Here is a 72,089-nt window from a genome sequence, read left to right on the forward strand (position 1 = left end):
GGTCTAGTTCCTAATACACTTTGGCTGACTGAGGTTTTTTTCTGCTTCTATTCAGCAGTTATTTTGAGAACTGGTTTGATCCCTCAAGTTACCTGGTGGGTTGTTATGGTATGTACGACTTAGCTAATGCTTGATGCCCTACCAAGGCCTTCAGCATTTAATCATTATGTTGAAACAGTTGTCTTTACCTGGAGCACATTTCAGCTACTTGACAAACCTATGCTATGGCATGTATTACAAGTTGCCATTAATATTGTCTTGAAGACATCACCAGTTCAGGAGCCAAACTTCATTGTCAGGTGCACTTATCAGAGAAGCTTGATAGAGGACAGTGTGATCCTACAGAGAATTCCAAGTCTTCTACAGATTCCTTTAGTCAAGAAGACAATTTTAAAAACTTAAAGATATATAATCAGTTCAGTCCTTCCAATCTGTGCAGTGTTCTTTCTCTCTGCAAAGACATCAGAAATTAATGGCATCAGTGGTAACTATGGCAATATTACAGAAGTGACTTACCAAAAACTGCCATACTCTGCATGGGACTCTGTTGATAAATACTAACTGGAAACACAGGAAATAACTAGCACTTTATTTCACTGTTTACCAATCCTCCATCTGTGTTACATTTTTCCCCTGATGTTTATGTTTTGTTCAAAATCTCCTCTGTGTTCTCTTCCTGTGGTATGTTTTGTCTGTAGCTATGAAAGTAAATGAAACTATTTGAAGTACACATGAAGAACACCTCACAGATCACAGTTCTAATAATTTGGATTTACAGCAGTTGGATTTGTTGAGCCTGCCTCACGTTGTTTCCCTGGCTAGTCTTGAGCCCCCGTGTTTAAGTTATCTCACTGCCTCAGCTTCTCCAGAGCATGTAAGAATAAAGCTTCACACTGCTATGCCTGGCAGACTTAATTAAGTTTGATATAAAAGGCTGGAGACTGCATGATATGACTCTGGTAGGGCTTTATTTATTATGAGAACTTCATTCCTGGCTGCAATGCAATTACCTACTTCTAATTTTGCCTTTAAGTAGTGGAGGAAGACAAAAATTCTTGATATTAGCCCTATCAGAACAATACTCCACCCTTCTGACCTCAGTTTACTCTGATTAGTTCCCAAAGACCTTCTTACCAATGCAATTTGACTGCAGTGAGAGATTCATGGAGTTAGGGAAGACACTTCAATCCATGCAACTCACTTCTCTTTCTTTTTGAGAAAAACCTGAAAACTCAAATGAATGTGTTTTAATGTTTATCTGCGAATACATTTAGCTCTGTGTGTATACGTTGTCCATATTCATAAGTCATGCCAATTATGTATTGAAAATATCTGAAATAAGAGAATCTAAACATTTGCAGATTCTTTTTCTTGTCTTTATACTCTAAACAATTAGTATTTGCAAAAGGTTTTATTGTATCAGGCATCAGTACCAACAGAAATGAATAAAAACCTACAGTACGATGTGTATAAAACATATGCAAATTTTACACCATAAACAACTTGAGATTGTAGTATTTATAGGGCTCTTGGAACTAAAACCCAAATAGAAAGTCAATCATATATTGTTTATATTATATTATTTATGATAAAAAAATCAGTTTTGCCTATCTTATGTTAGTTCATATGAAATATGACAATTCTTGCTCAAAATTAACAAAGATTTTCAGTAGGCTATGTTATGGTGAGGAATGTGGATCTCAAAAGGTCTCTGATGTTTCTGTTCAACTCACAATTTTGTTGCTTTCGTAAATACATGAAGGAACAATTTAAATGGAGAAAGATTTACTTTGGTTCAGTGCCAAAAGTTTTGCTGCATGGCTGCCTGGATCATTGTCCTTAGGCCTGTGGTGAAAGAGAACATCTCTCCTCACGGCAGCAGGAAGAAGAAAAGAGCTAATGGGCTCCTTCTCCTTCTCTTTGGTCCATCTGAGCCCAAGCTGTTGAATGGCACTGACCACATTCAGAGTACATCTGAATTTACCATCTACGGAGAGCCCTCTCAGGAACACCCAGTGTACCTTTCCAACTTCCCAAGTATTTCTCATCACAATCAGGTTGACAGGCAAATGGCCACTGTATTTCCCCTTCTTAGTTACATGTTCCTTTACAGACATACATATTGCTAGCATCGTATGCATCCATGGCTTACTTACCACTTTAGGATTCTTGCATAAACCTCTGTGTCAGACATCCAATGGACAGAGCTGTATTGACATAGTTTTCCTGAGATGTTATGTATTTTCAAATTGCTACTGTCCACATTGTAGCCAGTTAAAAAACACAATGTTATGGGAAAAGACAATACTAAGGAGTTTTACAAGGCTGAAAGATCATCCTGTGAGCACAGGTGGGAATCCAAAAGAGAACCTCTGTAGTGTTGGAATTACTGGCTTTCATTTATACAAATCTTCTAATTTTACAAGCTTATAGTGGCTTTGAAAATTCACCCCATCAATTCTCATAGCTGCTCACAGGGACACCAATGGGCTATTGAAATGGTAAGTGGGTCTGGTTCTAGCTAATGGCCATCTCTGTTAACTTAGGGACAAATAAAAACGATCTCAACAGAGAAATGGATTTATATTACTTCCCAAGGTGGGAAGATTTGACAAGAGGATTTGACTCTGACATGCTTACTGCCTGGTAAGAATGTAATTAAATCAGGCTGGAGAAAGGCCAGGAAGGTTCAGCAGCTAGTTAATCTAACCATTCCTCCGGGGAGCTCAATTTGCCTGGAGAAGAAATCTTAGCAAACTTTCTCCAGTAATTCTATCTTTTCTCTCTCTCTGTGCTTTTTGCCAGCAGACATAAATATGTCTAAATCTGTAAATAGCAAACAGAAGTATGTAGGAGCTGTGTCTCCATGCTCCTGTCTCAGTACAGCTGCTACATAAACCTCTCTGCAAGAATGCAAGTGATTCTCATTAGGGCTGAGTCTACAGTGTGTTATTGAGTGTTTAATTAGGGGACAGGGGTCCACAGACACACTAAACCTTTGGAGACCATTTTGTAAGGATGTGTGTGGGTGTATTTTCCCTTTGAGTAGACTGCTCAAAAACGCTGTAATGTCCAATTTGACTTAAGGCTCACTTAAAGAGATAGTACACATATCTGATTCTGCTTGGGTGACCAAGAACAAGAGACTCAGAAACTTAAGGAAAAAATGAAATACTACTAGTCTAAAATAAATGTAACAATAAAATGACTTCTAGTGGTATTCTGCTATACTCATAGGTAAGTGCCTTATTCAACCCTTATCAGAGAAGGTATCTTCTTCAGCACATGGAAACAAATACAGAGACCCACAAGCAGACATTGCACAGAGAGAGAGAGAGACCTTGGAATACACGTGTCTAAATTGGATGTCTCTATCAAATCCCCCCCATCAGAGCACAGGGAACCCTGAAGAAGAGTAGGCAGTGTGTCTAAGAGCCAGAGGGGATGAAGGACACCAGGTGAACAAGGCCATCTAAATCCATGGAGCAAAGCTCATCTGAACTCACAGAGACAGAAGCAGCAGGTACAGGGCTGACACTGCACCAGGTCCTCAGTGTATATATTATGACTTTCAGTTTAGTATTTCTGTGGTACTCCTGAGTATATGAACACGCTGGTTTCTGATTCTTGTGACTTTTCTTGGGGCTCTTTCCCTTCTGTTAGTTTGCCTTGTCCAAACTTAATGTGATGACTTTTGTCTTATCTTGTTATATTTTATTTTGTTATGTTTGGTGGTTATCTCTTAGAATCCTGTTCATTTCTAATGAGAGACAGAAAGGGAGTAGATCCAGAGGGAAGGGGAGGTAGGGAGGAAGTGGAAACAGTAGAGAGAAGGGGGAACTATAATCAGGATATATTGTATGAGAAAACAATCTATTTTTAATTTTAAAAAAGGGAGAAAGGAACATTTACAAGTTGAACTTTTGATGGAGGAAGCTGGGGGTGGGCTTTGAGTTTCATTCTCTGACCCCACTTCCTGTTCTCACCCTTTACTTCATGAATATGGATGAGATGTGATCACTCTGCTTCCTGACCAACAGAAAGCCTCACATTCCTGCTGCATTCCAGCCCTGACCTAATCAACTGTATCCCCTCTGGAAAGTAAGCTAAAATAAACCCTATTCTCCTTTTCTTTTCTTTTTTTAAGGCTTCAGATTTGAAAGATGTTGGAAAGTTGCAGAGGTAAGAAACCCTTGTTGCTAAGCAATAAAGCATGCAGGTAACACAGCCCTACACAAATTCACCTGAATCAATCTAGGCTCATCTCTACTTTTTTTTATATGCATGCCATCTTCCCTGAACCCAGTAAATTTAAAAGCATGAATCAAAGTGTGACACAGTTCAAGTTCAATTCCTCTGTGTTTTAAGTGAGGAGTGTGTGATGTCTTCAGCAATAGGGTCTTACTGTCAAGTTCTGGTAGGGAACAAACAGCTGCAGTAATAGTCTGTGTTTTGTGGATCTTTTTTACACCATCAGCTCAAACTCAAAGGGAGATTTCCAGTGCTTGGCTCCAGGATTTAGGGCAGAGCTACTCTGTGTGTAGGCAGCTGAATACTACCTAACTGGAGGGAAATGCAGCCCTTGGCAGCTCAGCTCATTGTCCCATGCTTCCTTTTGTCCTTGAATGTGACTTGAACCTGACCCTAGTGTAACCACATGGCTTGTAAGGATCATTAGTTTGTTAATGTGATAAAGATTCCATTCAGCACATAGTACATACTTGGTAAATGGTACTCACCACTATGACAAATGACAGTCACTTAAAATAACACTGGAAACAGGTTATTGTCACATCATTTGGAAGTCACAAACTGTGGCATGGATAGAAACCATGAAGCTACATCCCATCCTGCATCATGTGATGTTGCTGTTGAGCTTGAAAAAATCCCAAAGCATCAATAACTCCGATGATGGGCTGACTGCTGCTAGGCAGTGCAAATGACTGTCAGGAAGGGCGAACCAGCCGGCTCCCCTCAAATGAGGCAGGTGTGACACTCCTAGAGACTGACACATGATTTCTAACGGTTAGAATGAGGAATTATAACAGGAGCTCATTATAGATAAGATTAGGAGGCATTTGTTAATCAGGACTGCTACTTAGAGAAGATGCAACTTGTTAATGCTAAGAAAAATGACTTCCACATAGCAACATCTCTTTTATTATGTGGCTGCAATGTGCTCTGAGGCTTACACAGGCTTATTGTAAAACAAGATACGTGTTATAAACCTGACTTAGTGTAGACTATCAGAACAATAATTAAGAAAACATTATAGGACAAGGATGATTTATGTTTTACTGGAAAAGTAAAAGTTAATGATTGTAACATAGACAGCTTTAAAGCAGCAAATTTTACATTAAAAACATTCAAAACTAATCCCTAAGGAAAAAATAAAAGTTGTGAGAGTTGTCAAAGTAAATCATTGAAGATAATGCTGGCCAGTGGTGGCACATGCCCTTAATCCCAGCACTTGGGAGGCAGAGGCAGGAAGATCTCTGTGAGTTCTAGGCCAGCCTGGGCTACAGAGTGAGTTCCAGGAAAGCCTCCAAAGGTACACAGAGAAACCTTGTCTTGAAAAACAAACAAACAAAATTCACTGAAGATATATCCACATCCTGAAGAAGTTTCTGAGGATGTTCCTCCTTTATCTCCTTACCTTCCTGTTCACGACACATGGAGGATGAGTTTAGCCTAAAGAAGCTATCCAGTGAGGATGGTCTCGGGAGATATCTTCCTTAATTTGTGTTCTATTGGAAGCTCCACCCCAGTCCCTTTCCAAACCTTACCCCTCAGAAAGCCAGCCGAGCAGTGGATCCTCCCTAGAGCTACTCAAGACCATGCCTACAGGGTATGTAAGTTCCCGTCCATAGATCTGCCACATGATATCTCCTCCCTCATTCCCCTGAGATGACCTGGGAGTACTTTGCTCAGATTAAACCTGCTCAATTTGGCTTACTGTGTCAGCAGAGAAACCCTCTACCAGGGTTTCAAAAATACTTATCAATCTGGACTAACATGTAAGGAATGTTCAGTTCTCCTATAGTTTAAATAACTTTGAAGGCCTGTGTATAAAATTGTGTGATTTATAAAAGACAACTATTCCAGATGTTCATCCATATATTGAATATGGATTTTTTTAAAGGCATGGAAGTAGAAAAGGTCAGTTTTAGAAAGAGGAAGAAGTGCAAGAGAAAGAGGAATAGAAAGAGGATCAACAGTAGTGCCTGGGGAAGAAGAGTTCAATAAGGGTAAATGTGAACAAAGTGAAAACATTGCTTCGTATAGTCAGTATAATATATACTAATTTTTAAAGGGAAAACACACCAATAAATTTTATTATATGCAGAGAGATAAATAGTGAAATCCCTCCAGGAAGTAAGCTGTACTGGGACCTGGTGGTCTGCATACAGTCTTTGCATCTGATCACCTTAGAGTCCAATTACTCTAAATTCCCCTGAATCCAGTTCTTCATCTCCAAAATGGACTGAATATTTTCACTTTTGCTCTCTTAGGAGGATTAAAGGAACAACATCTGTGTGGATCCTTTAGTGCACACAGAAGGCTCTCATTAATAGTGTCATTTCTGCACCTAGTAAGAGCATTTTCCTCCATTGAACAACTAATTTTAGATGAATGTATCAACCAGACTGTGTGTGGAGAGGTCAGAAAATGTCCCTGGACCAGTGTGTCGCAGGAGACATGTGTGATACAAATGGAGGGGCCAAGTCACACTGATGAGTAGAGGAAACACTGAACCAACCAAAACCCAGCTCGGATTTTTATTAATTCTCCCCAAATCTGGAGGTGCACAGTCACTTGGGAGTTCATACTTCCTCTTTTCTGAGAACTATTAGCACTGCCATTGAGATAAATGAGTTGTCAACAATACACAGATGATTCATGGAAGCCAGCATCCCGAAACTGTCAGAAATAATCCCATTAACTCAGTAAAAACAGAGCTGAAAAGTGGCCTTAAGATATTGCAGCTCAGTCTGGGCGTGGTGGCGCACACCTTTAATCCCAGCAGAGCCAAGTGGATCTCTGTGACTTCGAGGCCAGCCTGGGCTACCAAGTGAGTTCCAGGAAAGGTGCAAAGATACACAGAGAAACCCTGTCTTGAAAAACCAAAAAAAAAAAAAAAAACAAAAAGATATTGCAGCTCATACATTCTGCACATGTTTTTTGTTTTGTTTTGTTTTGTTTTAGCTGAGGATCAAACCCAGGGCCTTGTGCTTGCTAGGCAAATGCTCTACCACTGAGCTAAATCCCCGACCCAACATGGGTCTTAATTAGAGTTCCATCCTCTCCCACAGACACACTTGCCATTAGATTCTGACTGGACACAGTGTATATGGGAATAAAGCTATCTTCAGAAAGGAAAAAAAGGGAATTAATGCCAGACCATGGGGAACATTATGGTGACAACTGATAACCAAGGTGACTGGAGCTAACTCCTTGGCCATCTACAGTAGGCATGAGATATGCTCCCCAGAATATGCAGAATCTAGAATATGCTGGCTCACCATCCCCAGGGATAGATGCTGGAGCAAGGACTCATGACAGTCTAGAGGAAGGAACAGAGGAAACCCTGGCAGATGGAGATGGGCTGGGTAGTTAAAATAAAATAAGAAGCAGAGGTTTAAAGTAACACTAAAGCCTTAAAATCTTCACCAACAATTACGAGCAGACGATCTCACTCTGGGTCCTTAAGCATCATTGGTGTGTGACTGTCACAGAAAGGATAATGAGTGATGTCAACCGAGTAAGATAAAGAGGACCAAGTGCTTAGTGGGAAAATGAGTACAAATTTAAGTCAGTTTAGGTTTATTCTACTTTAAAATGTGCTATTGTCAAGTCAGGAGTAATGCAGAAAGTTTATATTTCTGTCTAGTTTTATTCACTTTACTCCTTTAAAAAATGATATGGGATTTAGTTTTAATAATATGAAGGACTTAAATTTTCCTTGAAGACTACTCAAAAGATCTATGTGAAGATGTTGTCAAAAAAGATGAAACAAAACGATATTTTAAACCTTTCAGTAGAGTTGATTTTTTTTTTGTCTAGGAAACAAAAAATGTTAATTGTTCTCTTCCAGAACTATCTAAATGCACAGATGAGCCTAGGATGGCATGCTGAGAGGTCCATGAGCCAGGTCCTCAGCCTGCATCTGCCAGGCATGTCTGTGTCACTGAGGTTTTGGTTAACTGGAAGACAGGATAAACCCACTTTTGATTTTAATTTCATAATCAGATAACCATACTCTAAAATATCAGACATTCACATGTAGAAAAAGTCAACACACAATAAGTCACAAATTAATGTTTTTATTCATGAATTATTTTCTAGATAGTTGTCCATTTTTCTTCCTGTGTTCACTTTTGCACTGAGGTTAAACCAAAGTTTTCATACTTCAAAGTGAATCAGTTACAGAGAGCTTCACATAGTTTGGCTTATGGATGAAACACATAAGAGACTTTCTATGGGCTTATAAGATGTTGGGAGTTTTCCATGAAGATAAGTTGCTACATTCTGATCAGTATTTTTTTCTTAATTTTTCCATAATTCTACTAATCATAAAAGCAGTTTACCTTCACTCACTTAATAATCCCTAACAGAGGCATATTCAAGATCCTTTCTGATGAATAGAGCAGTGCAAAGGGGTACATGATTCATTAGGAGATAGACAATGAACGAATTAAAGTTAATTTATGTATATTGTGTGAAATAATAATTTCACAAGAGAAAGATAAAGCCAAGAAGGGGAGGTAGTTTTGTAGGAATGTGAAAAACAGATTAAAAAGGCACTTTCTAAAGACAGGAAAATACACATGTGCTGAGGGAAATGATAATTGTGTCTGTCCCTTGAAACCCATGGAAGACAGAAGAGAAAGCAGATGTCAAGGCAGCCTTTGCCTGATAAGGGACAGAAGAGAGTGTGCCCAAGAGAGCAAGCATGGAGTAAAGGAGCTCAACTAGGAGGCTGGATGATCACAGGCTACGAGGACAAGTATTGAATGAAGGCTTCTGTAATCTGAAGAATACAGATTAAAAATTAACCACCAAAATATATTTGAAAAATCAGATTGCTGTGTTCTTAATTTTTTATTAAAAAATATTTTATTTATTTTACATATCAATCACAGATCCCTCTCTCTCCCTCCCCCCAAGTTTTGCTCACAGCACACCCCCATTCCCTCCTCTAAAAAGGTAAGGCCTCCAATAGGGAGTCAGCAAAGCCTGGTACATTCAGTTGAGGCAGGCCCAAGCCCCTCCTCCTGCAGTAAGGTTGTACAAGGAATCCCACCATAGGTAATGGTCTCCAAAAGCCAGCTCATGCACCAGGGTTAGATCCTAATCCCACTGCCAGGGGTCCCTCAAACAGACCAAGCTACACAACTGTCTCCTGTATGTAGAGGGTCTAGTCCAGTCTGGTATAAAGCACTCTTTGATGAGGCTTTGGGATGTCTTCATTTAAATCCTTTTTTTTTTTTTTTTGCCAAGCCTGATGACATGTGTTCCATTGATCCCTGGATCCTGCAGGAGAGAATGGACTCTCCTAATTTTTCTTCCACCACCACATGCATGTCATGGTATGTGCACCCAAACATGTACACTTATCCACACACAAAATTGTATACACATACATATAAAGTAATAAATGCAGGGGGAAATGACTGGAATACTTTTAGGAGAGATGAAGCTACCTTTTCCCAATGATGAAGTGATCTCTCCATAAAAGATTCCTTCATGTAGAAAATAATTTTCAGTTTTTGTATACTATTTCTATTTATTTATTTATTTATTTGTTTGTTTGTTTGTTTGTTTGTTTTCCCGAGACAGGGTTTCTCTGTGTAGTTTTGGTGCCTGTCTTGGATCTTGCTCTGTAGGCCAGGCTGGCCTTGAACTCACAGAGATCAACCAGGCTCTGCCTCCCGAGTGGTGGGCTTAAAGGCGTGTGCACCACCGTCAGGCTTGTATACTATTTCAAAGAAGTAGAATCAAGGACTCAGAAGTCAATCAACTTTGCAAAGCAGACACTTCTGGGCTTTATAAAACTTTCACACATTACCTACAACTTGTCCTAATCCATTCTCACAGACTCACCTACTGTAGCATATAATGCTAAACACAGAGAATATTTCTGTACAGGCCTGTGTGGATAATCCCCTGAAACTGAAACTCATTTTCAGTTTCTTGTTTCAGAATCATGTCTCAGAGGAAAGCTTACTCCCCCCAAAAAAACAAAAAACAAACAAACAAACAAAAAACCTCAGCACATGTTGTACACCTAGAATACCTAGAATGAACCATCCAAAGTGTCCCTTCATCTCTGAGTTCTTAGTTTACAGGAAATGATGTCTCTGAAAACTCATGTCTGACAAAATTTCAATAGCCTTTAGTTCACTGTCTTTTTGGAAGACATTTGGCTGATGCTCTTATACACAGAGCCTGTTGTGGATGCTGAACCTCTGCTTTCAGTTCCATAAATGAGTCATTTAACCTCTTTACCCTTTAAAGATAGGAATAAATTGTTCCCTGGCCTTTTTCACCTACTGAAACATCTATTGGTGAGATAATGTCTACAAAACAGAGTGAATGTCTCACCAAAAAGCAATTTGCTACATTTTTTTTAACCCTAAAACTGAAAATGAAACAGATGGAAACAGATGGGGGATGAAGACAAGTGTCTGTGATAAGGGATGGATGTAGTAGGTCTATGACTTCACACAGATAAGGATCCAACAGAGGTCTATGATTTGACAGAAATGGGGGATAGAAGCAGGTGTCTGTGACTTCATAGAGATGGGGATGGAAGAAGTCTATGACTTCACAGAGATGGGATTTGGAAGCAGAAGTCAATGATTTCACAGAGATAAGGGGTTTTAGCAGAAGTCTATGATTTCAGAGAAATATGGGAAAGGAAGCAGAAGTCTATGACTTCAGAGAAATATGGGATGGAAGCAGAAGTTTATGACTTCACAGAGATGGAGGATCAAATCTGATATATGTCTTCATAGAGATGGGGATAGAAGAGAAGTCTATGACTTCACAGAGATGACAATGGGAAGCAGAAGTCTGTAATTTCATAGAGGTGGGAATGGAAGAAATCTCTGACTTCACAGAGATGGGTAAGTGCATGCAGATCTTTGTGACTTCACTGAGATGGAGATGAAGAGAGAGTCTGATTTCACAGAGGTAAGATATAGAAGCAAATGGTCTGTGACTTCACAGAGTTAGAGTATGAAGGGACACTTCTTGCATACAGAAGGGATCCTGCTGTTCTGTGATGTCACAACAGTTGAACGAAGAAGTCTTGTCTCTCTTTCATGTATTTCTGATGATAACAAATATTAATTGATTTCATAGTTACAGAGAAATCTAAAGAATGACCACAAGCTTTCCAAAGCAGATAAAAGTGGACAAAAGCTCTTAGAGAACTAACTTTTCTATTTATTTGTGAGTGGTGCCAGTGTTTACAAAGGTCAGCAAGGTACAAATTCCTGTTCCATTCTAAAGTTCTCTAACAAATTTTATCACTCTACAAAGCCAGTGAGTGCTTGGACAGCACATTGCATCTTTCTAATGCTTTACTTCTCCAGCATTGCTTTTCTTTGATTGTGGTTACCCTCTCCTTCTAGTGAAAGCTAAGTTGTCCCATTTCTATATATCATCTTCCATGCAGAAAACACACACCAGTCCTGTTGTCTGGATCCTGGTGTTTCCATCAAACCTATGTTTCACAATTCCTGTCACATAGTCTCTGCCCTACCATACTGAGCTATTTAGCTTTCCAACAGCATATTTCAGGGCTTTGCATGGTGCATATCACCTCTGTGAAGGATATGTCTCCCTCCTGATCAGAAGTAGTAGTAAAATGCTTCTGGAGCTGGGCTCTGTCACCTATCATAATTCAGCCACCTCTCCTAACCACATAACTCTAAGGAAATATCTAAATTTATCTGTTTTAGTAACTTTTATCTAAAATAATATGACCATAACACCCTTATCATACCATCAATCTGATTAAATGAGGTAATTTGTACAAGAGAAACATTAGTACACACCAAGAAATCACAGCCTTTGATGTAAGTCCTGCCTTTCATCTAAATCTTTGCGGCGTGTCCCTTTCTTTTCTTCAATCTTTCTTCTGTTCTCTCTGCTGTAGGTGGTTTCTAACTCTTTTTTTGTTTGTTTGATTGTTTTTGTTTTTGTTTTTTGAGACAGGGTTTCTCTGTGTAGCTTTGTGTCTTTCCTGTATCTCTCTGTAGACCAGGCTGGCCTCGAACTCACAAAGATCTGCCTACCTCTGCCTCTGGAGTGTTGGGATTAAAGGCGTGCACCACCACCGCCTGGTTTCTAACTCATTATTTTGATCTATTCTTTTTTTCTTACACACATAGTATAATAATCTTATGTGTTTTAAATTACTAATTTTAATACCTCTCTTATATAAAGGACAGTGACACTAATTCAAAGTAGATAGATATTATATTTATGCAATACTCTAAAAAAATAGATTCTTAGTACACATGTGTTAAAGTAGGCATGGACAGACCCTTGTTTACGTGATTAAACTACCTACAGAGAGTTTAAAAAATGACTCTCCTCACTTCTGAGAAATACAGAGTCCCAAAGATTCTGAGGGACAGAGGGTTTCATCTTCCTATGTGTGATAGTTTTCCAACACATTTTTTTCATGGACATACCAAACCTTAACAGTTTATTCAGCACAAAGTTCCAAATGATTTTCACTAGTCACAGCTTGATCACATCACAAAGCACAGATAATTTTAATCTATCATAGTGCTTGTTCCATACACTCTGGTAACTAAAACATTTGGATTTTAAAGAAGTTCTTGATAAAATATCTTCACTTAAATATATTGATCAGAAGGCATAAAAATATGACATTGGATACTTATTTTGAAATACATGTACTGGAAAATTACTCAGTTATTACTATCAAGGTATATCAGGCAAATTTGCATATTACAATACTCACATTTATGAATAGATAAATAATGTAAATTATTGCAATTTAATTGAAAAAGACTGTAAAAGGCAACATTTTTTTAATTCTTAGAATTAGTGTTGTTGTAACTATTCCTAAAAGCAACCTTTGCATTGAACAAATTATGTACTAAAAGGAAAGGTAATTGCATCTTGGGTGATAATCTGGATGCTGAACTCTAGCTTTTGAGGCATTTGGAAAATATTGAAATTGATTTTTTAGTAACTTGACATTTGTCTTTAAAAAGCAAGTTGAAAATAGAGGTAGAGACCAGCTAGAAAATATTTGTCTTCATAATGAGATTTCCCAACGAAATGTCATCATAGGAATAAAATCTGATGGTAGAGATGCTTCTTATGAATACTTTCTAGATTTCTCCCCTTTCTTTTCTCTGTACCTCCTACCTCTCCTGCCTTCCCTCCTTTTCTTCATCCCACACTTGAGCATATGGATACAGCTCCAGCTCTTCTGAAGCAAGAATGAATGGTAGATTCTTTTTTCTTGCTCCCCTTAGCTGAGTGCATTGGCTCAGCAGCAAACACTTAAGTGACTACTTCATCCTGTGTAGCCAGCTTAGCTTTGTGTAATAATCTCATAGCAAAGGAAAATGCACACTTATCTCCATCCTAGATTATGTGTCAATCAAAAGAAGAAGATGTAGACTGGAAAGATTAGAAACTTTTAGTTATTAAATGCAGCTTTCAGGGACTTGGCAGCACTTTCTTCTTGCTTTTTCTAGAAGGGCAGAGCATCTTCACTGTGCCAGTTTAGCAACTTAAGTTTTCCTATGTTGTTCACACTACCTCACCTCAGGTCCTCAATACGAAAAGTTTAACCACATTCACACAGCAGTGGTTTCTAATTGCCTTGTTAATGAAATTCCACAAAATTATGGCTTAAAGCAAACCAAATTCATGACCTAGAGCTTTGACGGTCTGGCTGGAGTCCCACTAGCTTAAATTCACCATGTCTTAGAGCCTTTTTCTTTACTGCATGATCTGGCAAAGAACTTGTTTCCTTGTATTTCCAGATGCCAAGTGTCCTTAGGTCTTGGCTCCTGGAGACCTTCCTTTATCTCAAAGGTAGACCATTGTGTGTCTCAGACATTCTTCTTACTCTTCTCTCAGTGTACCCAGGGAAGCATCTCACTGCTATGAACTGCTATGTTTAAGTTGAGAATATTATACAAAAGAAGCTTCTTTCAGTTTTTAGGTAATCACACCTTTAATGTCCCTTTGCTCATTAAAATACCATATTTATAGGATCAGGAGACTAGAACACAGGTATTGGTGGAACCCATCAGTCTACTTGTCTCCCTGACCTTAAGAAATTTCTATTCATGTTATTGGTAGTTTTGTGAGTAGGGTACATATTTGATGTCCTGGACACATGGCTCAAGAAGGTTCCTTTTCTTTTCCTGGACTTTTTCCTCAGTGTGCTGTCTCACATACCTCCGCTGATTAATTCATTCTGAAGTCTCATTTGTTCCTTTAAATAATCCAAAGTTATCTTCTTTTCATTATAGACACTTGCATTTTTAAAAGTTCACTTTATTTCTAACACATGAATAACTTCAGTTCAACAAAAGACAGCAAAAATTTTAGGTCCTTACTACGTAAAGAGTGCATCTAGTATTTAACTGAATATGCTAAAATAGCACAGGCACTAGAGGAAATCTGAAGTACGCAGCAAAGTATTTCGTGCTGAAAATGTCTAGCCTGCCCATGAGAAGGTAAAGTGACATTGTGCCAGAAACTACGATTGTCTGAATGCGAACAGTTAGCTCCACATAAATATAAATATGATATTGTTTATCTTATTGCTTAAATTAAGAGGCAGTCATATATTATATTTCTCATTACAGAGGATACAATGTTTCCTTAACACAGGACTCAGATTAAAGATTAAATGGAAATATCTGCTATATATACAGCGATTAAAACTTCATTTTTCCATATAAAAGTGCATGTCCCAGTTATTCAACAAAACAGAAAACAACATAGTATTTGAAGTTTCCCTAGCATGGAATTTTATGATCTTTCCTTAATTTGCTTGTGTTCTTATTTATTTCCTCATTTACTTTTTTCTCTAACTTCTCTCCCATGACTCTCACTCCAGGAAACACTACAACCACTAATCATTGACTCACATTCTCTATAATGGGACTTTCTAAGCTTGGTGCTTTTGTATTGAATATTTCCCTGGATGTTTGATATGGATTAATTAACTTTCTAGATCATATTTACCTTTTTGCTCCAATTTAAGACTCAATTATTCCCTTATTTCTTTCATCGGGGTATTTAAATCTACTCAAGGCTTGCAGAGTGAAATGGCCCTTCAGTGTTATTTTCCACAGAACTGTTAACTAGTCAGTGCATGCAATTAATGTTAACACCCCTTTAATCTCAAGTGTACAATTAATATTCAATAACAAGCTATTTACACTTTCACACGGAACTACATTGTATCTAGAGCACCATTCATTTGAGGTACAAAGCTGACAAATCTCAAAATTTCTACATGGAGGTCTTATTTTGATAGTCTATTGCCTTTAATTCTGTGCTATGTCATTGCACAAAAATTCATACTTTGCACAACTGAATGGGAGATGTAATTAGTCAAGGATAAGATGGTATCTGCATGTTTCTCAGAGAGGTTTTCAACATACTCATTGTTCAGTAAAAGACAAAAGTGATGAATAAAGTCATAGGCTTCATGTTTCCTATCAGAGTTTCCAGTGCTCCAAGTCATAGATTCACATCTTGCACCAATGTCTGTCTGATGAACTGAGATGGGATAATTGTAGTAAAGGCCAAGTTATGTTCTAAGTGTCCATGCTCTCTCATGTTCCTCACACATATAATCCCCAATACACGAAAGATTCCATTTCTTGTTTCTGAAGACCTGGAAAGCATATCAACCTCTGCAGTGAATAGGATTTTTATACAAAGAAAAAGGGCAATTTGCACAATAGAGAAATATCCTGGCACATATTATAAAAGATATATTTTTTCCTAAAACATTGGTTCATCTTTGGTGTTTGTGTGACTTGCTCCCTAGCTGCACAAAAGAAACCAAGATTATAACACCACAGTTACTGAATTTAATCATGAGGACACTTGGTACATAGGTGGAATGTCTGAATAATAGATTGGTGATGTAGAATAGTCCTTTTGTACACTATGAAGATATGTCACTTGGATTAGTTTAATAAAAAGCTGATTAGGAAGTAGCCAGTCAGGAATCATAGGCAGGACAATCAAACTTAGAGAATAATGAGAAGAAGAAGGACAGAGTCAGAGGAGTCTCTAGCAGATGCAGAGAAAACAAAATGGGCACACCATACTGAAAATAGGTACCAAGCCATGTGGCAAAGCATAGATAAGAAATATGGGTTAATTGATGTATAAGTGTTAGCTAGTTTCGGGCATATAACATATATAGAAAGATTATTTTATTGTAATGTGTGTGGAAATATATATGCTAAATGAATTTTCTTAGCTTAAATCCCTCTGAGGATGTCTGCAAATGGACTGGGGAGGTTCTACTAGATTAAGAGTATTCTGAATGAAACCATTCTTTGGATTTAATTAAATGTTTTATTTAATTAAAAATGTTCACAAATAGCAAAGATGTGTTAAAGTGCATATTGTATTAGTTGATTAGCTAGTGGATACATTTTACCTTACTCTATCTATAGCAGTAGCCTACTAACATGTCTTCCTAATTAAACTAGTTTCCCCTGATAATCACAATTGTTTACAGCTACTAATCATTCTGTTTTCTTCTATGCAGCTACCAATTCCCTTTTCCCTCCCATTTATTTTTTCTTTCTCTACCTTTTCTCCTTCATCTACCTTTCCCCCTTTCCTTTTCATTCCTCCTCACTCACTCATTCTCACTCTCCTCCTCTCCCTTTGTCTCTACATCTGTCCCTCCCACTTCCCATCACTTTCCTTCCTATGACTGGCAACAGCCATTGCTCTGTACTTCTTGATGGAAGAAGTAATTTAGCCAGCAGCCTCAGACTCCTGACACCATGCCCTGCCATCATGATAGATTTCTCCTCCCACCATGAAACAAAATAAACCTTTGCTTAAAAAAAAAAAAAAGCGTTAGCTAGTAACAAGCCTGAGCTATCAGCTGAGCATTTATAATTTGCATTAAATTTCCAAGTCAGTTATTTGGGAAGTGGCTACTGATTATTTGGGAACAAACCATCAGGACAGGAAAACTCTGCCTGTAAGTGGTGCACAATGTGGGGAATAGATCCACATAAGACCTAAAAAAAAGCTTTTATTTTACTGAGAATTTTTTTTTTCATTTTACATTCCAACAACAGATTTTCCTCTCTTTCCTCCTCCCACCCTCCAGGTTTCCCCCAACCCATTCCCCATTCCCTCCTCCAACAAGTTAAGGCCTTTCATAGGGAGTCAGTAGAGCCTGGTACATTCATTTGAGGCAGGTCCAAGTTCTTCCCCCTGCATCAAGGCTATTTAGGGTATCCCAAAATAGGTAATGAACTCCAAAAGCACTGCTCATACACCAGGGATGGATCCTGATCCTACTGCCAGGGGGCCCTTTGAACAGATCAAGCTACACAACTGTCTTACGTAAAAAAGTTTTGTAAAAAAGGCCTAAACACACAAAAATGGAGGCAGATGCAGCTTCTTAGTCTCACAGTCTCACATCAACCACAATGCAGAGACATATCTTCTGACAGCTGCCTGCAAGATGGAGCCAGCCACCAACCACCATGAGCTAAGTGGCATGTCGGGATCACTCACACAGGCCACAGTGCAGAGAGGCTTCAACTAGCCACTGACTGCAGGCTTGAGAGCTCCACCAGCATGCTACATGGCAGGTTTAGGGGTTTTGTTCATTTCATAGATAGAAAAGGTTACAGACATGTAGTAAAGACAGATTCAGACAAAAAAAAATCTCTAAATGGGTTACAGTGTAAAAATGAACATAGAAAAGGACAGAAAGTCTTTAAAAATGAATAGAGTAATAAAAATATAATAAGCCACATAAAAATGGAAAATACACAGAGGGTCTGGAACCTGTATGTTACTGTGTTGTCTTTGAATTTTTTGGCTGCTAAGAGACACTGAATTATAAAAACTGCTATATTCAACCAACCTACATATTTAAAAAATATTTTGACTTTAAACTTTAAGTCAAAGGATATGTTAGTTTTTGGGAGAGATTGTGCTTTTATTTCCACAAGAAATGAAAAGCTACAGATTCATTCCAGGCAAAGGAAAATCAGGTTTGACTAAGGAAGACCCCCCTCAAATATAACTGCAAACACAAAGTAATAAATCTAGAAGAATTACAAGACATATGATGTATATTTTACCTGCTCAAACATAAAACAAAAAAAAATCATCTTTGGCTGACTTATGTACAATATACAGTCTTGTAGTGGGTAGCTGTTCCAGCTTTGACCTGGAAATACTATCCCCAGTGGGGCTTCCAGTAACGTTCATGCCTACCCATGGCCTGTCCCTGAGGCAAGGCCAAGATGGGAGCCCTTTATACCCAAGATATAGATGTGCTGATGCTCTTGGTTCCTGGTAATCCTGGATGTTGGATGGTAGACTGAGCAGAGTTCTCCAGAGAACACTACTGGACTGGACTTCACTTTTCCTGGACCCTGCAACCTATCCTTTTACTTGTAAGTAAAACCCCCAAATAAATCTCCCTCTTAACTATGTGGAGTTGACTTAATACCTCCACCAATACAGTCTGCACTTGTATTAATGCAGATATGTATGGTGCCTTTAAAAATTTATGTATTTTTAGAGCAAGAGGACCAAACACCAATAAAAATAGATGACTCAGGTGTTCTGGTATTTCAAAATGCCTCTCTTGCAGACGCCTCAAAATTCTGCATCAAAACAACTTCAAGGCTGCTGCCTGGGATAGTCCAGCCTCACAGACTACTCCAGCTGGGATTTCATTGTTATCTCAATTTTATCAAAGTTCCCCAAAATACGGCAATATCCCCAAACAACAGAAAGTAATGCAGTGAACTAAACCCACATTTACAAAAAAAAAAAAAAAAAAAATTGGCTATGGATGTTTGTTATCACTTAAGGGGGATTAGTTACAGGTTGTTATTAATAATGGTCAAGAAAAAAACTGAGCAACGGAGATTAAATTCAGGGATCTTATTCTGAAAAGAAAAAGGAAGGATATAGAAAGCATAGGATAAGAGGGTAGATTCTTGAATCTACTTTTCAACCAAAAAAGTGACTACCAGTCTTAAATATTTTACATTGGTATGGATTTTGTATATTGATACAAATTTAAAGTTAATTTTGTTATACTGTATGTATGTTTTTACTCTTTTTTGGGTTATTGTGTTTATACAACTCATTTCAAAATGTAATATATAATTGAAAATATAGATTAATGGTCATATATGAGTCATGTTAAATGTGTTTTCAAGGTCATAAACAGATATATTTAGATAGATAGACAGACAGATAGATAGATAGATAGATAGATAGATAGATAGTCTTCAAACACTTCAACGACCTACAGAGTATGACATTTTAGAAATTTAATAACCTAAGGCTTTTCATGACAGTGAGACATGTCTGCTCCTAGGAGCAACTCCATGTGGAGTTTACTTTCTTTATGGCAAAAGCTAGTCAATTGGGCAAAAAAACCCTGCCCTTGCTTCAATTGCTGACAGTTACTGTCCAAACTGGCCCAGCAGGACACAAGAAAGGCAACTTTCAAACTTTGCCAAGACAAAGTAGAACAGTCCTTCAAAATTCCCTGATTCACAGGAAAGTCTGTCAGATATATTAGGCCTGTCGGCCAGGTTTGATGCCCCAATGTTACAGAGAAACTCAGAGTGACTGTTCGGGAAGGCTGATGTCCCTGTCACTAGGTAACATTTCATCCTTCTGGGGTCTTTGATGGAATTAAAAACCAGACGGTTACAGTTTTCCTTAGTTATGATAAAAGATAAATTAGATACAAAACTTTGGAGTAACAAATATGAGATAAATAATAGAATATTTTCTCTAATTTTGTCAAATACAAATGGACTAGATATGATAACTAATTCTTATTTAATAACTGTTTTGTTGTATATGATATCACCATGTTAAAGTTAAAGCCTTCCTTTTTAATTAGACAAAAAAGGGGAAATGTTGTGCATAATCATTTTATACATTGTGGAGATGTGTCACTTGGATTGGTTTAATAAAAGGTTGACTGTCCAGTAGCCAGGCAGGAATTATAGGCAGGACAATCAAACTGGGAGAATGATGGTAAGAAGAAGGATGGGGTCAAAGGAGTCACCAGCAGAGGCAGAGAGGGCAAGATGGGCATGCTGTACTTAGAAAATGTAACAAATCATGTGGAAAAGCATAGATAACAAATATGGGATAATTGAAATGTAAGAGTTAGCTAGTAAGAAGCCTGAGCTATCTGCCAATCATTTATCATGTATATTGTCTCTGAGTCAGTTATTTGGGAAGTGGCTACCAATTATTTTGAAACGGGTAGTTGCAACAGAAAAATGCCTACAGATTGGGTCATTTTTTTAATTGACTATTATTCGTTTTTCACAAACCATAAAACTTTACCATATGGAGAAAAATACTTCAGGCAGCCTTGAAGTATGGTGCCATCATGTATAAAGCTAGTTTCTGAATTCTACTTCCTTGATGCATTGCACAGGTCAGATGTGATGTTTTTGATGTGTGCAGTGTGAGAAATGGCAACTAATGACAGATGTCCTAGAATGGCACTAAGAATCATCCTATGACTTCTTTATTTTTAAAGCACAAAGCATTACTCTTCTTGCATCATATTTTAATCAAGAATGGCACCTATACACTTATTTATTTATCAAGAGATTGTGATTATTCCTATTATTTTAATAAATCCATAAGTGATTAATTATGCATGATTTAAAAGAAAGAACTACCCTAACACACACTCTGCAAGGTCATCTTCCCATGAATCTAGCAATGTCCAAGAATGGCTATAAAACTATTGGTCCCTTTTCATATTACACAAGGTACCCCGAATGAATCCAAGACCTTGCACATAGCAGGTAAACATTTTTATATTGCTCTCTACCCCCTCATCTTCCTTCTTAAAGTCAAAGTATCTATAGTATTATTAACGTACCTCTTCATGAATTATTACTTTATTCTTTTCTGGTCATTGACAAAGTCCATAAAGTTTTGGTATTTCATAGATATATAACATTTCACTATTTAAAAACCATCATATACATCAGTAAACAAGAACATGAGACCTACAATGTCTTTGCAGGTTTTTTTTTTTTGTTTGTTTGTTTTTTTTGTTTTTTTTTTTTAGTGTACAACACAGTATAATATTATATAACTGATTTCCTTTTTTGTGAAAGAGTAAAGGTATATGCATAATAATTTCTTTAGACTATATAGTCGCACTTGGGTTTCTTGGCCCTAAGGCCATAAAAGTTCTTGTAGCTGTTAGTATGTGTTATAAAACTGTTCTCCAAAGGGACTATAACTATTTCCTGTTCCTAACAGTAATTACAGCCTGTGCCTCTCTAGTTCCCAAAGTCCTGTCAACTGCTAATCTTTAGAGCTGTTAAATAGCCCTTGCTAATTTCTTTACTACATAGTAATACCTCATAAACAATGTTGTGTAAATATTTTATATTGTGCATGTTGAGTTGCTAAGAGTATCTATAAGATGAAAGAGCCTGTGATATTAGTATGAAAACTTGTGTGCAAATTTTTTCAAATGTTTCCTGGAGCTATAGGAGATACCTCAAAACAGTGGTAAAACATGTAATGCAGTGCTTTTGTGACATACATAAATTCACTTTTTTCCAATATTAATAATGTTGGCCAAATGAAAGTTGTTAAAGAGGTTGCAAAGCTATTATTCTAGTTTCAAATCCATCTTAGTTTTTTTTTTTTTAATTTTTTTATTATGTGTTTTAATTTTATACATCAGCCATGGGTTCCCCTGTCCTCCCCCTCCCGCTCCCACCCCCACCTTCCCCCCCTCCCCTCCCCTCCAGTCCCATGTCCTCTAGGACCAAGGCACCCCTGGAGATTCATTTAAACCTGGTGGATTCAGTAAGGCAGGTCCAGTCCCCTCCTTCCAGGCTGAGCATGTGTCCCTGTGTAAGCCCAAGGTTCCAAACAGCCAGCTCATGCACTAAGGACAGGTCCTGGTCCCACTGCCTGGGTGCCTCCCAAACAGATCAAGCTATTCAATGGTCTCACTTATCCAGAGGGCCTGATCTAGCTAGGGGCTCTATAGCCGTTGGTTCATAATTCATGTGCTTTCTTTCGATTGGCTATTTGTCACTGTGCTTTTTGCAGTCTTGGATTCAACAATTCACGCTCTTGCAGTCCCTGCTCTTTCTCGACAGTTGGACACCTGGAGCTCCACTTGGGGCCTGGCTGTTAAAGAAAGCATTTTAATTCTTCAAAATTAATGCATGCAATGTGATACACTGATAAAGGATGTATAACAATTTCCATGAAATTGGGGAAAAGTTTTCCATTTTCAGCAATAAATTTCATAGAACCTATTTTTGTTTTTCTTTAAAGATACTAATTATAGATTGAGAAATTTCTCCTGTTCTTTATTTTATTTCTGGGTGTTTTTTATTATTATAGATGTGTGATCAATTTGTTAATTTTCTGAATGTATTTCAATGATTGTTTTGTTTTCTACTGTGTTTTTATGGCTGATATAATACCAAGGATATTAAGTGGCTGAACAAAATAAAAATTTATTTTCCTATATATCTGGAAGCCAGAGGTTTGAAATCGAAGTGTTATCAGGGCATTTTCCTGGAGTCAGTGTATTTAGGGGGATATATACTTCTAGTCATTTGGGGGGAGACTCTTTCTAGCTCCTGGAAGCTCTTGGTGTCACCAGGCTTATAGAAGCCATCCTCTCTGCACCCCCTTTTCAAGTGCAGAACACTTCTGTATGAACTGTTTTGTGAAGTGTATGAAGTGTGGACACAACTGATGCTGTTCCATGTACATCTCTGTGTCTAAGTTGCTCTTCTCTTCTCTTCTCTAGTAGTACCAGCCACTGAACACGGGCTCATCCCAAATCCAGAAAAGCTACATTTTTAGATCCTTTGCTCATTTAATGGTCACAGTCATTGTTCCTAAATTATGTACAATACTGATGTCTAGATGAGCATGCACACATGAGGAAGAGCTTGTATTCACTCATAGTGAAATGCATTGGCTGATTTTTAGCAGTTAAATCAACCTCATTTTCTCTGAATAAAATGTTCCTCGTTATGATGTTCTAGTGTGGATCTCCTTCTACCCTGAGATCATTGGCCACCAGTCCATGAGAGTGGAGGGAGCAGAAGTAGGAGACAGGATTCAGGTGGATATGGAGATGATAGAGATGACTTCAATGAGACAATTCAACTTTATTCCAGAATATAAGAAATATATAGGGAAGCCTAAGTACCCTAACTTGTATTAAGTGGCCAAATCCTATCATAAAGCTGGGTTAGTGGCAGTATGGCCCTATGAAAATAGGTAGAGCATGTTACTTGTCAGCAGGGGAAGAGCATTTGCAGGAAACTGTCAAGGGTCATCCTTGAGACAAGTCAGGCATCCAGGCCTACAGACATCCTCCAGAAAAAGCTAGGTAGAGAGCACAGAGAGCAGAAAGCCTCACTTAGGAGGGAGTCCTTCATGTTGCCATGTTTGGAGAAAGCTGCCAGGCCATGGTAGACTACAACCTCTGACAAGCAGGGCCTCCCAACATACCATTGAATTTAAATATAATTGGATTCCCTTATAAAGAGTGTTTGCATCTATGTTTATAATGAATATTAGTTGGCAACCTTGTGTTAGAGTAGTACCTTTCTCTGATTTGGGCATCAAAATAAAACTGATATCATAATAAATTGAGTACAATCAGGATAGGTTCTGTCATCCATGACTTCTAAACTAATATAGAGACTGCCCCAGGCGTTTTCTCTAAATATTTCTTTTTCTTTCAAAGCTTGAAGCTGAGCAGTGCATGCCATCACTAGACGTGCCTTTACTGCCTGGTCTTACCACTAAAATCCAAAGCTGCCTTTCTGTTCTCTTTTTTTCTACATTTGCTGGGTCTGTTGTTGCTCCTGGTTATAAGTACAGTGGCTTAAAGCTAAACTCTGCCTGGCACATGGCACAGTTATATCATAGGCATTGCTTTTCTAGAATGGGGGATTTCCGGGCTGTGAATTCACACTTGCATGGACCATTTATCACTTTGGCATCTCAGGATGGCCATGCTTAGTTATCTGAAGCTCTTTCTCTGTGAAGCCTCCTACCATGTGCTCTGCTGTGGAAACTCCACCCTATACCAGCTATCAGGGTCTCTCATTGGTCTCCTTATCAGAAGAAAGCTGCTCACAGCTTGATTGGGCAGAGGAGAATCTGCTAAATCATTTAAAAACAAAATCCAGTGATGACTTGGCTTTAATTTATCAGAACTCAGGAATCTGAGGACTTGTTACAGTTCCCAGGAAATAAATGATTTTTAGAACATGAATGAGGACTTACAAAACAGGTGTTAGCTTTTGGACAAAAAGTTGCCTCCCTGTAAGTGTAGCAGAAATGCAAGTTGTGCTCTGCTGTCTCAAATCTGGCCATCTGGAACACAGCCTATTGGCTTGCCCTCTGTTTCCAAGCACCTGCTCTTTATTGTATTTATTTTACCTATCACATTCTGTTATTTTTGGATACTAGGTTTACTCCCTGTATTATTTGCTGCTTGTTATATTTTATTTGCTTTGACACTTAACTCAGTGATTCACAATGTAAATGAGAATAAAATAATGAACAAGCAAATCATTCTCTGTTGTCAAGAAGTACATCTATCTGCCCATTCAAGGGAAAGCATAAAGAAAACAAACAAGCAAGCAAACCAAGAAAACATCTATAGAAACACTGGAGAATTCCTCAGTGTTTCCCAGGCTGTGGCTCTGAGAGATAGACACTGGTGTTCTTCAGCACAAGTGCAGGTAAATTCCATCTCAATTGAATGATAATCCCTACAAATCACATGATAAATAATAGCACACTGGAGTCGGTATTGGGAAGCTGATGCCCTGTAAACCTGCACTTTAGATCATAGATCTAAATGATTTTGGTGGATGTGTGCTCATTTTATCTCCTAGAGATCATCTAAGATGAGATATAGTGAAAGGAGCAACATTACCTTCTACAGCGTGTGGTTCAGGATATCAGTTCTCACAACTGATTCTATTCATACATCATAGCAGAACAGGTAGATCCAGGCAGCAGCTTAATTGATACGGAAAATAAAGCTGAATAAATGATTGCATTAGCAGTATTAACTCCATTTTTATCCTAAAAATTACTGACTGATGGCTTAAATACAGACGATATGTTTATGGAAATTTCAACTTATATGTTTTTCGGTATAAATATAACATAGAAAAATGAATCCACTGGAATAAAAAGGGTTAGTGATTTGTTTGTTGTGTGTTCTTCTTAATATATCTAAGAAAAATGGAAATTAATGTATCCCAAATGTTAAAACCATTCCTTGAAAAAAATTAGTATGGTAGTCAATGTGATTAAATGGTTGAAACTTAATTGAACACAGTGATTCACACATATATTTAACCGCAGTGCTCAGGAGACAAAGACAGGCTTATAATTTCCCACCCTGCTATATATAATGAGTCCCAGGACAGCCAGAATGAATGACATAATGGGACTCTGTACACACACACACACACACACACACACACACACACACACACACACAGAGAGAGAGAGAGAGAGAGAGAGAGAGAGAGAGAGAACCTTACTGAGAAAATCAAAGTAAAGTTATATTAAAACAATGATTTAGTCAACACCATAATCTAATAAAGATTAAAAGTAGACTAAACTTATCCTAAAACATTGATTAATTTAAAAAAACATTATTTCATAAGAAAAAAAGGTTAGAATTCATTATGTAGCTCTCTTTGACATTGTGTAAGTACCACCTACCACAGAGATACCATTTGTCCAAGACCTGATTGCCTAGGATGCAATGTATGGCTAACGTTTATAGAACTGGATGAATCAATGTATGAACATGAATGGATGTAGCTGGTATATTATCGGTTGCAACAGTTCCCATGAGGAGGAGTATATAGTCTGTTCATTTGAGGGAATGTTTTCCCTCAGCAGTATGATGAAGATAAGAGTGCCATTGCTCTGTAATTTTCTCTCAACCATTGCCTTAGATTAGATTGGTAACAGCTGCTTTTGGAAAGGAGGCTAGTTGTATAAGGAACTCCACAGTGCTTCTTTCCTTGGCCCGCACTGATGTTGACGCTGGGTTTTTGTCATGCAGCTTCCATAGTTAATCACAATTCTGGACAAAGCCTAACAAGCCCATTGGTTTATCATATTCTATCAGTCCAGTTCTTTGTTCTGTTGTTTCCCCTTTCTTGTTAGAGTGCATAGAAACAAAGGACAAGCAGGGAAGAAATAGGATCATGCTTCTTTGGTCTAGAGGATGCTATTAAAAGTAAAGTCGATAAGAAATTCAAAACCTTCGTAAAAAAAAACTCCCAGGACTGATCCATACTTTCAGCTAAGTGACTGAATGTAAAGTCAACATATAAAAATTGATAGCTCTCCAATATAGCAATAACAAAAAATGGGATAAATGAAATTAAGGGAGCATTCCCGTTCACAATAGTCTTAAACAAGCAAAAACACTAGAACAAACTTAATAAAGTAAATGAAAGACTTCTGTAGTGAAAATTTTAATTCTCTGAAGAAAGAAATGGAGGAATAACTGAAGATTGAAGGAATTCCTCGTGCTAACAGATTGGTAGAGTTAATACTGTGGAAACAGCCATCCTATCAAAAGAAACTTAGAGGTTTAGAGCAATTCAGGTCAACATCCTCAGACCTTAGGAAATGTTGAATGAAAGTGTTTTGAGCTTTCACTTTACCCACATCAGAATGGCTAAGATTAAGAAAACAAATGAGGCATCCAGGCTGTGGGACCAGGACCTGTCCTTAGTGCATGAGCTGGCTGTTTGGAACCTTGGGCTTACACAGGGACACTTTGCTCAGCCTGGAAGGAGGGAACTGGACCTGCCTGCACTGAATCCACCAGGTTTAAATGAATCCCCAGGGGAGTCTTGGCCCTGGAGGAGGTGGGAATAGAGGGGAGGGGATGGGGGGGAAGGTGGGGACAGGGGCGGGAGGGGGGAGGACAGGGGAACCCATGGCTGATGTGTAAAATTAAAACACAAATATAATAATAATAATAATAATAATAATAATAATAATAATGAAAAACCAAAAGAAAAAAAAGAAAAGAAATGACAAGTCCTGACAAGGATGTGGGAAATCATAACCTTCTTGTGCTGTTTGTGTGACTCTATATCCTACTGCAGAGATACCTGCTTATCTATGTTTAGTGCTGCTCTATTAACAATATGTGGGAAATGGAGGTGGCCTAGATGCCCATCAATTGGTGAATGAGTACTAAACACATAGTACATATACACAGTAGAATTTTACTTAGCTATAAGGGAAAATTAAAATGAAAAAATTGAAGGTAAATGAATGGAACTAGAAACAATCATTGAGCGAGGTAACTCAGACACAGAAAGTCGACATCTTCCTTTCTCTCATGTGGATCCAACTTTTGCATTTAAACTTCTAGTTTTGCCCACATACTGTTAAGAGTGCTTCGGACTTAGCTAATTAAGATGTTCCCAAAGGCAGGATTTTGTATTTAATGAGAGACCTCAAATCATTGTTCACTAATCAAACAATGTGCTGGAAAATATGCTGGTTCCAAAGATCAAGCCAATTATGACCTAGTGCTTCGTTGAGTCAAATTTTTAAGTGATATATAGGACAATTTCTCTCCCTGGTATAGCTCTGGGTAATGTTCATGGAGAAAATGAATGTAAAATTATAGTAATCTTGCAAGTGTTTCTATTTTAATACCTTGTATAATTGCTCATGCTGGATGACCTCAAGTGCAGTGGAGTGGATTCTGTTAGCTGTATGTAGCACCAGGTTTTAATAGAACCAGGGTCTCTTGAATAAAGAAATTATTTTTATTCTATAAAATGGATTTAAGTATTTGCAGTGATAGAGAAGAACTTGTCTTGTAAGTATGATGCCTACATTTAAAAAAGCAATAACCAGGCATGGAGGTAAAAGATTTTAAACTTAGCACTGGGTAGATAGAGACAGACAGATCACAGTGTCTCATTTGGGAGACCATTCTAGGCAATTTAGTGAGCACCTGCAATTTAGAGCAAATACTATTTGCTTTTGCAGTTCCTGAAGAACAACAGATGAAGTTGGTCTCTTGCCTCTGGTCAAGCACGCACACAGTACACCTATGGGCACAGAAACACGCACATACACCCATAAAGTAGATGAGAATTAATTGTGTCAGTGACGGAACCCTGTCCCTAAAGGTATACATTCTTCCTATATTTATTGCCCAGATCTTCAATATGACATTTTTAATCAACCCAGTGGTCTCAGGATGACAGCTGACATCCCACAGCTCAGGAGAATTTGCATCAGCATGCCTTCTGTTACATGTGAGAGTAATTTTGTATGCCAAATGGTGAACAGTTAAACAAAAATGTACATGTTTTCGTGAAGATGTTTTCTTGATGTTATTAACATCTGCAATCAATTAACTTTATTGAGTAGAAACTGAATTGTCTGAGTGGCTGCACCATTACTGGAGGGCCTTAAGAACAGATAGAGGATGCCCTGAATAGGCATAAATTATACATGTGGACATTTGCTTCATCTCTAGACACAGGAGCTCCAATCACCAGTCCTGGGTATCTTTCCCATAGACATTTTACTTTTCTAGATAGCTCAGATTATATAAGCCAAACATTTGCAACACATCTTTACTTGTGTGTTTTCTGAGGTTCTGCCATCTTTCTTTCATTGAACTTAATCTAATCCACTGTACTTAAAAGCTTTACCAAAATGCACCCACACAAAGTGCCCTTTCCCACCTGCCTGGGTAAAATTAACCATGTATTTCTTTCCGTGACAACTGTTCCTAAAAGTAAAGGAGTTTCCATTTATTGACAGGATCACACAGAGTAGGGGAGAACAGAAAAGAATACAGGGTTTTGAATTGTTAATAAAAAAGAAAGAGAGCCACAAACAAACATTCTTTCTTCACACTCAGGGGTGTAAAATTATGCAATGGAAAGTTTATTAATTCATAAACAGTACTGGGTAGTGATTCACAATTTCTCTCAGCATGCTAAGATTTTGAATGAGGTTCACAGCTTCTTGGACCTTCAGCTGCATCAGCACTAAAAATAAAGAATCTGAACAAAGTGAACTCAGCTTGATCTAGCCTGTTCTGGCATATAATCTGGGATATAATCTTAATAGTGTCTTCTGTAAACTTATTGAACTTAACCCCTTTCTTCTACCCAGCCCATAGTCTTACCTCTATATTACAGGCCTTTTCCTGACCCAGAGATTAAACAATACTTTAGCATTTTTAAACCCTCAGTATCATGCTTACATTGTTACCATTTTTGTTTTCAAATGATGTATGTATCTTCTTATCCTACTAGACCATTCTTTTGAATGGATAACAATATCATAGTCAATGGGATGTGTGTACTTCTCAAGTCTATAATATACGGAGCTTCAAGTGAGCTTCTTTTTTTCCCCTTTGGTTTTTTTGAGGCAGGGTTTCTTTGTATAGCTTTGTGCCTTTCCTGGAACTCATTCTGTAGTCCAGGCTGATCTCCATCTCGGCCTCTGCCTGCCGAATGCTGGGATTAAAGGCCTGTGCCACCACTGCGAGGCTCACGTGAGCTTCTTAATCTTAGTTAAATTGCTACAGTTACATTCTCATTTTATTGCTTTCTGGGTTGTTTATTGAAAAATGGTAATCAATAAATCTTTTCATTCTGGGATAGAACTTCAGAGAAATTCTGAAAAGGTTCAGAAACTAATTGGCATGCTCGGCTCAGTGGGAGTGTTCGCTAAGCATCACTGAATGACAATCTCTAAAAACTGACCTAGTGTTAAAATTGGAAGACTGCCTGCATGATCTAGTGCTTTCCCATTCTGGGATCTAATATGTTCATGGAGCAACATTGCTCAGAATTGAGTGATGGTGATATGTATGCAAACTTGAGGGTCAATATTATATTGAAGGTTACACTAAAAAGAGGCGTTTCAAATGCACACCAGGTTTCTAACATCATCCATATCCAGGTTTCCCAGCATTTTTATGGTCCTTTGGGAGCTAGTTACCACATACACCATTGTATCAGTAATGGGGATGCAGCCCGCCTGTTCGTATCCATCAAGGAAGACCTCCGACTGTCAGAATTGTGCACCGCATCAATCTTAGTTCCATTTACATCTTGTTTCTTAAACTGAATCCCTATTGTGCCTCAGATATTTACATCTCATATTATATGTGATAAAATGTAAAGCTTTTATATCTATTTATCATACATGAAGTCTAATCACCATTTCGGGACAAATGTGGTTTCCATGGATCTCCCCTTTCCACACCTGTTACACTAACAATTATATTCTATGGAAAATGATACACAGACCATGTGAAGTCAACTGCCAGCATTTTGTTATTGTGGTTAAGAATCCACTCTTTTAAAATAATTTATTTTTATTCATATGCATATATATGCCATGTATATCCTTAATAAGAGATATACATGAATGACCTTGCCTGCTGCTGAAATTGTCCTTCAAAAGATTGAAGAATGATAATTAGAACCACATGTACCCAGTGTTCAAGTGAAGGAATTTGCTGTAAATGGTAACATTTTATTTTATTTTGAGCATTGTATGGCTAGGTACGTGCATAGGGAGTACTTTCTGTGTGAAGTGGCAATTTATCTAAATAGTTTAGAAAAAATAATCTCATATCCTACATTGTTATCCTCTTATTTATGTGCACATTCTTCAAGGATCGGGTCAAGTATCATTTCTTCCTCTCTGATTCCAGGGTGCTCAGCACAAAGCTCCTGAGTTGAAATCAATGGTTATAACCTGTTTACTTTGTTTTGTTTTGAACTTGGCTTTTGTTTGCATTTATCCCATTGTAAATACATACATACATTTGGAAAAGAACCTTCTCTGGATTCAGCCATGTTCAGTAACAGCATCTATATGATCTGTTACTTTATTCACATTAATTAATCTCCCACAGTACTGAAATATAATACAGTGGCACTCCCTTGTCCTGTAGGCTGTGGGTAGTCCTTTGGCTGAAGGCACTGGAAACAATGTGAGATTCAAAGTCCACCTCTGAAGGACAAATGATGGTGAGGTGGGAGACTACACCTCCCTATAAGTAGCACAGCTTGTGTACACCTATGACATCCTTCTCACTGTGACCCACACTTCTAGAGCTCATTGGGGTTCACTGGATTCAGATGGCACACAAATAAAGCCTGCGATGCAGATAGTCATGGCCACCACACTAGACGACAAGATCCAGAATCTTACCACATGCAGCTGACCTCCAGGCTTATGGGAGGTGGAATCCATGTCTGCCAATCAGACGTGGATTGGCTCTGAGTCATATTGGTCCCTACAGGAGGTCAGTGATGAGATAAGGAACCAGGTGGCTCCTCTGGAGATGGTGTAGTCTATTTTACTTTTATGTTTACAACTCTTGATCACACTAAAAATATAGCTACGCCATTTCTTGTACTTTAATGTGGATTTCTGCATAAAAATGATGAAAATGACAAGATTGTCATTTTATTTAATGCTCTTACTATTATAGTATATATTTTTGTTGTTTTGTTTGTTTGTTTGTTTGCTTGCTTGAGATAGAGTTTCTGTGTGTAGCCCTGGCTGCCCTGGAACTCACTCTGTAGACCAGACTGACCTCCATCTCACAGAAATCCACCTGTCTCCGCCTCCCAAGTGCTGGGATTAAATGTGTACACCACCACCACCTGACTATTTTATAACTATTTTATGTACTTGTATGGATTTAGATTTTCTTTATATATGGTACATGCAAGCATAGAATACACAAGCTAAATGAGAGTGGGAATAGGTCAATCACTCCTGTCAAACTTAAAGCAACTTCATGAAAACATCCATAGCAAGGTCAATGAGCATCAAAATACCTTTGGTCTACAGAACTGTTGAATGAGTAAAGGCAATAACTCCTTCTTTTCTGCATAGTTTTCAGGGTAATCAGGATGAAAGTGTGCATGGTACCAAAACTTACCTTGAAAGAAAAGCATTTCCTCAGCTGTCAAACCATGACAGCTCTTTACTATGAGAAATTTTAGGACAAAGACAGCAGTAATGAGTCCCTAGTACCCTGTCATTACTTAGTATTAAAATAGTGCTCTTCAAGTTTGCAAAAACTGGTACTTCTTTGCTATAGATAGGTCTCTTCTTGGTGACAGAATAATTTAGGAGGTAGATGTGATCTGACAGGAGAGAGACAGGTGATAAGTCTGCATTTAATAATTATTTTGCTAGGAAGTGTATTGAACTTGTTAGTTTTACTATTAGTTAATTAATTAGATGAACCTGAGAAATCTCTGAATCTTTCTAATATTAATTACATTTGTACCTTGAATGAGGAATTTGAACTTGATGTCCGTTTGAAGACACTATGTTCAAGGTTTATTTGTTGGGCTCTAAAACTGAAGACAAAGACTCACAAGGATGAGCTTTTAATGCCTGGATGAAGCTATGATTTACATATTGTCTGATTTGAAAGCTGAGACTCTTAAATTTGAATGAATGGTGAAGTAAATGAATATTCAGTATCCTCGTTCTTTCAAACATGGGTGCAGAATGACTCCATATAAGACCTATTGCAGTTATATTGTCTATTTCAGAAGTACAAACAGCAAAGCTACCTTGAATGTGAAGACCAAGGTGTTAGGTCACCATACCCAACGTCAATATAGTTCTTCAGACTCTCCCAAATCCTTTCTGTCATGAAACCATGAGATTTATTGTAAATTGAGAGACAATGATTGGCACAAAATTCAATTCAAGGCATTTAGAATATATGATATATGCCACAATTCCAATTCTACTTTCAGGCTAATCCTCTGTAACTGTGAGCAGTTTAAGAAAGCAATTGTAGAGGGAGTCTTTGAAAATTGTAAAAATATGTAATAAGACAGTGATTAATATATCTTACCCTAAATTCATTTCATCTTTTATCTACAGCATTGTAAAACTATCTAGCTGAATACCTATAGCTACTTGACTGAATGTAAGTTCATATAAGTATGTACTCCTTCTGAGACCTGCCCTATTGAGACATATCCTGTTTGATCAGCCATGCACTGACATCTTTCATGATTTTCAGAAGCAATTAGATTTTTTCAGAAAATGCTGAGGTGAAAACTTTATGGAAAATAGTGAAAACCTGATTGCCAAGTCACATTTTCTTCAATAAGTTTCATCACTCATACTTCACCATTTTATGAAAGGCTCCAGCATTCATCCTATAGCAAATCTTGACTGCATGGAAACTAGCAGGCTATGAGTTTTTTACCTCAGAAAAACCTTTGGACATGAAATTGATTTCCAGAAAATAACTCCAAGGTTATAAATGGAAATTCGGCCAGAATAAGGGCATAACTTCATTCTTAACTTTCAAATACTTGGTAGATAGGTATATAGATGTGTAGATGTGTAGATAATAGATACATACATACACACATATATACATCATACATGTAAGATCAATTGCTAAACAGTCTTATTAATAAAAAACCCACAACCAGATATTGGGGTGAAAGCCGAGAGATCAGAGGAATAGGACAAACCACAGCCAACTTCACCACACCAACTCCTCAGTTTCCACAGAGACCTACTTCCTGTATACTCACGCCTATATGACTTTCTATTCTGCCATCTTGCTTCATCTCTCCACCCAGCTACATCACTTCCTGTCTGTCTGCACAGACCTCCAACCTCCAAGGTTAGTGCTGGGATTAAAGGTATATGTCACCGTCACCACACCTGGCTGTTCCCAGTGTGTCCTTGAACTCACAGAATTCCAAACGGATCTCAGCCTCCCAAATGCCAGGATTAAAGGCATGTGCTACCATTGTCTGACTTCTATATTTACTATAGTACCTGGCTTTTTCCTCTGATCTTCAGATAAACTTTATTAGGGTGCACAAATGATATATCACTACACATACATACATACATACATACATACATACATGCATATTTACTTACATTAATACATAGATAACTTCCTCTTTGGAACTACAAATATTCATGACTGGCCTCTTGGTATTGTTCAGCCTATAAAAATACAGAATTATGACAAGACAAAAAAGTAAAGAGGTAATGAAAATTGTTAATTATTTTCTTTCCCACTGGTAGTACTATTTTCAGAGAGCACTACAAAATTGTTTGAGCTCTGAAGGAATAATCATCTAATGAACAAGCAATGACTGAGCCATCACGAGAAGTCAGTAGAAAGTACTGTGAACCTAGCACTGCAAACCACTCTATCATATGAGGATTCTGAAATTCACTGGGGCAAGAATTACAGGTTGGAACATCTTGGTTCATCTAAGTTCTCTTGGTGATCCAAAAAGGACACACTTGTGGTGTGAGTGTGAAATTCCTTTACAGGCTAGCCTATTTGCACACTGAATCCCATCTAGTGGTGCTGTTCTGTAACCATTGGAAGATAGAGTCTTGATGAAGGGCATCACTGGGTTGTGCTTTGTGGTTTTATAACCTGTCACTTCTTATTCTGTCTCTTGGTTCCTATGTATAGATTAAATGGGATCAGTGTGTTTTCTGATTGCTAGGCATGCTCAGAACTCCAGCTGCCAGGCCTTCCCCACCTTAGTGGACAGTGTTGCCTTTGAAATTGTAAGCCAAAATAGACTGTTTCTTCCCTAAGCTGCTTCTTTTCCTCCCAACGGTATTTTATTACAAGACAGAAAAGTAATTAATATAGGCACTAAAACCTAACACAGATTTTTCAGTGTGTAGAGTGTTAACTAGTGTTTCAGGCCATTCTTACAGTTTGTGTCTAACTCTGGGTCATGGTCTGACATATTGAGAGCTGCTTCAGACACTGTAACAGTTAGATAGGCTTTTAAAATAATTATGGTTAGTTTTTGAAAATATCAAGTGAGAAGTATTTTTCTGAAAAAGAGGGATGAGTTTGAAGAGGGATAGAAAAGTATAAAGCAGTGGATTTTCAAAATTATTAAATTGATTGAAGGGATGAGACAGTAATAGAAACTACATAACTAAAGAAGTGGAAAAATGAAAATACTGAAAAACTACCAGTAGATGCAGTGTGCAAACACCAGAACAAAACTCTAGGTCAATATCCAGTCCCTTTGATGGGCATAGAGTTGCAGCAGCTCTGTGAACAAAGAGAGGAGAACCTGTTTAAGGAGTCTCTAGACAAAACTTCCAAATGTCAGAGGATGACCAAAGCAGAGATGCAAAGTTTCAAACAATACATGAAATGTAAGTGCTCTTGCCACTCTGAATCTGGGGGTGTTTGTCTCCAGAACAGCAAACTCTGTGCACACTCACATCTCCATAGAGGATGACACTGCACTTACCTGTGCATGTCCCCACATGTGCCTCGGTCACATGTAGATCACCGTTACACAACACAGATGCATTGCTATACTGCATTCTGCAGTTAAGAGTGGTGAGAAAATCTCCTTGCTCTCATCCAGTGCAAATTAGCATTTCCAATATGTTGAAACCAGGTAGTTGAATCTAAGGATGCCACACCGGTGGATGCAGAGGCTAAAATGTTCCACACAGTAACCTGATATTCTCCCACAGTGCTTGGATTAGTTGTTCTTTCTTCTTGTTTAATTTGTGCTTTTCTCTATGCATTTTTTAAATTTCTCTCTCCCCAGTGACTTTTTTCATAGCTGTTTCAACTCTACACTAACATAGTTAGCAATCCAGTAGAGAAGTCTGTAGCTGAAGGTTTTTTTTTTGGTCTTGTCCAGCCCCACAGACCCTGTAGCCATTTATAAAATAATCACTCAGAAGCTTATATTAATTAAAACTGCTCAGGCCTACCACTGACTAGCTCTTACATTTAAACCAACCCATTTCTGTTAATCTATATGTCACCACATTTCCTATGTTTACCTGTGTGCCATTACATGTTTTCATTACATGGATATCAGGCTGGTGTCTCCTAACTCAGCCTTCCAGCCTTCCCACAATTCTCTGTGTTTGCTTACCACACCTATACTTCTTGCCTGGCTACTGGCCAATCAACACTTTATTTATGAACCAATCAGAGCAACACATTCACAACATGTAGAGCAATATCACCCATCAGAGGTCCCCATACAAAGACTAACATAGACAAAGATAAAGCTATTCAGATAAAACAGTGATTGATGAAAGAGATATAGGGAGTTAAATGCTACTGAGAGTGGCAGAATCAGTTTTCTTCAGGGACTGTCTCCTTACTAAATTATCCAGTTCCATGTATCTGCTTTAATCTCATATACATGGGCACAACAATAAATGAACACAGTAGATTATATATATATATATATATATATATATATATATATATATATGCGTGTGTGTGTGTGTATGTATGTATATATAGGTATACACATATGTGTATGTGTGTGTGTTCATGGGTGTATGTATGTGTGAAAAAAGGAGTCATAAATTTGTAAGGGAGAGGAGAGGCTCAAAGAAGGAGTTTGGGACAAGTGACAGATGGGATTGATTGAGATGCAGTGTTTGCTTATGAAGAGCTCAAAAAGGAAGAAAGAACAGAAAAATAAAAGTGTTTATTATATCTATTTTACCATAAAATAGTTAAACAGAAAGTATTGAAATGATGAGATATATAACAGAAATTAATGCCAATTAAAAGTATCATACCAAGAGGAGATATATTTTACAAATGAAAGAAAAATAACAACTTTTCTAAAAAGACCAAATAAATCAGGATGAAAGTTCAAGGTGTCCAGACACATCCAGGAAATTCCAGCACTGTATAGAGGCAGGAAGATAGGGAGTTCTAGGCTTGCTTCAGCCACAGGACTTTGAGGCCATCCTGGGCGTGAGCTACATGGGACACTATTTCAAAGGATAAATTAATTAATTGATTGAGTAATTAAATATAAGCAAAGGTCATAGATATTTAGAATACATAGTATAAGAAAGATTCCAGCAACGACAAATGAAATGAGATAATTAGATGCACACAAATAAGTGTATTGCCTCAGGAATGACCAAGTTTAATGTGTGTGCACAGATGCCTGGTTATAAAACTGTCCTTCAATGTTTTTTGGGGGGGAGGAGGTATTATAGTCTAAAAGTAAGTTGCATTCAGTAAAACTAGCCTTCAGATTAAATTTTGATTATTTTCTTTCCAAGTGCTGTGGAAATAAGAAGACACACGTGGGGAGACAGTAAGTTGTACATTCAGAGTCGGGTTGGGACAGTGAAGGATGCTTGGGTTGTGGGGGAAGCAATGTCACTCTTTTATTCTGGATGGACAATGAGGAGCACTCTTGGGTTTGGAGAGGGCAGTGGGGATTACTTCTGAATTCTGGGCAGGGCAGTGGCCCCAAGCTCTCAGTGTGACAGCTGTTCACAGGAACAATAGAATGTCTTTCAAGGGCTATCTGGATATTCTGCTTTGTGTTCTGGACCCCAGCATGTACCCAAATGCCAGTGTCTGTGTATCTGTGAACTATTTTTCTATGTTCCACTTGGCCCCATTGTTGGATGTTGTAAATGCTATTAGCAAATATGAGTAAGGTTAGGCTCAGCTTTTATACTTGATAGAAAAGGAAAATAAAAGCATTTTCAATTTGGGGTGCCTTTATTTTAAAATGTATAATTTGCACATTACTCCATTGTAATTTGAGCAGCATCCATGTAATGTATTTCTACGGTTTTAATTATTCTAAATAGATAATTGACTCCCAAGAGGCAAATGAATAAGTAAGAGACTGAATTCTGATGTATTTTATTTGACTTTTTTCAGAAGTATGTAAAATGAAATAACTCTTACTGATCAGAGATTATTGCAAACTGAAAAACATGTTTTAATACAATAGCAGAAACTAAAGCTAAAACTCATAGAATTAATAAACGTTTATGGAAATAAGGCAAAACCATGCTTATTTGTTTTAAGAATTCACAGCAGCATTTTTACATTATAAGAAAGGTTAAATTTGGCTGTTTGAATAGAGAGCGAATTAGTCAACTTGGGAACATAAAACTGCAATACATCATGATTTAAAATAAGAAAACAATCCAATTAAGAAATGCTAAACTGAGTGGTTTATATACATACTTAGCAAAAGAAGTTTCATGGATAGCAAAAAAGCATGTTGAAAAGATGCTGAAATATCAATATCAAGTTAATGTAATTCAAGCCACAAGAATATAGATCTACATTATTACTACATTGGATAAAGCTGGAAATTGTCATCACATCTAAAGAAGGCATGGAAAGATGACAATTCTGAAGCATCCTAGGATATGTTAAAATCATAGGAAGACTGAGAAACAATTAGTCAGGTCCATGAAAGTCAATATTCTGTTATATGGCAGAGACAATGCATTCTGAAGAATAAATAAGCAAGTGAGATATAGGACACATGTGTACGAATGCACACAATATTCTCAACATCATTGTTGTGTGAAACTTCCAAATTGAAATAACTGTAAATTACAGAGGAAGCTGATGGACAAATTGTAACACCATCATATAATGCAATACTAAGGATTGTTGCAATGAAAACAGTGATGTTGAATACATATGCCAGACACACATATGCATATGTACATACATATATAACAACATGAATAATTTAAAAGTAATTTCTTTGAAAGGAAGATGCTGCACTTCCAACAATAATAATAGGATAATTTTACTTACACAAAAATTCTTAATGTGAATCTTCTTTGTAAAGACAGAATGCAAATGGGTATTGCTTCCAGATGCCAGGAGACAGAAGGAAGCAGGAAAATATTTAAAATTGCATTCAGTTTCTTACTCTAAACTGTGCAATGCATTCATGCATAGATACTGGTTTCAAGCATAACTATTTCTAGTTATATGTCAAAGTTTAATGCAATATGTACCAATGTTTTTCATAACTCTGGTAATCAAGTATACATACTGAGGCACTGCCTTTAAACAGAACTACTACACAGTGAAACGGGCTACACACAGTGATATACAAAGCACACCTAAAGAACTACTCATTATTTTAGTAAAAGAAAGATGACCTATGAGCTATACAATGTGACATCATATGCAGCACATTATAGAAAATTCTGAGACATTGAAAAAAAAAGACCAATGATTCTTAGGAAAAATAGGGGTTAGACCGATTTAAAAGAAACAAAAGATAACTCTTTAGGATGGTGGGGGAATTATACATCTTTTGTATGGCATGGCTTACCTAATTACATTTGACAAAAGCCATAGACCTGCCCCGAGAAGATGTTAATTTTGTCAATGTAAATTTTACAACAGTAAACCTGCCTCCTGCCTTGGAGACTTATCCTAAGCCAGCATTAACACTGGACTTTGGACTGGAGAAATGCCTCAGTGTTTTAATTCACTTCCCAGCATCTACATGGCCACTCATAACTTCCTGTAACTCCAGTTCCAAGTGATCTGACACCCTCTTCTTACATGCTCAAACTCCTACATACATGTGATACAAATGCATAAATTTGTATACTCAGAAACACATACATACATATAAAATAAATAAATTTTAAACACACAACAACGATGACTTATCCTTTCAAACCCACCAAGTTCAGGTTGCAGGTTGTGTAACTTCAGTAAACAAGAATTTAAAAAATATCTTACCTTCTTTTTTCATAGCATTGTACTGTACTGAACTTGTCTAAGAGGCTCTGTGGAGATTTCTGATAGGTTTAAAGTGTTCCAGGGTAAGTTTCCCTCATTTATGAAGAGTGGAAAAATAAAATCAACTGAGGAAAATATCCATCAAATGACTTATTTATTGTTTGATGAAGCATTCATATTCTGTAAAGAAATCATTCTCAGTTTTTTAACCCTTTATTTTTAATGCATGAGAACTCCTCTGAGCTATGAACTCACTTTCTTTTAATACAAAGGGTCCATGTTGAGTAGTCCAGATATAAAGTAAAATCCTAAAATCATGCATGTATGATTTACCAAATGCCTAATTTCAACAACAATTCAGAGATAAAGTTAGGAGGGTCAGGAGTTCAAATCATCTTTAGCTTCCTAGAGAGTCCGAGGCTAGCCTGGAGAAAAAGGCCCACCATCTCTAGGGTAATGCTGGGTCATCAGGTCATTACTTTAAGGAGCTGCTATGGCCCTAAGTTCAAATCCATGATAGCCTGCTTCATCCCAACTTTGCACACATGCTCCTTTAGTAATAAACCTCATGGTCACTTTGCAAAGGACAAATAAAGGATGGAGTTTTAACATTCTATGCTATCCCAATGGGTAGTTCTTGATAAAATCATTACAGTCATTACAGTAGAACTCTAAACTAACCATGGAGGCCCCACAAAGCCCCGTCATCAAACATCATTCTCCTTACCCTTCTTCCTTCAAGAAGAGCAGCACAATTCCTGTTGCTCTAACCTGATCCACTGAGGCTTGATAGAATCTACTCTCAAACTGCATCCTGGGAAAACTGTCCAGCTTGTTTCCATTTGTACACAATATCTTTCAAAAAAATGTAGTTAGGCAAACCTGCCTTGAGTAAATGAGCATTATCAATCATGAAGGGCTGATTCTGAATCTCTCGAAAGTATTCAGCTCTTTCAGAAAAAATCCTGTTACTAATATGGAGAAATAACTCTACAGCTGTTATTAGGATTTAAAATCTGCTGTAAACCATATACTTTACAGGACTATCTGACAGTATATTTGTCTTCTTGTGGGATAATTAATCTTTAACACTGTCTAAGTCACTGTTCTGTTGCTGTGAAGAGACACAATGCCCAAGGCAACTTTTATAATAGAAAGTATTTAATTGGCAGCTTGCTTACTGTTTCAGAGGGTGAGTCCATTATTATCATGCCAGAGAGCATGGCTGCAGGCAGCCAGGTGCTGAGAGCTATATGCTGATCCTTAGGCAGAGAGAGAAAGGAAGAAAGAGAGAGAGACAGAGACAGAGGCAGAGAGACAGAGAGAGAGAGAGAGAGAGAGAGAGAGAGAGAGAGAGAGAGAGAGAGAGAGAGAGAGAGAGAGGTGCCTGGGGCTAGCATGGATTTTTGAAATCTCAAAGTCCACCTCCAGGGACACACTTCCTCCAACAGGGCCACACCTCCTAATCCTTCTGATCCTTTCAAACAGTGCTACTCCTTGAGGACTAAAAGTTCAAATATATGAGCCTATGAGATCATTGCTATTCAAACCATTACAATCATTTTAATGTAGTTCTTTTGAGGTTTTCTAGAACTTGCTAAATAGTTCCCCTTTTAAAACTTGTATTGACCATCTTCTTTGCACATTTCCCTTATAAGCAGCAATGATAATACTTGTAGAATCCTTGTGTAGCTGTTTTTCCCCACTTGGCACATTCCCTCATGGAAAGTGGTAGGAGACTCATACACCTCCAGATGTTAATGATACTTAAAGTCTGAGAAAGTGCAGAAATTTACAAGATTCTTAAAGCCCCTGACTATGGTTATAAAAGGAGTCCATTCTGGGTGGACTTTTCAGGGACAGAGCTGCTTTGGGGTCATGCAGCAAGCCTCCTATAAACAACCTCTCACCCACACACCTACTTCACTGCATACCTGTGTTGTACTTGGGTCAAATTATTTCTCTGGTCTGTGACTGGTGCTGTATCTTGGGTGGATAGGCATTTGTTCATGTGCCTCAAGATAAAGTCACACAATACCATAAAGAAGTTTTGGTGTAAGACCTTGAAAATGGCTTCAGTACTAGCTGTCAATTCTCTTTGTCTTTGAAGTTAAGAAAGTTGGAAAAGTTTCAGTCATCTAAAGAATTGTCTTGGTCTTAGACATCATATCAAGGTGGCCATTCCCATAATGTGGACTGTGGGACACATATGGTCACAGCATTGCCTCTTCCTAGGTATCACTGATGTGTCTGATGACAGCTGGCTTATCTCAGAGAGTGAACCAGAGTGAACAAAGACTACCTTGATGTCCCTTATGACCTACTTTCAAGTGTCATGTGTCACTTAGATTTCTGATTTACCAGAAGAATCCAACATTGGTCCATACTAAAGAGCATACCAAGGACACATTTCATGACATGTGTTGGGGTTATTATAAGCTTTAACTCTTCTCTATTGTGGAATTTCTCTTATTTGGGGGATATCATTTATGAAATCTATTCATACTTGAAATTTTACACATATCTACCTTGACAACGAATGATTTTTGCCTTCTGTTGAGGCAGAACATGAGTATACACTGGAGCACCTCTGAGGATAAGGTTGAGTCCAAGAATCTGCTTCAAATTTCCATTTATTTATTTGTAATTTTGTATATGAGTACTATATTTACATAATTCTCACCTAACTCCATCTCCAGTTTCTATCATGTGTCACTACCTCTTTTAAATTAATCACCTTTTCTTTTTAAATTATTATCATTACATATATAAATACACATATATACATATTTATGTACACACACACACACACACACACACACACACACACAGAGTTTAGTTATACCATACAGGTTGATAATGCATCTCCTAAGAGACATAGGCTGCCTAACAAATGCCCAGCGTCAAGCCTGGGAAATTCCTTTGATTTGTTGGTCAGGGGAGTTTATTAACCTCTCAAAGCAATACAGGCTAATATTATTGTACTTTGCTGCTGAACAGAAATTGAAGGTAAGACCCTATTTCTGAAGACACCACAGACTTTGGACTCTGGACTTACAGAAATCGAGATAGAACTGATCTTGAATCTTCCTCCCTGAGTACTATCTTTCATAGTATCCAAGAATGATATACAAACTTCCAAGAGAGAAAGGCAAACAACAGTTGGAATGTCTATGTAACAAAACAATGTCTAGTCCAGCAAAATACAGCCAAGGATAAAATAGTGGTACTTGTAGTTTGGGAGTAACAAACGGTTTTCTAATTGGAGTTAATACCCATTTAATTGAAGGGGAGTATTCCTGTTATTGTAAACACGGTTAACTCTATATCACTACAGAGATCCTAAAACTGGGATGGATAACATGCTGCTGTCACTTCACTAAACCAATATAACTCTTAACTGCCATCTAAATACTTTTCCTTATACCCACTCACGTAAAATTGTAACTTTCACCATCATCAAAGACTTCATTTTAAAACAGATGGAGATTAGCAAAGAGATCCACAACTGTTCAAAATGAAAAAAAAATTACCTTAACATTTTATCTATTCTAGCCTGTGACTATTTTCTCTCAATACACCTAATCAATCATATGAACATTAATTTTCACCTCAGTATTTTTCACAAAAGAAAAATTGAAAGAACTACCCTAATTCTTTACATGCTTACAAGTACAAAGGATCTACAACATTCCATATTATCTATTTCCCATAGGATTTAGGGCCTCCTACCTTTCAATCTACTTCATTCACTTATTTACTGATTACTGTTTGTTTCCAAGGCAGATCAACTTGATAACCATGTTCCCTATAGCCTTGAGTAGACTCCAATCCTGCATTGATTTTAGAGTTGTAGACCTTAAATATATAGTAACTTATAGGCAAATAGAGTATTATTAAAAAGAAGAAAAATAACTTTTATGTTTCCATTCTCATTCACTGTAATGGCTGCTATCAGATTACAATTAATATATGTTTCAAATGTAACCATAATTTATATTAAAATAAAGCAAGGTATCCTTTGACTTACAGAAGCTGAAAGTCCCATTTATTAATTGTTGATCTCATGGCCTGCACTACTGGCTTTCTATTCAGGAAGCTATCTCCTCTGCCAATGACTTCAATGCTATTCTTCACTTTTTCATCTATCAGTTTCAGTTTATCAGGTTTTATGTTGAAGTATTTGATTGAAGGATTTGATTTTTGTTCATGGTGATAAGTATGAATATATTATCATTTTTCTACATGCTGACATCCAGTTTGAGCAGCACCATTTGTTAAAAATGCTTTTTTTTTTCTTCCAGAGAGTATTTCTGGATTCTTTATAAAAAAAAAAAAATAAGGTGTTCATAGGTATGTGAATTTATGCCTTGGTCTTGAATTTTATTCCTTTTATCAATGTGTCTGTTTTATGACAACACCACAGGGTCAGTATTATTATAGCTTAGCAGTAGTTGAAATCAGCAAGTTATTTTGTAGTATAGGTTTGTGTTAGCTAGTGTTGATTTTTCATTTTTCCATTGAAATTAAAAATTGTCCTTTCAAGGTCTATAAAAAATATGTTGGAATTTTTATGGAGATTTCATTGAATCTGTAGATTGCTTTTGTTAAGATAGACCATATTAATCCTACTGATCCATGAGAATGGGAGATCTTTCCGTCTTCTGATGTCCACATCTGTTTTTTTTTTCTTCACATGCTTAAAGTTTTTGTCATACAAGTCTTTCACTTACTTTGTTAGAGTTACTTCAAGATATTTTATATTATTTGTGACTATTGTGAATAGTATTATTTTCATGATTTCTTTCTCAGCCAATTTGTCATTTGTATATAGGAGAACTACTGATTTTTTGAGGTAATCTTGTATCCAGACATTTTACTGATAGTGTTCATCAGCTGAAGGAATTTCCTGGTAGAATTTTTGGGCATATATATATATATATATATATATATATATATATATATATATACATACACATACTATCATATCATCTACAAATAAAGGTACTTTGACATCTTTCTTGTCAATTTGTATCCCCTTGATCTCTTTCAGTTGTCTTATTAATCTGGCTAAAACTTCCAGTACTATATTGAATAGATATGGAGAGAGTGGACAGCCTTGTCTTCTTCCTGACTTAAGTGGAATTGCTTTGAGTTTCTCTCCATTTTAGTTGATGTTGGCCATGGGCTTGCTGTAAATTGCCTTTACTATATTTAGGTATGTCCAATGTATTCCTATTCTGTCTAAGATGTTTGTCTTAAAGGAGTATTGGATTTTTTTCAAAGGCTTTTTTCAGTTCCTAGTGAGATGATGGGATGTGTTTTTCTTTTAGTTTGCTTATATGGTGGATTATATTAACTAATATTTGTATGTTGAACCATGCCTGCATATCTGGGATAAAGCCTATTTGATCATAGTAGGTTATCTTTTTGATTTATTATGGGATTTGGTTTGTGAGTATTTTAGTGAGTATTTTTGCACCTATGTTCATGAAGGAAATTTGTCCATAATTCTCTTTCTTTTGTTGAATTGGACAAAACAGCAGGCTATAGAATGGGAAAAGATTTTCACCAACTCCACATCTGACAGAAGCCTACTATCCCAAATATAGAAAGAACTCAAGAAATCAAAAAACTAGATATAAACAAACCAAATAATACAATTAAAACTGGAGTATAGATGGCAACAAAGAATTTTCAACAGAGGAATCTCAAATGGCTGAGAGACATCTAAAGAAGTTATTAACATCCTTAGCTCTAGGGGAAATGTAAATTAAAATTACATTGAAATTCCACCTTATACCTATCAGAATAGTTAAGATCAAAAACATAAGTGACCACTTATGCTGTTGAGTTTATGGGGCAAGGGGAACACCCCTCCATTGCTGGTGGGACAGCAAACTTGTACAGCCACTATGGAAATAAATATGGCAGTTCCTCAGAAAGTTGAACCAGCTATACTACTCTTGGGCATGTATCCAAAGTATATTGCATGCTACCACAAGGACACTTATTCCACTATGTTCATAGCAGTGTTATTCCTAATAGCTAAAAACTGGAAACAACCTAGATGTTCCTCAACAAAAGAATGAATAAAGAAAATGTGGTACATTTACACAGTGAAGTATTACTTAGCTGTTTTTAAAAAATGACATTATGAAATTTGCAGGCAAATGGATGGGAGTAGAAAAAGTCATCCAGAGTGAGGTTAACCCAGACACAGAAAGACAAACATGGTATGTACTCACTCATAAGTGAATATTTAGCTGTAAAGTAAAGGATCATCATGCTACAATCCACAGACTCAGAGAGGCTAGGTAACAAGGTTTCAAGAGGGGACACATGGATCTTCCTGGGAAGGGGAAATAAAATGGATTTTGTGGGTAGACTAAGGGGAGATGGATTTGAGAACAAGAGGGGTTGAGTTGGGGGGCATGGAGGGAGAGACTACAGGGAGAGAAAACTGGAACTGTGGGGCTATTCGGGAACAATGTGGAAACCTATTGCAGTGGATAGTTCATGGAATCTCTGAGGGTGACCCTAGTAGACTCCTAGATCTGGAGGATGAGGAGCATGAACTGACCAACTTCTGTAACTAGGAAGGCTTCCAGTGGTGGGAGTGGGACATCAACCCAGCCACACAACCTTTGAACTACAATTTGTCCTGCCTGCTAGATGTGCTGAGATAAAGGTGGCACAGATCTTCTGGGAGTGTCCAGTCAATGACTTGTCCAATTTTAGACCCACGCCATGAGAGGGAGACCATACCTGACACTGGCTGGATGGCCAGAAACCAGAGACTGGGTAGCCCAGAGACCAATGCTAGAATCAAAGAAGACAGGCAATAATTAATTAATTAAAAAGTCCATGAAATGTTTCCTAATGATATTCTGCTATACTCATAGATCAGTGCCTAGCTCAATAGTCATGAGAGAGGCTTCATCCATCAATTTAAAGAAGCAGATGCAGAAGCCCACAAATAAACATCATGTAATCTTAGGGAACCCTGTGGAATAGAGATAGGAAGGATTGTAGAAGCCAGGGGTTCAAGGACACTGCAACAAGGACAAGGCCCACATAATCAACTAAGCAGGGCTCACTGAAACTGAAGAGATGATCACGGAGCCTTTGTGGGTCTGAGGTAGGTCCTGTACATATATGTTATGGTTGTGTAGCTTGGAGTTCTTGTGGGACCCTTAACAGTGGGAGTAGGGGTATCTCTGACTCTTTTGCCTGCTCTCAGGACATTTTTTTTCTCCTAATAGGTTGCCTCTTCCAGCCTTGATATGAGTTTGTGCTCAGTCTTGTTGTAATTTTATGCCATGTTCAGTGGATATCCCTGGAAGGCCTGCTCTTTTCTGAAAGGAAATGGAGGATTTGTGGATCTGGGCAAGAGCGTAGATAGGGAGTAGAAACTAGAAAGAGTGGATGGAGGAGAAAATGTGTTTGGGACGTAATGTATAAGAGAAGATTAAATTTTAAAAAATAATTAAAAAAATAAATTAAGGTGAAATTCTGTTTCTCTGGCTTTCTACTTGATACTCTTCTGTCTTTGTGTTAGATTGCAGCTTCCATCTTACTTCTTTCAATTATTTTTCAATATATGAATGGATCATAGGTAAAATGTATTCCTGAGTTAGCCATGGTTACCAGGAGAAGAGTCACCATGACCATGTATTATACTCTCATTCCAAGATACAAGGAGTAAAATTGTTTCTAGAAAAACACAATTAAACAAGGATTAATTCAAATTTTGCCTTCAATAGAAAACTACAATCATTTCATTTTCAAAAAGAACCAATAAAACAGTCAAACCAAACATTTTTCTAAAAAGTCAGCACATATTATCGTATTCATTAGGATGACAAACAGGCTGATTTACAACATTGATTTCATCTAACTCATCACTCCATCTATGACTCTTCTGAGAACTTATATTCCAGGAGCATTGAATTATTATGCACTCTTTAAATGTTCTACAACATCTGGTGTCCTATTTTCTACTTTGGAAAACCTTTCTGCAAGGATCTCATTTCAAGGAGCCTTCTGCTCTTAATAGGGAATAGCTCTTAGTCCATAAAAACACTTTCTTCATGAAATTATACTCATTTCTCAACCTATGAGTTCTGTGTCCCAAGTGTCCCATAGTCCTATGCTCTGTTAGAATGTTAATTGTTCAGCCTTGTAACTTTCCACTTTGAGTTCTGTCTCATTCATGATAGATTAACTTCCTGATTAAAAAGGCTTATCATTATCTCTACTCCCTATTGTGGATCTCACTAAATGCTCTTACATTCACAATATCAAAGAAAAGGAAGTAATACACATTCAAACTAGATTAAGCAGGACAATGAGATGGTGTGATTTTTCATGTTTTTATTTAAAAATATTAAATATTTGAAAAACATAGAATATAATAGCATCCTCTTGCCAAAATATTTTATTTTGGTTTTTTTTTTTATGTATGTGTATATTTTCAAAGGATGACATTTGGTACATTTGCCTGGACTATGATACTTTCATCATTGGGGTGATGATAATCACTTACTTTTAAAGGGCTTCACACTATATAAAAATCAAATTATTTGAAGGACTTTCAATAGGGTAATTGGGTGTATTGCTAGATCAAACAGACAAGAGTGATATTAATCTCAACTGACTTGAAAGTCTTTAAAAAGCAACCAAAACTAACAAACATAACAAGTTCTACAAATGGCCAGTATATTATATAGTATAGAATAAAGTCTGTGTTATTCTTTCTTCTGAGAGAAGGTAGGGGTGGAAATTCACTGTGAAGTGTATGGTGAGAGCCATGGGTGGTGAGAACAAAGCATTCAGGCTGCTATAAATCAAGAGAAGCTTTAATCCCAACACTTAGGAGGCAGAAGCAGATAGATCTCTGTGAGTTTCAAGTCAGCCAGGGCTACACAGTGAGATTCTGTCTCAAACAAATATATACACAAGTAAAAACCTTAACTTTCTATATTAACAGACATAAAGGGACAAAATATGATCACATCAACATGTGAAAACAATTTTGACTACATTTATGATCATTTCCTAATTAAATTAAAGTAAGAATAATAGGAGATTTTGTTTCAGACCAAACAAACTACTCTTCTATACTATTTTTAAAAATAAGGCTGTTTTAGATTGTTCTTAAAAATAAGTAATACATCTGCTGTTGGAGAAAACCTCTCTAATTACAACTGGACAAGGTACCCATCTGAGTAGAGTAGAGCATCATTAGGAATTATTTCATTGATTTTTTTTTTGTCAGTCTTGTTTTGTTCTATCCTAGGTCTCTGGGCTATCTAGTCTTTGGTTCCTGATCAGCAAAGCAGTATCAGGCATGGGCCCCCTCTAGTAGAATGGGCCTCAACTTAAACTGAACATTGGTTGGTCACTCTCACAATTTCTGCACCACCATGGCCCCAACATATCTTGAAGGCAGGACAGATTGTAGGTTGACTATTTTGTGGTTTTGTTGATGTCCAGGTTACTCTTTTCTGAAGAGTGCCTTCCTGTACCACAGAGACTAGAATATATATGTAAAAGCTCCATGCGGGCATCTGCTTGACTTCTTTTTGTTCAATGAGCTGTGAGGATGTTGTCCTTGGCAATGGGGTCTCTGTCTCAGTTTTCAGACAGCAGCCTTTTGTCCTAACATCAACCTGGGTTGCTTAAGGATCTCCACAGGATCCCCTTAGCCAACAACTTCACCAAATGCAACCCAGTCCCACCACTGTAAGCCTTGCCTGGCTATAAAAGGCAGTGACTCACAGTTCGACATACAGAGTGAGAGTCTAAATTGGAAGTCTCTGTGAGGCTCCTCCCCTAGGAGATCAGGGAATACAATAGAAAAGGGGAAGGAATAATTATGGGAGTCAAAGGGGTAGAGAAAAACCAAGAGAACATACTCCACTGAATCAACTAAGCAGGGCTCACATGGACTCACAGAGATTGAAGCTGCAAGCTTGGGAGCCTGCATGTTCTGTACCAGGTCCTCCAGATATATGATATGGCTGTCAACCTGGTGTTTTTGTGGGGCTCCTAACAGTGGCAGCAGGTGTATCTCTGAATCTTCTGCCTCCTCTTGGGACTCCTTTCCTCATATTGGGTTGCCTTGTCCAACATCAAATGAGAGCTTTCACCTTCTCTTAATTGTATCATTTTTGTTCTGTTGGATTGTTCTCTCTTAGAGTTATGTTCTTTTCTGAGGTGGAAATGGAAGGGGAGTGGCTCTGCATGGAAGGGGATGGGAGAAGAGTAAAGGGGCGAAACTGTGGTCCGTTTATATTGTACGAGAGAAGAATCTACTTTCAGTAAAAGATAGTAATAAGCAATACAATGATTTCTTCCTGAGGTCGGGAACAAGGCAAGAATGATGTGCCTATCCATTTGACTTATGTGTATTTATGGTTGTAGTTAGTACAATGAACAGGAAAAGTAAATGAAAGATATCCTAACTTCTTAACATAGAAAATGATATAGAAACTATTTTATTCATAAGTAAAATAATCAGTAATTAAAACCACAAATCATTTTTATGCAATAATTAACTAGTGAACTTGTCTTGCAAATCAACATTTAAAATTGTATATATGTAAAATAACTAACAACAAATTTAATTTTAAAACAATGTTTAATTTTTTCAGAATTTCATATAGTGAATGTATTTTTATCCTTTCCATCCCACACTATTATTCTGTTCAGTTCCTCCAAGATTCTCCCAATTCTAGCAATGCATATTATTCTATAAAAGTCTCCCTATTCAATCAAAAGTTCTTAAAATATTTTTCTAGTTTAATTCTGTAACTCAACATGGTTATCTCTCCACCACCAGAAATATTTAAATTGGCCACATCCTGAGAGAATACTATTCAGAAAAAATATTTTAAACTTGTAAAAGAGAGAGGAGATGTGATCAGCTGAATTGGCTGATATATACTTACCAGGACTAATGTAGGGGGCTGGCAGTCCACAGTGACAGATTCCTGTGACCTATTGCAGCAATTAGCATGGGCACCACACTTTCCTGGCACTTTATAATTAGGAATGATTGCTTAACTCATTCTTCCACAATGATTCTAAAAGTTTCCACTCCCACAGGCTTAGAGTTTTTTTGCTGTGGGATGTTTTTCTGTATGCTGTGAGTATGTGTTGCTCTGATTGGTTGCTAAATAAATATACATTGGCCTATGGCAGGGCAGGATAGAGCCAGACAGGAAAATCCAAGTGAGATAGTGAAAAAAGAAAAGGAGAAGCAGAGGAGATGCCAAACCACCATTTAAGGAGCAACATGTAATGGGACGTAGGTAGAGACATGGAACACATGGTGATACATAGATTAATAATTATGGGTTGAGTTAAGTTGTAAGAGCTAGCTAGCAAGAAGCTTGACTCACAGGCCATACAGTTAGTAATTAATATAAGCCTCTGAATAATTATTTTATAAGTGCCTGCAGGACCTCAGGGCCAGGCGGGGTACAGGAAAACTTGCAGCTACATTTTGGTGCTCAATGTACGACAAGAATTTCTACCAAAAAAAAAACCTAAGAAACTTTTTAAAAGGAGTTCTAAAATGGATTCAAGAGCAACTTCCTAATTCATGTTGCTCATGGCTGGCCACAGTTCAGAGATGCATCCCCTGGCCACAGTGGGCTTCTCTGATAACATGGAGGTTTCCTGAGGTCTCTGATGGGATGGGGCTGTGATACAAAGAGGCTTCTCCCATTTTCTGTCTGATGGCTTGGGAGCACAGTCATCGGCTTAAAAACATACTACTTAAAACTGTTTTCCAGAAATTGGGAGGTAAGCATGACTTGTTGGTACTTCTGCCATGTTAAAAAGTTTAGTGGGATGGGGCCAAAAGCCAGTTCAAAGCAATGGTCAGGAGGTATAGACAGTCATAAAAAGAAATATATAGTTTTAAAATAATAAAATGAAGTCCTTAATAAGGGGAATAAAAGAATAAAAAATAAGTCATGTAAAGATGAAAATTACACAGAGAGTCTGGATTATATTGTCTTTGGGATTTTTAACTGCAGAAAGACATTTGATTATAAAGGCTACTCAGTTAAAACAATATGTATATTTTAAAGGTATCTGGACCTTAAAATTTATGTCTAAGGATATATTGTTTTGGAAAAGAGGTTCTGCTTTTCTTTCCACAGATGATAATAAGCTGTAGATTCCTTCCAGGTTAATGTGGGTTCCATCAAAGAAGACCCCCCCCCACCCCACGCAAGGTCTCCAGATGATCCAATATCTAGAACTGGCTCAGAGAATACAGCCACACAAATTACTCCAGTCAGGATTTGACCATAATCCTAAAATTTCCTTTGTTTCCCCATAAGATTACCAGTGCCCCCAATCAGCAAGAAGCAGCCTAGAAAACTGTGCCCACATTCCTCCAAAACATGGATTATAGATGTTTGTCTTTGTTTAGGAGTTTGATTACCAATTGTTAATGGTCATTGTCAATCTCTTTCTAAAAGAAAAAAGTGGAATAAGATAGATATGATAGGATGAAAGGGTAGATTATTGAATCTATTTTTAAAGAGTAATAACTTATTTGAAATGCTTTACATTGCTTTGGATTTTAGATTATTGATAAAAATTTAAAGTTAATTTTGTTACACTGTATGTATATTTTTACTCTTGTTCAAGGTATTATGTTTATGCAACTCATTTAAAATTGCAATGTATCATTAAGAAATGCAGATTAATAGTCATCTATGATCATCAAACTTATAGTCGTGTTAGTTAAGTTTTCTAAGTATACATAGGCATATTGCAATTAGGTAGATAATCTTCAAACACTTCAAAGACCTGCAGAATATGTCATTTAAAATGTTTTAAAAATTTAGACTTTTCTGGACAATGAGACATGTCTGCTCCTAGTAGCATTAATTTACTTCAAAGAGGAAGATGGGCATCAAAGACAGTCCATATGGAGTTTATCTTCTTCTTGGCAAAACTGGCTATTTGGGCAAGAAACTGCTCAGGCAAAAAACAAACAAACAAAAAATGGAAATAAGTTAAATTATTTTTCTTTTGCCTTTTTTCTCTCTTCTAACTCGACATTTTATAATTTCTTATCTAAAATGTGTTAGACATTATTCAGGCTCATCCCTAGATTATTAGATATGCCTGCCCAGCTTTCATTAATAAACTGCGTATTCAGAAGGAAGCTTTGAAACAATTAGAGCTTTCATGGAGTGGGTATCAGAACACAGGCTGCCTGGGGAAAGGCAGGAATTCAAGGAATCACTGTGGGGTGATGGATATGGCTTATAAATTCATGATTGGTTTATATGGATTTAGTTTTATGCACAAAATTCACCAAATCAAACACTCAAGTTTAAACATTTTGGTTTAGAGAGGTGGCTCAGCATTCAAGAGCACATTCTGATATTCCAGAGAAGAAAAGTTAGGGTCGCAACACTCATGACCTGTAACTCCGGGGGATACAGCATGCTCTTCTGACTTCTACAGGTGTATATTATTATATGTATACACACACGTAGATACACATGTACACAGAAGCATACACAGATACATATACACACATAGACACGTGCATACACACATGCAAAGAAACACATAAACTTGAGAACATACACATAGCTTCTGGGAGATCAGTCCATTATGTAATGTGTCACTGTCAGATAATCTAGGCAAGAATCTCTTCCAGGATCTTATGTTCAGATGAGCTACATGTGGCTGCCTAGCAAGAACTCAGATCACAATAGCCCTCAGCCTTTGCAAGTGCTGTCACCGAAGCAGCTTCAAACATGCACAAGCACAAGGCTTTGTTGCAATTATGTAGATTCTTGGGATCCCATAACACTTCCAAAATGTGCTCAAATTTCTCTGATGCAAAACACTTCCTTCTGTATTCAACATTTCTTTAGAGGCAACGAGGGATATTTGAATGTATTTATTTTATTTTCAAAAATAGGAAGATAATTCTGTGTGTTTTTAAGTCTTTTGTTCATGTTTTTATTGTCAGATTATCATGTTGCCACCTGAATTACCATTTCAATGAATTACTCTCAAGTGAACTGATTTTTGATAATGTGGATTCATTAACTTGAAGTTCACATTTCTGTAAACATAGTACATTATTATCAGAACTTAATCCTGTCATCTTGCTTCACCCTGGGGATTGTGAGTTGTTCCCACAGTCACTGTTGGGTTCCTCATGAGCTTGCAGGAGATGCTCCCATGTGTTATACTTTCTCTGTGGCTGCTGTCCACCCCTTCCATTGTCCCAGCTCCTCCTGTCCATCCCACTGTTGAAGGCATGGAGCATGAGTCTTTCCTCAGATTTGATATCTTGTTATCCTTTATTGCTCTGTCCCAAATGTTGTCACCAAATTTGGCTCTACAACAAAGTCTCTATTGGAGACTGCTTATCTCTTAGATACCAAGACTAAGTGGGGGGTGGAGGAGATAACTAATTAATATTTTGTCAGAAAAAAAAAAACCCACTAGGAACCTCAACAATGGGATCTTTTCTGTCTCCTCCTTACAAAGAAGAGTATTTTCAAACAAACCAACAGACATAAAAGACTGACTGAAACTTCCACCAAGCCCTGCTGATCCAGACTCTCAGATATTATCAGAAGAATAGTACAGCCACATGGAGAACCAGCCTCACAGTTGTCAACCTGCTGCACAACCTAACATTAATGTGTTATTATGTAATTGTCACAGTCCTAGCAGATTAAAACAAGTCCAAAGTATTATGCATGATATCAGGAGTATTCAGTTTTTCTAAGATCAAAGTCAAAGTGATAGTTGGAATGAAACCCTTCACTGTCTCTGAAATAGAACATGCTTCCAGCCTCATTCAGTGTGTAGTGGGGAGCTGAGAGAACAACTGAGTGGTGTGAAGTTTATGTAACTAAGGACACTGATTATGACTTAAGGTAGTCTCCATTATTCTACAGTGGCTCCTTTCTTTTAATCAACTACTTATAATGAAGTCTCATTCACAATTCCAATTCCTCTTAATTCTTTTTATACTCACCAGAGAAAATGTTAATTTTTAAAGGTTTTATAAAAGAAAGCATGGAACTATGTGCTTGAAGTTCTGTAAGCCCCCATGGACCAGAAATTCTACTGGTACTGGGCATGTCTAGCACAGCTGTGATAGACACATGATGAAGAGGATGATGGAAAACACAGCAATAGTGATGAGTAGAGGGTCAAATGTGGGTGGGAGTAAATTGAGTGGGAAGGAAGACATAGGAATGACATCCTGTGCCCAAGGTTCTGTTCTGTCTAAGGCACAACTGACCGTTTTATCCTGACCTTTAGGGTCTTAGCTCATTTCATAAATTTCAGAGGATCCTTTATGCCACACTTTACCATCTGGGCCCTTCCTGCCTGGCTATATTGTGTCCCTGCCAATATGACAGCTGATACATGTCCCCAGAAGACTGATTCCCTCCCCTGTATTTGTCACTTTTCTTTTGTGTGATAAAACACCATACAAATAAAACAATGTATAAAAGAAAGGTTTGTTTTGGCTTATGGTTCCAGAGGGTGAGTCCATCCTTGTAGGAAAAGTATGACAGCAAACTGCAGGCATGGCATCAGGAACAGAAAGCTGAAATCTCACATCTTAGACTGTAAATATGTAGTGAACTAGGATGGGTGCCAGGTTTCTAGTCTCAAAGCCCATTTCCACTGACATTCTTCTTCCAGCAAACCTACACCACCTAAGCCTCCAACAGCTGTACCAACTGAGGACAAGTGTCTATATGTCTAAGGCTATGGGTGATGGTTCTTGTTCAAACTACCACACATTCCCTGACAGCAGCAGTACTTAGAAACAATTTCCTTACAACTGAGTCGAGCTTTCAACTTGCTTTTAGACATTGTACTCTGACATATTTACTTAGCAGATGCTCTGCACAGCTGCCCTGAAGAATGCACATCTGTAAGCATTAAACAATGAATAACACAGGTTCTAGGCAAAATGAAACAAATGTGGCTTTGTCCAGTTATCCAATTCTAATAACTTTAATCTCTGTATACACTTCCTACTATCTATAGACAATTAATTTTGATTAACATTATCTTTACTAAAGATAAAATAATTCTTAAACCTTTTTATTTCAGAGATTCAAGATAAAACACCATTCCACCAGTCTTTCACTTAGACCTAATTTCTTTCCTGAAAATAGGTGTTAGAACCCTTTTGATTACTATGGTAGGTAGAGTACCATGGGAGCATAATGACAGTACCCTTGAACTCATTCTGGGAGCATTTTTACCAGAATGGATGGGAGTTTCACCTTGCCATTTCCAGGTCTCTATAATGTTGGCTAAAGAACTGCTAATATAGAACAAGCCAGGCAAATAACAAAGAAGGAAGAATATTAAAAACTCATTATAACTGTGAAGGACTCTTAGCTGCTCAGACAGCTGAATTTCTGTTTATGCACACACTGCTACTTAAATTTCCTCAAATTTCCTGTGAACACGTGGGGGGAAGTTCCTGCCTCATTTTAAGTGGGTCATTTGCATGAGTGCCCTTGGTCTAGGGAGATGCAGAGCCTGTGGGTCCCTCGAGGCAAGAGATCTCAGTAATGGCAAAAATGTCAAAGTCTTGACAGTCTCCACCTGCAGCATTAAGGCTGCCTGTTCATTTCCCAAGGTTAATGTGCCATCTCTTCAGTTCAATTACCCAAATGCACTTTAGGAGTCTTCAGATTCCTGCAGCATGGTCTTATATTGCAAGACCTAGACTCTGACCTCTGCTCTGCTATCACCCTGGTGGACAAGTGGGCTACTTCATCCTTTATGTCTGTCTCCTTTAAAGCCACTTAACAGCCATACTTTCTAACATTTTTGGTTTATTATAAAATGCTACAAAGAAAGGGTCATTTCAAAGTGAATGTTAGACATGTAATGACAAGTAACTATGAGCAATTTTGTGAATCTTAGAAGAATTTTGTGGGAATTCTGAGGAATGACAACTTGAGAGGGGTGGGGGCAGATAAAGATCAAAATGTTTCCTACTAGAATTGAAGTATAGAAATGGCAGGACTGAGGGACAAAATGAAGAGTGGACATCTTGCCCATTCATACCCAAGGCAGGCAAGATTACTGGATTTTCTGTGAGAAATCCTCATGGCACTATTCATGGACCACAGGAGAGTGATTAGCAGGATGAAGGCAAAAGCTGGATCCTAAGAGTCTCTAGAACCAAAAGCTGGATCCTAAGAGGTTCTAGAACCACATCCCCAGAGACAGCAAACTCCAGCTTGACTGAGGGGAAATGGTAATGGCAGAGCCTCTTTTTCAATACCTCCAAATCAAGGGATGCTTCCATCTTCCTTATCAAGGCACAGACCCACGAGAGGATGAAATTCCAAGCTGTAACTAGCATTGAAAAATTATGATTTCAGTGATGAATGTAGCAATACTAGATTATATAAGTGTTAATACAAGAAAAGCAAATCAATGTCTTTATTATATGTTAAAATATGACTAAATTTCTTTGAGAAAAAATTCCCAAGCCTGAGTAAAACTATGAACATGGAATCTACAAAAGAAAACTTAAAATTGGAATTTAAAAATTTTTAAACTTAAAATTTCTCTCTGAGATCAAATTTTCTCATGAATTCAAATATGTCTAAACATGTTTTAATATTAACATCAAAAATGAACTATAAGTCATTGAAACATCCTGGAAGAACATGTGTAGTCATGAATTTATGTGGTAATCCACTATACATTTCTTCTTAAATGAATCTTATTTTAATTAATACACAGTACAAATATTTGTGGAATGCAATATGAGGCTCATATACGTGTATAAGCCATATTAAGAGAGAAATTGGATTATTTATTATGTCTTTCATCTCAGTTTATCATTTCTTTGTTCTTTAATGTTCACAACCCACTGTGTGGAGCTTGAGGATAGATCAATGGTTAACAGCTTTGATGCTCTTCCAGGTGACCTGGTTCTCCAAACCCACATTGGGTAGCTCAGAGCTGCCTAAATCTCCAGTTCAACAGGATGTTATATCCTCTTCTGAACCCTGAGGGTACCTGAACTCACATACATATATACCTACACATATACACACAATTAAAACTCAAAATATATTTAAAAGAACCACTGTCCAGATATGTTGAAGTGCACAGTCCCATTTTGATGGCTCAGCTACAACACTCTATACTCAAAAAACTTAATCCTTTTAGCTGTAAGTTTTCTTTCCACTGAAGAAAATTTCCCCCATCTGAATGATCCACATTTGTATGAAAAGAAAGATATGTAATAAAAACTGCAAATTCTAGGGAAGAAATGGAAATTCTTGACAAGTAGAATTATAATTAAGTAAAAACAGCCCAGAACAGTAAGAGGCACAAGAGACAGCCTACAAAACAGAAGAAAGTATTTATAGATCTGATGAAGAGTTAATATGAAGCAGTTTTAAAAACTGAAACAATCAATTAACATAAAAATTCATTTAGAAAACAAATGACTTGCACAGACCTTTTTTATACAGCAAACACATGACATCAAAATTTACATATTCAGTCTCTTTGACCAAAAAAGAAAGATAAACAAAACCTACAATGAGTGACACTATGCTCCCAGCAAAATGACTACCACTAATCCAATCAAAAATAAACAAAACATATTTTGGGGGGCTAAAGAGTCTTGAAAGAGAAGTATTTTAAAATGTGAATATTAACTAGTAAGACCACAGTGTAAAATAAGGTGAAGTTTCCACAAAACTTAATTGTTGCTCCTACTTTTTTAGTAATTCTCTTTTAAAGAATCATTTACATATTTATTTATGTGTATGTCCCTGTGAGTGCACATTCATATGTTTTCTGTGCCTGTGTGTGCAGGTGTAAGCCAGAGCAGGCTTCTGGTATTTTCTTCTACCACACTCCACTTGCTTCTCCCAAGCAGAGTCTCTCCCTGAATCTGGGGCTGTGTTTTCCTGGCTAGTGGAAAGTGATCAAGCCTCAGGTGTTCTTGTTTCATTGTCCCTTAGAGCTGGAGTTACACTGTTTGCTTATTTCTCAGATGCTAGGATCTAAACTCTGGTCTTCATGATGGTAAATTAAGCACTCAACCACTGGGTGATCTCTCCAGCCCCATTTTTCTAGAAATTCTTATACTGAAAGCATTCAAAGGAAGGAAATAAAGATATCAAAATGATTCCTGTCCTCCCTATTAACAAGAAATAAGATATGCAACCTATTGAAAATGCTTATGAAATTCTGATTATCCACAACAAAGCAGCAAATCAATTACTAAGATAACTGATAATTGAAAATGTGTCAGATCTTTAGTGACTTAAAAAATATCTTCTGTTCATGTCAAAATTGATGAATAACTTGTAAATTAAAATAGAATGCAGAATGCAGTCATGAAAAATGACTCTAATACATTATATGAAAAGAACACAACCTCATAATGACCTATACCACCTTAGATTGATGCAGGTACCACACATGGAGATGACTCCATTTGAGATTCATAAATATACATCTTGTTATCTTTTCTGAGAACTTCAAGAAGAATGCCTTGAACTACTTTTGTCAAAGACTCAGTTGGATTTGTCAATATGTGTTTTACTGAGTGGAGGAAATCACATGATTTATGAAACCTGGGTTTTCAAGACATTGTATTGGCTCTGTACTATCAAACAAGACAGATACTGGCTAAGTCCAATCTTTTCAAAAGGTCTTAGATTTGAAGATTAGTATTGGCAAAAGCAGCCTCATCTCAGAAACTTGTTCTTCATTATGCAAACCAGACAACTGTGTAGAAATAAAGACATGGAATCCTGAAAATGAAGACAAGAGCCTTCAGAAATCTTCCTCAGCAGTGAGACTGAAGTCTAATTGAAGAATTCCAAAATGCTGTATTTTAAAAAGCAAAACAAAACAAATCTGAGACTTCTGGTACCTCGAATTATGCACTAGTTAAGCATAAGTTCTACTGATTCTCAGCCTGTCCCCACCATTGTGCATGGTGGGGTGTGGGGGGGGGGGCACAAGGAACGAAGGATGACTATTTCCTTGGCTCATTCTTTAAATTCCTTAGCTAACCTGAAGACAACTCTTTTCTACACATGGACATTTTCTATAGCTGCTGACCTCAAGTCTGATCCTTATATAAAGTGCTGCAAGGTCCTTAGCAGTATTTCACTTCCTTTAGCTTGCATAGGGAACTTGGTTTAACTAGATTAGGATAAATTGCAAAGATCACCATGGATATATATTCATTACTGGGCTGTCTCCCTTTCATTCTGCAGTAAATTTAATGATTCTACTTATCTTCCTAAAATGAAATGGATATTTTTTTTTACTGAATGTGAATAAAATGAAACATAAATAGCAGGTAATAATCAAGGCTAGAGCATAAATGTCATGGTGATTTGGACAGGATTTTCACTTGGGATACATGCATAGAATCTGAGACAGCAATGGCAGTAGCCCTTGTTTTCCCACTGACCAGAGTACTTCCTGAAGGCCTAGTCAATCTGACTTGTAGACAGAGTTAGGAGGCAGAGGACTGAAATTCTGCATTAATTCAGTAAAGATGGTGAACACGGGCTCTGCTGGCCTTTCTGGTAACCAAATGAGATGAGAAGAGACAACACAGAAGGCTAGTAACCTACACACATGTACAAGGAGGTGCAAGGAAAATGTCACATGTTATTCACAAGAGTGTCATGGTCATGAGCAACATTCCTTAGAAGGGATAAGGACTTCCTTACACATCTTAAATCTACTCACGTCTCCCTGGAAATTAGTATCAATTTCCCTGAGTAGGATAGAACACACACACACACACACACACACACACACACACACACACACACACACACACACACACACACACACACACACACACACACACACACAGGCAAACATGCACACACACTTGCACAATGTCTGGCCTCATGCATGATAATCTAAAATTTACTATGAGTCAAGTTAAAATGTCTAGTGAAAGATATAAGAGGACTGTGGGAACAAACTCCACTAAAGTGGTAAGGCACTGTGCATAGAATTGGAACAATTGTTGTGAAGAAGGGGGAAGGAGACCCCAGGGTATTGAGAAATAATTAGATCAAAGTGATACTTTCCTGTAACACCTATAAAGGAGGTAAGTTTACTATATTGGACATTAAGAGCTGCTAACTGGATAAATGGTACCATAAGGTAAATAAAGAGTTCCAGGTAGAAAGTTTATAAAATAGAATAATTGATAGCATTATGATCCCATGCAGTTAGGTGGAAATGTCATAGAATAAAACTAAAATGTAATAAATTTTATTGGTCTCGCTATAGGTTCATTGTGTTTAATTTTATCAGTCTTCATATCTGTAGCAGTTGTTACCGAAATCTCATTATTTACCAGTCTTAATTCTGTCTTATTCCTAGAGACTATACAATTTATGAAACCCAGAAATGCATTTGGCATATTTCTGAGACCTATTAATTCACCAGTACTTGTCAACCTGAAGTGAGGACCTTGCTGTGTCATTAGATGGTGTAGGGTGTGTCAGGGTGAGGCAGAGCATATAGGCTAGCTTAGTTCTTCCTCTTGTGTGACTCATGGATGTCATCCATGGAGTTTCATTTCTAAGACCTCACTTAGTTCAAAATAAATCTCTAAAACTATACATCTTAAGTCCATCAATGTGTAAAATTACTGTTTAGTTTTCCCAGGTATTGATTTTGGATTCTCAATTAAACCACAGTCAGAGTTAGGAGCTGAAGGGTGTAGTTAATTGAAACCTGACACTAAGAGGTGCGCTTCCCAGTCTTTACCCTTAATCTGATCTCATGATTCACACATGGTGGAGTCTTGACTTCCCTAAGTCTACTTTGTCATGTCTTGAAAAAAAAGTTTTCAGTGGTTGTAGAATATGATGTTTTGAAGAGACAAACTTCAGAAAAAAGTTCTGAGAGACATATACTTCATTTCAATATGGATAAGGTTTTCAAGAAACATACCTTCATGGGGGTTATAGTAATCAATAGTTTATTTATAATCCTCTACATATTAACTGTAAAATGCCAGTAATAGCATTATCCTTAATAAATAATATCTCATGACAAGAGACAGAAAATGACTTTAAAAATAAAAGGGTGACATAATTTTAAAACAATCCTTGAACAAAGAAACTTAAAATTAGCAAATACTAATTTCACTGGGACTTTCATATTTTTATTACATTTCATAAGAATGATTATAGAACTTACAACAGAAATATCAAATTATAGCAAAAGGCTAATTCAGCTTCAGAATGTTCCCCAAGGAAAATGAGTAAGTGGTCCACCAGAAATGGTTGCCTATCTATACATATGAAATGAATTTCAGTTACAAAATAAATGAACAAAAACCATGGGGAAAAGGTTAACTCACAAATTATACCTCTTCACATACCATTGTTCTGAAATGACTTAATTTTATTAATCCAGGCTTAGATCAGTTTTGGATATGCAACCATTGATTGACATCAATTCATAGGAGACCCCTTATTGTAAAGAACACATCTATAAGCAGAGTGTCCATGATTAAAGAAGTGGTGTAGATTTTTAATCCTTTTCATTTAATATCTTCCTTTAATGCAGCTGGTCACAGAGGGAAGAACAGAAATTGATTTTACAAACCCACCAGGATTCAATTAAAATAATTGTAGTGGATTTGCATGGTTTGTCATGTGAAAATTACATGAATGAGCATCAATTTTAAAAAACTTTTCTCACAGCTATATATACATCTCTAAAATAAAAAATGGATACATGTAAGGATGTGTGTGCAAACTGAAGATAGGTTTACAAGAATATTGACTCCCTCAGTCAAGTGGCTACAGGGTAAAAATGACATATGTGTGACTTTCCAAATGTTTACATTGTTAAACTGGGTGGTTATAGATTCAACAAATAGTTTCAATGGAAAAGAGTGTGTCATGCCATCACAGTGGTAAGTTAAAAAATGCATATTTACTTGTATTTTTGTTCACTATAAATCAATCTGAAACATCCCTGGCAGCAACGGCATTGGCTCAGTTCAGACCATCTTCCAAAGTCAAGTGCAATTATGACCTGACAAATATTCCTTCCTTGGGGCAGCTGTGTTCATCATATATGCCCACATCTGTTTCATGCCAGAGCTATATCATGCTGCTTATAATTCCTGAGTTCAATTCTAAGTAGTTTTCTCATGGAAACAACAACATCCCCCCAAGCTTCTGGAAATAGAAGGACAATTATAGTTCATTGCAGTGAAAAATCTTTTGATAATTTTTCAAGAAAATCAATTTGTCAGTGTACTAATATAACATCTTCCCTAGTAAGATAGATCAGTATAGTATCTTTCAAGATTAGAATATGTTCAAGTAAGGGTTGGGAAATTTTCACCACTTTCTAATGAAGATTTTACATTGTGATCCTAATTTAAATAGATCTTAGTGAAATAAGTCCTATAAGATATGACAGAATATCCAACGCTATCTCAACTTAGCCCTCAGTTTCTATTTAAAAGACCAACTCAGAGAAAGTTGAGTGCAACTGCATGTGTTTCATAAAAGCTTGATGTTACTCGGGCAACAGAAAGAACACTAACATTTTTCTTAGAGAAATAACCATTTATTCATAAAGTTCTAAATGTCCACCTCTCAACACATCTCTAAATTATTGTGCTTTAAGACTAGACAGACCATAGGTCTAGGGAAAACCAAATGTTAAACTAAAGGAGTGTAGCAATAAAATGACTCCTAATGACTTTCTTCTATACTCAGAGATCAGTGTCCTATTCAGCCATAATCACAGAAGCTTGCTCCAGCAGTAGATGAGAGCAAATACAGAGACCAATAGCTGGACAATGTGCAGAGAGTAAGAGAGTTTGGAAAACTTAATCATAAATGTGATGTCTCCATCAAATATCTTTCCTCAGGGTTCAGAGGAAGAAGAGGTGGAAAGATTGTAAGAGCCAATGGGAATGGAGGATACTAAGGAAGTAAGACCTTGTAGACTCCACAGGACTAATGCACATATGAACTCACAGAGGCTGTGATAGCATACACAGGTCCTGAACAGGTCTAACCCAGATGGGATCCCAGTGCTGTGAGAGGAAACAGCACAAGCCCCCCATCCCTAACCCAGAATCTACCTACAAGTGATAAACACCTGTAGTGGATAGCCATCCCAGCATTGGCCTGGAAGTTCCAACCTCCATTGAGGCTTCAGTAATGATCACGCCCACAAGGCGGGGCAGAGGAGGGAGCGGAAGACCGAGGAGCAGCAGGAGGTGGCTCTCTTGGTTCCAGGACGCTGGACGCTGGACGCTGGAAGTAGACCGAGCAGAGTTCTCCAGAGAACACCGCTGGACTGCCCTGTACCTTTGCCAGACCCTGCAACCTACCCCTTCATTTGTAAGTTACCCCACAAAATAAACCTCCCTTTTAACTACGTGGAGTGGCCTTAATAATTTCACCAATAAACACCCACAAAGAAAAATTAGTTTTCTCCAGTGGAGTCTCATTGGGTATACAAAATATACTTAAGAGTAGGTCCCAGGGCCTACAGAGATGGCTCAGAGGTTAAGAGCACTGGCTGCTCTTCCAAAGGTTCTGAGTTCAATTCCTAGAAACCACATGGTGGCTCACAACCACCTATAATGGAATCTGATGCCCTCTTCTGGTGTGCAGGCATAACACTGTATAGATAATAAATATTGAGAGTGAGAGAGAGAGAGAGAGACAGAGAGAGAGAGAGACAGAGAGAGACAGACAGAGACAGACAGACAGAGACAGAGAGAGAGACAGAGACACACACACACACACACACACACACACACACAGAGAGAGAGAGAGAGAGAGAGAGAGAGAGAGAGAGAGAGTTCCATGCCCAGAAGTAGATGGCCAACACAAAATGAACTCAGTGTATTTTTTAGGGGCTTTTTTACTTTATTTTTTGTCTCATAGTGCTTTTTTTAATGGGTGTTTTTTTTTCTGATTTAGATTATAGTTTCTGGTTTTGTGTTTTTGTGGGATTAATGTGTGTGCAATTAATGTGAGTATTTCTGCATCTATAGGTGTTTCATGTGCTTTTTCTTTGGCTCTTTTTTGTTCTGTCCCTTTGTTTTGTTCTATTCATGTTTTTCTCCATCCCACCTCTGTGTGTGTGTGTGTGCGTGTGTGTGTGTCTGTCTGTCTGTCTGTCTGCCTTCCTGTCTCTGTCTCTTTCTTTCTTAGATGCCTGGTCCTTTTCCAATTACAGGGAGCAAGAAAGGGTTTGGATTTAGGTGGGTGGAGAACTGCAGAAAAGCTAGATGAGTTGGAGAGAGAAACCATAATCAGTGTAGATTGTATGAAAATCCTATTTTCAATAAAGAATAAAAACAAATAATGGTGCTTCAACAAAAACACTGCAAAGTGAAATAAATACTTAAACATTATGTTAGTATCACAACCTTTTAAAGCAAATAAATAAATTGGCATTCATTTACTAATCTTATTCATCCCTAATTATTTATCTGTATGTGATACCTACAGTGCCCATTATCAGGTCGAAGAAGGGAAGGTGACGAAATGCAGACACAGTCTCTATTTTAATAACTCCTCCTGCACATAAACTTGTGCCCAGCACTTGGGATCTAGTGCAGTTGCCTTTGCTGCTACCCTGAGTTAAGCTAAACTGATTTGATTTAAGTTAATTAACAATACAGTTCTCTTCTTTTTTCTGTCTTTCCTACTAGAGGGCTCCATCTAGCTGGTTTCTCATGAGGTCAAAGTGTCAAAGCACATCTTCCTGGTCTCTGAGAAATTGAGATGGAAACTCCAAAGCATCCATGTATAATACCATCAAGTCAATTTGGTTACTAGTTTACAACATATTGTCAGGTAATATGCAGATCATAATACCCACTGAATGTATTATTTCAAAGCTAAAAGACTCAATAACACAGTTAAAGCACCAGTGAGAACTGTCACTTAAGCAAGTCTGATTATCCAATTTTAGAAAGTCGGACCAGTGGTGGAGCCCCAAGGTGATTCCTCTTTGTGCAGCTTTAATTATCATCAAGTATTACTCACATTCTTAATGAGGCTGTTGCCTCTGTTTTGCAGTCACCAAAATTAGATAATGATTTGAAACCTCATTCCTGAATTCTGTGGCTTCCTATGAGCTCTAGGCGCTGGCTCTTCTATCCCATTATGCTGTTGCTCTGGGCCTCTCTTTTTGGCCAGTGGAGTAATTTTGTTTCCACAGGATGTCCAAGAAGACTCCAAGATAATATTCAGAATTGTTTCATAGCTGTATCTCACTATAAGAAGATTCAAAAGACTAAGAAAAAGGCAGGCAATTTCAACATCAACATAAGAAGAAACTGAAACCAAGATAAACAATAAAGTAATGTTTTACACTCCCTAGGCTGAGTAACCAGTTTGGAGCCACGCTGGTGATTAGCACTCCTGGAAAAGGATGAAGCTGAATGGGTAAAATGTTCTTTAAAGACTAGCTAACTCAATGCAGCACTGTCGTTTCAGGCAGGCCTCGGCATGCAGGGCTCATTACCACATATTGAAAAGCCAGCAGTCATTGGCATGGTGTCATGGCTAATTTGACAGGATCTAGAATCAGCTAGGGGAAGAACCACTGGGCACATCTAAGGTGCTTTTCTAGATTGGGCTGCTTGAGGTGAGAAGACCCACATTAACTGCTGGTAAGAAAAATCCTGTTGTCTGAAGTACAGAAATGAAAAAGACAAAGAAAGGTAAGTGCCAGGAATCATCTCTCCTGCATTCTCATTCTGGATGCAATGTCACTACCTAGTTTCTTCCTGTTCCTGTCAAGAATTCCCTACTGTGATGGACTGCACCCTCATTGTACCTATAAGGCAAAATAAATGCTTCCTTTCTTAAGCCTCTTTGGTCAGGTTTTGTTAGAGTAAGGACAGTAACATACATGTCTTGATGATGGATCATCATGGGCAAATATTTGCTTCTTAATTATTCATATCTGTGATTGAATCTCCATATATTTCTCTGCATCCACCAAGGAAGACATTGAGGATGAGGCTACAGTGGAAAATAGTATGTCACTCCAAGAGGTAAGGGTTAGGTGTTCTGGGTTCTAACTCTGTCCATAGCTGGTACACAGATTAGAGACATTTGTTCCACACAGCTGTTCCCTCTTCAGGCTGACCATCCTGTGGTCCTAAATCACATGTCATTATGAGTCAAGATTCTGTTCACGCCTTTGTACAAGTATTCTGAGCAAAAGTGTCCCCTGAGGAAAACTAAGTTTAGAGTGATTATTGAAAAAAATAGATATAAGTCAACTTTATTACTCTGGGGATTTGAATTTGAATTATAGGTTCTTTATATGCTGGGTTTTGTAATAGCAGGGGAATATGAATGTTCGTGGAGTCTGCAGATGCCAGTATACATTCAGAGAATTTCTAAACCATGTCATTTTGCAAATTCTGACTGCATGATATATTTCAGGCTGACAATTATGATCTACACATTATAACAGAAAAGACTATAATGAATCCAATCTATTTAACTGATATATTTCACAACCCTGTGTGATAAGGAAATATATTTAGACAAAGAAACTGATTGGAAAGACATGGGACTAAATGCTGTTTTGAGAATAAAAACACAGATGAATGCTCTACAGAGGCAAAAGATATTTTCTCCTCTCCATGTGCAATTTACAATCTAATTTAAACAAATAATCACACACAAGTAAAATTAGAATTGTGGCTCTTTCAAAGTGCAGATGTATGATGTCTCTGTTATCACAGAAAAACAATTATTTCCTCCCCAAAATTCAGGAAACAAATTGGCACAGGTGCAATCCTTGGCTGGAAAAAAAGCCCATTATTGGTGAGAGTTAAAGATGAGGAAGAAGACTAGAGTGAGGAAAGCTGAGTCTAAGATAACATTGTCAACAGAAATACAGTGGAGGGACCACAGGAAACATGGATTCTGAAGTCCTTCTACCACACAGTGAGTGGGGTCAGTTGTTTCAAGAAGAATGGTACCTAATATCAGTCTAACCTTCTGAGTTCAAAGTTTCTAAGCTACATTTTGTGGTCTTGGCAACTCCCATATATTTGTTATTTTTCTTAATTTCATATAGCAGAAGAGTGTATTCAAACACAAGACACAGAATATAATATTAACACTATTATCACATGTGAACTTTTTAGAACCATAAAAACAATGGATTCTCCCTGATACTAAGATTTGAAGCTATTTTCTTCTTTAAAGTACAGAGTAAATACAGTTCTCTCTTAGGTTTGTAAAGTTATGAAAAGGACACGATCTAGCCAGGTATCACTTTCAGTTCAGAACCAATCCCATGTTGATCTGCACAAAAATGTGGAGATCCCAGTGGGTGGTCCTTCTTGCCGTCTCTACTGACATTGTCACTCTTGGCATCTTTTCATACCTAAACCATGTTAGTCAACTGGCCAAGCTTCATATTGTATTTCCCCATACTTGCTTTGTGTCTTAACATTAAATGTTCAAAGATGGCTTCATGGGCCAAAGACTGCCTTAATTTCTATAGACTATGTCCTCAACCCTGGAGTAAAACCCTGGGGTTTGAGAGTCCTCAATACTTGGTAAAAGTGAATGAGAAGTCCTTTGATATATTGCTTTCCTGGCATAGAAGCCAAACACATCAAATAATTGAGGTCCATGGTGTCAGCTTTCCTTCCAAACAGGTTAAAGTGTTGCATTCCACATTTGACTTAGGGACCAAAAGATCATAAGAGGGAAACTATGAGATCTCTCTCTTATCAGCATGATGATTGTCTCACATTTTGATGTTAACACAATTTCTGCAGTGTTTGAGATTATATATAATTTTCTTTGCTATGTTCCTATTATCTTAGTAAGCTTTAGTTGATGTGATCACCATTACAAAGGGTAATATAACCACACATTGACGTTCCATAAAAAAAAGAATCACTGAGGCCCGTCCTCCACACTATCACATGATTTTCCCTAGTGTTGACAGCTCTTACCTCTTCTCCCACTTTCTCCAGTAGAAATTGTCCTTGAAATGTTTCCCCATAATTCAAATGACTGACTTATTTTTATGTGCTAAGATTAATCCCTTAAAGTCAAGGTAATTCTTTCTTAAAATATATGGGGTTGGGGATTTAGCTCAATGTGGTGGGTATTGTGTTGCCTGAAATATTGTGTGTTCCCTGAAATAAACTTATCTGGGGTCAGAGAACAGACAGCCACTAGAACAAAACCAAAAATGGTGGCTAGAAAATGGGAAGAGTAAGCCATAACAGAAGTTGGGTGGTGGTGGTGGTGGTGGTGGTGGTGGTGGTGGTGGTGGTGGTGCACACCTTTAATCCCAGCACTTGGGAGGCAGAGCCAGATGGATCTCTGAGTTCAAGGCCACTTTAGAAACAGCTAAGCATGGTGACCCACGCCTTTAATCCCAGAAACCCAACCTTTAATCCCAGAGAGTGGAGGCAGAAAGAGAAAGGTGTGAGGACCAGGAATTAGGGGAGTAAAAGCATGTAGGTAGTTAAGCATGTAGTTAGTTAAGCATTTGGCTGGTTAAGCGTTCAGGCTTTGGAGCAACACAGTTCAGCTGAGATTCATGTGGAGGAGGACTCAGAAGCTTCCAGCCTGAGGAAACAGGATCACCTGAGGAACTAGCAAGGTGAGATAGCTGTGGCTTGTTCTGCTTCTCTGATCTTTCAGCATTCACCCCAATAACTGGCCTCGGGTTTGAGTTTCATTAATAAGAACACTTAAGATTCATGCGATAAGAACTCTTAAGATTCCTACTACAGCTCAGTGGTAGAGCGCTTGCCTAGCAAGCACAAGGCCCTGGGTTCCATCCTCAGCTAAAAAACAAAAAACAAACAAACAAAAAAATATGTGTTATTATTCCTAGCTGAAGGGTGGATCATATGGCTGAGAAATTTATTCCTCATACAATATTCAGATTTCTACCTGGGCACAGCTAAAGTTCTGAGTTACAAAATAAACAAACAAATAGCAAGCATTTTCTCTAGTCATGGCTACCCAATAGAACATTGTACTTTAAATACATAAAAAAAGTCAGGGAGAAACACCTGTGGATTATCAATTTCAGATACAAAGAATGAGACCCAGAAACAAGAAACTAATACCTGGCTTTATATCTAATTATTTTAAAAGACAAAAAGAGAGTCCCGGTGTCCAGATGTTTAAGGATCTTGATCTCTAGGGAGACATTAGCAAGCCACTGCTCATAGGGCTCCAACAACAAACCCAAGTATAATTCTAGCAAAGTCCAATGTGGGGAGACAATGAGTTGATTTGTTTTACTTGCCAATAATGGGCGAGAGATTATATACAGGAACATGGTATCACCAAAGGAGCAATAACAATAAAAAGTCTTACCCCCAGCATAAAAGATGACTTCCCCATAGCTGCATAGATGGAGACCCTCCCTGCCAATTCTTCCAGTCTTTACAGTCTAGCACCTCCCAAGATCATGAGGCACATGAGATCAGGGCAGAAGGACAAATGACTGGGAGGTGTAGAAGGAAGACTATCAGGGGAGGTCCCAGAATCAACAAGCCCAACTACAGGGGTATCTTGAAGTAGTCACAGTGTTCTGTTGACAATGGAGGCTCTTACGCCCAAAGGACGGTTCATTACACCTGTACAGAACCTTTTGTAACTTTTTAGTCTTCTCTGGAAATAGTCTCAAAACTCACATTGTCCCTCAAAATGAAGAACACATTTGGCACATGAAATGGGAGTATGGAAGGGATATTCCACAAGAAGGATTAGAGAGTCAAATAGTAGGTGTACGTCTGAGGAATATAAGTGTTCTTCCTCCATATTTAATGTTTTCTCACTGGGACAAGTAATCTTATATTGCTCCAGCTATAAACATCAGTATTAGAAATGACAATGTGAATTCTGTCATGACCATTAGCATGTATGATTCATAAAACCATGAAAACTGCAAAAGAAAATACAGGGCATAATAGATGGTTATTTATTTAACATTTTAGGAGAACTGGTGATATTCATTTTCATTATTCATATATTCATTTTAGATCTAAAAATTAACTTGAATTTTCTTTAATTAATTAATTAAATAATTAATTTTCTCTTTTATTTATTCTTCTCTTTTTTTGCTTTATTATTATGTGTTTTAAATTTTACACATCAGCCATGGGTTCCCCTGTCCTCCCCCCTCCCGCCCCCACCCCCACCTTCCCCCCCAGCCCCTCCCCTCCATTCCCATGTCCTCCAGGATCAAGGCACCCCTAGGGATTCATTTAAACCTGGTGGATTCAGTACAGGCAGGTCTGTCACCTCCTTCCAGACTAAGCAAAGTGTCCCTGTGTAAGCCCAAGGTTTCAAACAGCCAGCTCATGCACTAAGGACAGGTCCTGGTCCCACAGACTGGGTGCCTCCCAAACAGATCAAGCTATTCAATTGTCTCACTTATCCAGAGGGCCTGATCCAGCTCGGGGCTCCACAGCCTTTGGTTCACAATTCATGTGCTTCCATTCGTTTGGCTATTTGTCCCTGTGCTTTTTGCAGTATTGGATTCAACAATTCACGCTCTTGCAGACCCTCCTCTTTCTTGACAGTTGGACACCTGGGGCTCCACCTGGGGCCTGGCTGAGGATCTCTGTATCCACTTCCATCAGTTATTGGATGAGAGTTCCAAGATGACTGTTAGGGTGTTTAGTCATCTGATCACCAGACTAGGTCAGATCAGGCTTTCTCTTGACCATTGCCAGCAGACTACAGAGGATATATTGTTGTAGATTTCTGGGGACCTCTCGAGCACTCTGCTTATTCCTGTTCTCATGTGGTCTTCATTTATCATGGTCTGTTATTCCTCATTCTCCCTTTCTGTTCTTGATCCAGCTGGGATCTCCCGCTTCCCTAAGCTTTCTTTCCCTCAAATCTTGCCCTTCATTATTCCCACTGTCGTCCAGGTTGTTCATGTAGATCTCATCCATTTCTCTGTCATTGGGTGATCCTTGGGTCATTCCTAGGGTCCCATTTTCTAGGTAGCCTCCCTGGAGTTGTGTAGCAGTCTAGTCATCTTTGAGAGGAACAATCAATCAATGGGACCTATTGAAACTAAGAAGCTTTTGTAGAGCAACAGACAC

This window comes from Onychomys torridus, chromosome 1, assembly GCF_903995425.1.
Source record: "Onychomys torridus chromosome 1, mOncTor1.1, whole genome shotgun sequence".
Lineage (NCBI taxonomy): Eukaryota > Metazoa > Chordata > Mammalia > Rodentia > Cricetidae > Onychomys > Onychomys torridus.